General features: G+C 38.6%; 2 protein-coding genes across 2 annotated transcripts in view; both read left to right on the forward strand.

Annotated features, from left to right (window-relative positions):
* The first annotated feature begins 25,260 nt into the window (after positions 1–25,260).
* Positions 25,261–55,660, forward strand: BCO2 (beta-carotene oxygenase 2). The gene is given in 10 exon segments (XM_044666316.1): positions 25,261–25,498; positions 25,994–26,109; positions 27,092–27,194; positions 35,403–35,531; positions 36,949–37,109; positions 40,323–40,490; positions 50,340–50,477; positions 53,784–53,966; positions 54,487–54,597; positions 55,443–55,660. Coding segments are annotated over 10 exon segments (1,449 nt in total). The 5' UTR covers positions 25,261–25,275; the 3' UTR covers positions 55,560–55,660.
* Positions 55,661–63,448: 7,788 nt separating this feature from the next.
* The window catches only part of PTS (6-pyruvoyltetrahydropterin synthase), an 11,872-nt gene continuing 3,231 nt past the window's right edge, over positions 63,449–72,089 (forward strand). Inside the window, exons 1-4 of the mRNA XM_044666317.1 lie at positions 63,449–63,597; positions 65,493–65,572; positions 67,280–67,302; positions 67,752–67,808. Coding sequence (XP_044522252.1) covers positions 63,518–63,597; positions 65,493–65,572; positions 67,280–67,302; positions 67,752–67,808 — 240 coding nt within the window. The 5' untranslated portion in view covers positions 63,449–63,517. The remainder of the gene's footprint in view (positions 63,598–65,492; positions 65,573–67,279; positions 67,303–67,751; positions 67,809–72,089) is intronic.

Below are 72,089 nucleotides of genomic sequence, written 5' to 3' on the forward strand. Positions count from 1 at the left end.
ATTTTGAATCTTATAATTTTGGAAAATGTATGTTGCAAATTGTTTTTCATGGGATTAAGAAAATATAATATTAAAAATATATTTTAAAAAGTTGTTTACAGCTAATTTGAGATGTTTAGTAGGCAATTGGAGGTGAGTTGAGAGACTAGAGAGTGCTTAAGATGACCAGAGAATCTGATAATCATTATGATAGTAAAATTGAGTGCATCAGAGATGAGATTACCAAGCAAAATATTGTGGAAGGACAGAAGAAGGCTTGGGTGACACCCATGGTTAATAGATATGACTCAGATGAAGATCTGTTAAAGAAAACAGAGGAGTGGACCAACAGATAAGGTGTATGTAATTATCAGCTCACAGCACTCTTTCCTTGAACAACTAAACTCTTATTTTTCTTCTGCTTTGGAAGTTCTGTAAAGTCATTTTATAATGCTGAAATCCCACAGAAAATTTGTGATCATAAAATTGTAGATTTAGAACTTCTCCACAACCTACTTGTACACATTAATTTGAGAACACATTGTATCTTCTCCCAACAAAATATAAGTCCTTGAGGTTGAGCACTCTCTTGTGTTTGTATCCCAAGCACCTAGCAGTGTCCAGAACAAAGTGGACATTTAATAAATATTTGTTGATTGATTGACCTTAGAGTTCTTCTAAGGGGATTCACTCCCATCATCCCACCCCTTTGTCCATGTTTCAGATGAGGAAATGTACCCAAAGAGGGGAAAAAATGACTTGTTCAATTATAAACCCTGGGAAACTTTAAGTTTGTGGTTGTGGTGAACTCCATGTCATTGAGAGCTACAACATACCAAAAAGATTAAAAACATTAAAAGATAAATAAGAGAGAACCCACACTCCTAACAGGGCAGCTGGGTGGCATAGTAGACAGAGCACCAGTCCTAGAGTCAGGTCGAATCTGGCCCCAGACACTTGTCAGCTGTGTGATCCTGGACAAGTCACTTAACCCTGTTTGCCTATTTTGTCATCTGTAAAATGAGCTGGAGAAGAAAATGGCCAACCACTCTAGTATCTTTGCTTGGAAAACCCTAAATAGGATCATGTAGAATATGAAATAACTGAACAACACCACAAAATATATTTCTTATATGTTAATAAAAATCAGTCTTAAAATTTGAAAAACTTTCTTCAGCATACAATTAGATATTCTATTGTTCTATTATAAAGAAATGTATCTATTTTGTACATAATCAATGGAAAGTTTTAGTGGAACAGGTTCATCAGTTGGAGTCAATGGACATGAGTTCAAATCCTAACTCTGGTGCTTGTAACCTTTGTGACCTTGCTTTATCTGACAAAGAATTCTGTTGAAGAATTTATTAATATAGAGACAGATTGAGCAAAAAGTCTCTCAGATTTATATATTTATACATCAGATTTATACCTCAGCTTAATTCCAAACACCAGAATCCTCTTATTTGTTCTTCTGTGTTGTAGAATATCCAAGTGCTAAACATTAGAGATGCCTGTTGTGCAAGACAATTTTTGACCTAATTCTCAGATGAAGAACTCAATTTCATATGAAAAGTACTGCTATGGGCTGGGGGTGGAGAACAGCTAGGGCGGTACTGTGGATAGAGCACAAGGCCTGGAGTTGGGAAGACCTGGGTTCAAATCTGACCTCAGATACTTCCTAGCTGTGTGATCCTGGGCAAGTCAGAACCTCCATTTACCTAGCCCTTGGTCTTTTGTCATAGTTATGACTAAGACAGAAAGAAAGGGTTAAAAAAATAAAAGTACTGCTGGGATCTAATTCAATATAGTTTTTTCCCAGGTCAAACCCATGATTCTAGAGTCTTCCTATAAATTCAACTCACTCTCCATAGATTTTATTGGAGCCTCCCCATGTTGTTAGAAGTGTTTTGTTGTTAAGTCATTTTTCAGTTATGTCCTAATCTTCATGACTCCATTTAGGGTTTTCTTAGCAAAGATATTGGAGTGGTTTGCTGTTTCCTTCTCCAGCTCATTTTAGAGATGAAGAAATCGATGCAAACAGGGTTGAGTGACTTGTTCAGGATCACACAGCTAATAATGTCTGGGGCCAGATTTGATCCAACCCCAGGGCTGGTTCTCTATCTACTGTGTCACCTAGTTACCCTGTAAGAAGTGTAGGTTGTCTCTTATTTATCTTTTAAAATTTTTAAAATCTTTTTGTTATATTATAGCTCTCAATTTCAATGGAGTTCACCACAACCCCATACTTGAAGCTTCCCAGGGTTTATTATTGGATGTTATTTTTCTCTTTTGCTGGGTTTATTTCTTCATCTGAAACATGGATGAAGGGAGGGTGATGATGGTAGTGAATCTGCTTAGAAGAACTCTAAGGTCATTCAATTGACAAACATTTATTAAGTGTCAATTATATTCTGGACATTGTGCTAGGTGCTTAGGATACAAACACAAGAGAGTGCTTATCCTCAAGGATTTATATTTTATTGGGAGGATATACAATGAGTTCTCAAATTAATAAGTGCAAGTGGGTTGTGGGGAAGAGTTCTAAGTCTACAATCTTATGATCATAAAACTTTCAATGGGGTTTCAGCATTACATTACAGAACTTCCATAGCATAAATAGAATTTAGTTGTTCAAGGGAAGAGCATCTTGAGCTAGCAAAAGTTACATATGCCTTATCTATTGGACTACTCCTGTTTTCTTGGACAGATCTTCATCTGAGTCATGCCTACTGTAATGGAGGATTATTAAGAATGTAATCTAAATGGTTTTGTGGGCTCACACTGGGGGTTGAAGGAGAGACAGGAATGTCTGATGGTCTGGACCAAACAGGATAGGAAGACCAAGGTTTACTGCCAAGCTGTTAACTGTCACAAGAATGGCAGTTTGGCCAACAGTCACTTAGCTCACCTAGGTTAGGGCCTATGTAACCAGCAGAAACAGGTAAAAGTTGTAACAGTTTTAATTGAATAAACAAATAAACAAGGATGGGTATTAGGGATTCTACTTTTAACAACTAAGGACAAACCACAAGGTCAAAGGAGGGACTTGACTAGACTATTCTGTTGACCTAAGCCAGGCAGGGCCCAAAGGAAGCAGTATTGAAGTCACAGGGAAAAGCTCCTCCAAACCTGGTTCCAGCCAGGTATAGTCAGCTCAGCTATAGGGTCTGAGAATGGCTTTCAACTGGGATCTCACGGTAAATCCAAGGATGGTCTCAGGATGCCAGGAGCCAACTCCACCAGGACAGATGATCCAAGGTACCCAGGTAAGGAGAGAGAGTTTGCAATGCTGTCCACCAGATCACAAACCACTTCCCCACTTGGTGCTGCTCTGCAGGTCTGTTGTCTACTGCTGAAAGCCTCCACCTCTCTCAGGATCCCAGGGAATCTGGATGCAGTTTTCCCTAACTCTGAGTTCTCCCAGGGTTAGCAACAGTTATGTCCCCAACCACTATGGAGTCTCTCTCAGAGAGCAAGAAGCACACTTCCTGCTTCTTCATTCCATCTTGGAATCCTCTAGCCCTTCCTGCTAGGTCCAACACTAATACTAAATTAATAACTAAATAATCCTCACAACACTACTACTCATGGGTGTCACCCAAGTCCTTTTTTCCTGTCCTTCCATACCATTTTGCTTGGTGATCTCATCTCCCATGGATTCCATTTTATTCTCTATGCTAATGATTCTCAGGTATGGAGTACCTGAGATTTAAGATATTCTGAGAGTTTTCATTCTTAGAACAATGGTTCATGAACCCAATACCAGTACATTTACCTTTATTAATCACCCAGAGAACACAAATAGCTCAAAGCAAAGGCATTTGCTGTTATAGCACTTGAAGAGCAATAACTACCAAACATTCTTCCTAAAAACCTGGGATATATTCACTGAAAAATATATACCACATCAGTGGGAAAAGTGGGCACTTGTATCAGAGTCTATGGGGCCTGAGGATCTTCTATTCCATTCCAGGTAGGTACCATCTCGTGGCCATCTACTGCTCCACAGGGATTGCCCCTCCCTACTCCCAGATGGTTGGCTGGCACCCTGAGGCAATTCTTCTTGAGGGTGAACCTCTTTGGACAATAATAAGGATAATAATAGCATACCTGAATTAATTCTTCAACGATTAACATGCTTCTGCCCTGTCATACTGAGGCTATTCTGGCAATTCTGAACCCAGAAGTACCATTGTTCAAACTCTGTTCTCCATCTCCTACTCTTTGGTAGTTTTTCCCATCCCCTTCAATCCCTCCTCCCAAACTCCTCTTTGAAAGTTACTCTGCCCTTCCACAATGTTCTCTGGAATGCTTGTTCCATAGATAACAAATAGGATTTCATCCAAAATCTTTTCCTTTCTTCTTCCTTCCATTTTGTTACAGTTCCTGAGACCTGGTTCTCTCCTGATCACATGCTTTTCCTGGCTACTCTTTCTAGCACTGGATGTACTTACACTCACTCTTTTCCTCCCACCCCCAGTTCTACTCACTGATCAAGAGTACTCATTGTTCCCCATTCATGACTCTCTATTTAACACCATCACTCAGAACTTTCTTTTTCTTTGAGGCTCACTCAATTCATATTTATCTTCCAATCAAGATTCTGGTAGCTGTTGTCTTTGGATACTCTCTTTCTTCCTCAGTGAGTTAAATTCCTGGCTCATTGTCTTTCCCTCCTGCCTGGTTTCTGCTCTGGTATTGCCAGCCTTCAACATATGTAGGGTAGCTAGGTGGTACAGTGGATAGAGTACCATGTCTGGTGTTAGGAAGACTCATCTTCTTGAGTTCAAATCTAGCCTTAGACATGCTCTATCTGTGTGACCCTGGGCAAGTCACTTAACCCCATTTGTTTTAGCTTTTTCATTTATAAAACGAGCTGGAGAAGGAAATGGCAAACCTGGAACTCCAATATCTTGGCCAAGAAAATGCCAGTGGGGTCACGAAGAGGTAGGCACTACTGAAAAATGACTGAACAATTTTACATATTCATTGTCCCTCAAACAATCTTTGGTTCCTCAATTTACTCATTTCTGTTGCTACTTATAGAGATGGCCATACCCTTGATCTTGCTATTACTCAGGAGTTCCACTTCCTATTGCATGAATTTTAAAATTAATCTATTGTCATTCTACCTCTGTAGCATTACCAAGCCATTCTTTGTTCTCACTAAAATCTCTAGTCCTGTCATGTCTCAGTTCTTTCCCAGTCTATCACCCCATATATATACCAGCTAGGCTCCTTTTTTTTTCCCTTCCCCATCCTAACCCATTGGTGAAACAGCTCAACTCTACACTGTTCTTTTGAGTCCCTTGTTCCATTACCCTACAAGGTCAAATCATTTCTCTTGGTAAATTCCATAAATGATGGAATTGGGACTGTGAATGACTGCTGCTCTTTCCCTAGGTGAGACAGGGAGACCCAGTCCCAGACTCAAAAAAAAGGATACTATATATTTAGGACAAGTTAGAGTATGTAAAGAATTGGCACATTTCACAGGAATATGCTTTTAAAGTATAATTTGAATAATTTTGTTTTGTCACAGAACTTTCTGGCAGTAAAGAGGTCTCCTAAGAACAACCTTACATGCTTTACTTGGAAAATCTATCTACTCATTTAATTATATGAAAACCTCTATGCTAGTATATGTTTGTCTGACATTTTAGACTTTTTGGTAAATGATCAGGCAATACTTAGATAAATTAATTCAGCTTATTCACTGAAAGGTCAAATATTGATGTTGAAGTTTAAATACTTTGGCACATAATGAAGAAGATTCATTGAAAAAGACTCTGATGTTGGGAAAGACTGAAGGCAAAAGGAGAGGGGATGGTAGAGGATGTGAGGGTTAGATCCCATCATGAAAAGAGTGAACATGCACTTGGACAGTCTTTGGAAGATAATGAAGGATAGAAGAGCCTGGATACTATGGGCATTAGGGTCAGGAAGAGTCAGACACAACAACAAGATGTGACATTGAAGATATGGTCATTGAAGATTATTGTTTGCAAAAGTCTCCTATTTCCTTCTCAATTTTTTATGCATGTATTTAGATTGTTATCATAAGGTTTTTGTAGAGATGAGCAAATAAGCATGTGGGCTGGTAGTTACTAACGTAACTACCCTTCTGGCAAAAATAGTCTCATTTTTTTTTAGTGGTTTGGCAAATTCTTTTTAATACGTCTTGAAAACCAGCCACTCACTACTTAAAACACTTATCTTTTAGGAGCAGCTAGATGGCTCACTGGATTGAGAACCAGGCCAAGAGATGGGTGGTCTTGGGTTCAAGTTTGACCTCAGATATTTCCTAGCTGTGTGCTCCTGGGCAAGTCACTTAACCCCCATTGCCTAACCCTTACAACTTTGGAACCAATATACAATATTGATTCTAAGGTGGAAAGTAAGAGTTTAAAAGCCAACCAACAAACAAAAATTGAGTTTTTTATTTTATTTGGTTCTCTATCCACTGGGCCACCTTGTTGCCCCCCAAATGGATCTCTATCTCCTGGCTTCCTTCATCTGTCAGCTAAAATTCTGCCTTCTGTAAGAAACCTGATTCCACTTAATGCTAGCATCTTTAATTTATCCTGTGCATAATATTTATTCATAGTTGTTTGCACACTATTAGACTGTGAGTTCCTTGAGGGCAGGGATTGTCTTTCATCTTTCCCTGTATCATCATGGTCTTAGCCTCGTGATTGACATGGTAGGTTCTTAATAAATGCTTATTCATTTTATCTGATGTGGCTTATACTAAAGATCCATTTGGGGGGCAACAAGGTGGCCCAGTGGATAGAGAACCAAATCTAGCAACAAGAGAGCCTGTATTCAAATCTGGCCTCAGATAATTCCTAGGTTGTATGACCCTGGGTAAGTCACTTAACCCCAATTGCCTAGTCCTTACCTCTTTTCTATCTTGAACCTGATACTTCCTAGAGATTATAAAATGGAGGGTAGGAATTTAAAATAAAATAAAAAACTCAATTTAGAATAAGCCACATCAGATAAAATGAATAAGCATTCATTAAGAACCTACCATGTCAATCACGAGGCTAAGACCATGATGATACAGGGAAAGATGAAAGACACAGGATAAATTAAAGATGCTAGCATTAAGTGGAATCAGGTTTCTTACAGAAGGCAGAATTTTAGCTGACAGATGAAGGAAGCCAGGAGATAGAGATGAGAAAATTCCAGGCACCAGATATAAATAGTGAAAATGCAGATTTGGGGGATTGTATGTCATGTATGAAGGACAAGAGAGAGAGTACAGATTTTTGGTTTGCAAGCACTTGTTCTGTTTTAATTCCAACATTCTATAAGTACTGCTTTATGGCAATAAGCTAAAGAACACGTATCTCCAAAGAAATAAACATGAACAACACACATAGGGCTGCACCATTGGGCCTTCCAAGACTTTCTATCTACTCTGTGGCCGAACTTTCATTTATGTTTGTCTCTTCCAATTAAAGTATGAACTTCTTGAGAATAGACACTGTCTTGCTTTGTTCTTGGACACTCAGAATTTGAAAGTGATTGGTTCATAGTAAGCACTTAATAAATGTTTTTTTCATTCATTCATTCATTCATTCATTCATGATGGGCATAAGCAGGCAGCAACAAAGAATTCTGAAGAATAGGAATAAAAGCTGTTATCAAAGAATTGAATGAGAGAGGGAAATAAACGATGGGCTGGTCATGCAGCAAGCTGAAGAAGTGACAAATGAGGGGAGCTAGTGGACAGAGAGCTAGGCCTGGAGACAGGAGGTCCTGGGTTCAAATTTGGCCTCAGATACTTCCTAGGTGTGTGACCCTGGGCAAGTCACTTAACCCCCATTTCCTAGCCCTTACCACTCTTCTGCTTTGGAACCAATACATAGTATTGATTCTAAGATGGAAGGTAAGTTATTGTTGTTGGTTTTTTTCCCCTTAAAAGAGTGATTGATGTATGGGGGTAGAGGAAGGAAGAGATGGCTGAGTAGTTGCCTGAATAAAGAAACAACCTGAAGCTTAAGTGTCAAAGACCAAGTGCAACCGAAATAATTCAATGGATAGACCACTAGGTGGCACCTTGATGCACAGATCACTCGATTTGGAGTTCAGCTTTGAGTCCTGTTCTCCGACAATACCTGGGACTCTGGGCAAAATCACTTAACTTCCTTTTGGCTCAGTTTCTATAAAATGGGGATAAATAATAGCACCTACTTTACAGGGTTGCTGTGAAGATCAAATGAAATGATATTTGTAAAGTGCTTTGCACAGTACCTGGCACATAGTAAGTGCTATATTATTATTATTATTATTATTATATCAATGATTAAAATCATATAAAAACTATATTTTAACTTTGTTCATCTGCATTCAGAGTGTTGTGACACCCACACCTCTGCTCTGGAAGCTACTAAGAATAAGCCAGAAGCTATCTCTTCCTTCAAGATGTTTGAAATACCACGCAGATAAGAAATAGATAAGTGTTCAATCCCAGTTATATTAATTACTAGCTGTGTGACCTTAGACAAATTATTTAATCTCTCTGGGTTTCAATTTCCCTACCTATAAAATGATGGGCATTCTGAAGGAGACTCAAATTTAAATAAGATAATGGGCCCTACCCTCTAGGAAAGCATAACTCAGTGGGCGTAGATCAAGAGATTTGCCCACAAAGTAACCTCTAAGACCTTTTCCAGATCTAGATTTATTATTCTATGTCAAGTGGCATTCAGATCTGAGTAGAAGGAAAATGAGTCAGCCAAGGAAAACAGTAGAGGTACACAGAAGATTAACTTCGACTCTTTCCAAGAACTATAGTCTAGATAGAGCTGGAATAGACATTAGAAATCATCTAGTAATTACTGCCTCCCCCCACCTCATTTTAAGGCTGAGAAAACAGTTCAAGAGAGAGAAATGACTTGATCAAGATCATACAGAAAGTTCTGGTCACAAGGAGGCTTCCTTTCAAATGTTTTATGCTAACATGTGGAGGGAGCTAGTTTTAAGCAACTGGCAAGCACCCATTGTTAAATCTTCCTTGTATTATTTATTTACACCTTAGAAATCAGCAATCTCTACAAATCAGGGCTTTATTTATATTGTTGGCTGATTGTCTAGACTTACAAAAGTGTCAATAATGCAGTTTAAAGTTAAGAATGTGTGCACTGAGATGGGCAATATAGAAATATTGCATGAAAGCACAGGTAGAACCTAGTGCCATCTTGGGAAGGAGGGGAAAAGGGAGGGAGGAAGAAAATCTGAATCCTAAAATCCTAAAATGTCAGAAAACAATTGTCAAAAATTCTTCCAACGTGTGACTGAAAAAATAAATATATACTTTAAAGAAGTGTGTGCATACATTTCTCTCCACTCCCCATCCCCCAATCTGGTTGTTAAACATTTACCAACCACCCCAATATTGCTCTATAAACTTTGCTTGAACTCAGCAGAATAATAGAAGGGAGAGAACCATCTAGCATGCAGGCTAACAACAACAACAATAACTGGAATACATAGAATGCTTCGAGGTTTGCAAAATACTGTTCTTCCATTTTCTCCTTTGAGCTGCAAAACACCGCAGGTTTCATATACATTGCAACCTGGTCGGTCCCAGTTTTTTTTTATCTTTTTAATTTTTTATTTTTTTCTCAGTGAATCGAAAGTGCAGATGGCACCTATTTACTTAATAATCTTAATGTAACCCGTAAATGTCTGGCTGATGATCTAAGTGTAAAAATATCCTTTAATCACACTAGTATATTCAACCCTCACACTCTAGATGAATGAAGGACATGGAGTGGAATGTGCAGGAAGGAACTGGTCCTAAAGCAGGGAGCTGTTTGCTTTGGGGTTTGAGTTAGATATTTTAAAACAAACCCTTTCATCAGCTAGCAGCGAAAAAACACTGATGGCACATTTTCAGTTTGAGGCTTAATGCGAGGATTTCTCTGATGGATTATATAGATTTCATCGCGGTTTATTACAGAGACTAAAGGCCACCAGTACGCCCCTCCCCCACGGGGCCGCGCCTCTGGGCTCTGCCCAGAGGGCAATCCGGGCACCGGGCTCTCGGCTCCGTTTCCCTCCGTCCCTGCGGGCAAGGTGTTGTGGCCTCGGATCCAACCTTAAGAGTCAATGCAAAATGTTTCCCGAAATCTTCTCCACTCTCACGGGCTCGTATACCACCCTAGGGCGTTTCCTTGCCTCTCTAGGTAGCCGGATTCCAGGTAGGAGCGCCACTCCTTCCCCGCCGCCCTTCGGGGGAACCCCGCTAGCGTGCCTTTAAATTCAGAGCGCAGGGTCCATCCTTTTTGTGCCTGCGTCCGGACCGGAAGTCCGGTGGGCTGCCGGCGCAGGGGTCATTAGGAGGGGCTGGATAAAGGACTTCAAGGTGGTGTGTGCTGGGGGAAGGGAAGGGAGGGGAGGGAAAGAAGAGGATCGAGGCACCAGTTCCCAGAGCAAATGTTCTAGCCTTTCTTCTCTGGGCAGGCATCTTCAGCTAAATGCTTTCTTAACATCGTGCAAATGGTTTTCTCTGGCTCCTGATGGGGATGAAACTCACGTTCATCAGATTGCATCAGTGTTTTAGAATTCCAGACAAACAAACTTTAGGGCTAAAGCAAGCTATCTGATTCTGCTAATAAATGGCAAGTACTGAGCTCGAGGTGCCTTGTTATTGTATCACGTTTTTGTTACAGCTGTTGCTTATTGTTTTGCTACTGTGGAAACTCGACAAGTATTTATCAATCACCCACCATACTTTGTTAATTAAGTAGCAACCAATCAGTAAATATTTATCAAGCCCCGACTATGTGCCAGGCGCTGTGTACAGAAAGAGAGGCATTATTAAGTGTCTGTTATGTGTTTGGTGGGGCACCTGTGTGGCACAGTTCATAGAGGGCTGAGTCTGGAGTCAGGAAGATTCATCTTCCAGGGTTCAAATCTGGTCTCACACACTTATTAACTGTGTAACCTTAAATCACTTAAGCACATATGCCTCAGTTTCCTCATTTATAAAATGAGCTGGAGAAGGAAACAGCAAACCTCACCAGTATCCTTGCCAAGAAAATCCCAAATGGAGTTAGAAAGAATCATGGACTGGATGTTTGGTGGGCTTTTGCCATTATCATTAAGCTCTGTGCTAAGCATACAGATCCAAATCTGGCCTCAGATATTTCCTAGCTGTGTGACCCTGGGCAAGTCACTTAACCCCAGTTGTTAACCTTACCATTGTTCTGCTTTGGAAGGAACACTTAATATTAGTTCAACAACAACAAAAACCCCCTTACCTTTTGCCTTAGAATCAATTCTAAAACAGAAGTGTGTCAAGGGCTAGGTAATTGGGTTTAAGTGACTTTGTTCAAGGTCACACAGATAGGAAGTATCTGAAGCCAGATTTGAACATAGGGCTTCCTCAATCCAAGCCTGGCTCTCTAACCACTGTGCCACCTAGCTGCCCCTGCCTAATGTTTTAAAAAATAATATAATAAATGTTTTTGAGAGCTTACTTTATATAAGGCACTCTACTAGGCACTGGGAGTATATAAAGTTGAGGAAGACATTCTCCCTATTCTTCTGCAATTTAGACTGTAGTAGGGGAGGGACAACTAGGTGGCTCATAGAGTTGGGAGGGCCTGGGTTAAATTTCCTAGCGGTGTGATCTTGGGCAAGTCACTTGACCCCAATTGCTTAGCTTTTACATCTCTTTTGCCTTGGAACCATTATGTAATAAAATGACCTATTCCTTTTATGACACAAATATGGTACTGATTCCAAAGCCAGGTAGACCAAAAACAGAGAAAGAAAACTATAGACCAATCTCCCTAATGAACATAGATGCAAAAATCTTAAATAGAATATTAGCAAAGAGACTCCAGCAAGTAATTAAGAAGATCATCCAGGTGGGATTTATACCAGGAATGCAAGGATGGTTCAACATTAAGAAAACCATCCACATAATTGACCATATCAACAGTCTAACAAACAAAAATCACATAATCTCAATAGATGCTGAAAAAGCCTTTTATAAAATACAGCATCCATTCCTATTGAAAACACTGAAAAGTATAGGAATAGAAGGACCTTTCCTAAAAATAATAAACAGTATATACCTAAAACCATCAACAAACATCATATGCAATGGGGATAGATTAGAAGCCTTCCCAATAAGTATAGGAGTTTAACAAGGATGCCCATTATCACCTCTATTATTTAACATTGTACTAGAAACACTAGCAGTAGCAATTAGAGAAGAAAAAGAAAGCGAAGCTATCAAAATAGGCAATGAGGAGACTAAACTATCTCTCTTTGCAGATGATATGATGGTCTACTTAAAAAATCCTAGAGAATCAACTAAGAAGCTGGTAGAAATAATCAACAACTTTAGCAAAGTTGCAGGATACAAAATAAATGCACATAAATCATCAGCATTTCTATATATTTCCAACACATTAGAGCAGCAAGAGGTAGAAAGAGAAACACCATTTAAAATCACCCTAGATAATATAAAATACTTGGGAATCTATCTACCAAAACAAACAGAGCAATTAAACGAAAACAACTACAAAACACTTTCCAAACAAATAAAATTGGATCTCAACAATTGGAAAGCCATTAATTGTTCATGGGTAGGATGAGCTAACATAATAAAAATGAACATTCTACCCAAATTAATTTACTTATTTAGCGCCATACCTATCAAATTACCAAAAAACTTCTTTACTGAATTAGAAAAAACTATAACAAATTTCATTTGGAATAACAAAAGATCAAGAATATCAAGGGAAATAGTGAAAAAAAATGTGAAGGAAGGGGGCCTAGCAGTACCAGATATTAAACTATACTATAAAGCAGCAGTCATCAAAACAACATGGTACTGGCTAAGAGATAGAAGGGAGGATCAGTGGAATAGACTTGGGGTTAATGACATCAGCAAGACAGTGTATGATAAACCCAAAGAGCCCAACTTTTGGGACATGAATCCACTATTTGACAAAAACTGCTGGGAAATTTGGAAAACAATATGGGAGAGATTAGGTCTAGATCAACATCTCACACCCTACACCAAGATAAATTCAGAATGGGTGAATGACTTGAATATAAAGAGGGAAACTATAAATAAATTAAGTGAACCCAAAATAGTATACCTGTCACATCTCTGGGAAAGGAAAGATTTTAAAGCCAAGCAAGAGTTAGAGAAAATTACAAAATGTAAATTAAATGGTTTTGATTATATTAAGCTAAAAAGCTTTTGTACAAACAAAAACAATGTAGTCAAAATCAGAAGGGAAACAACAAATTGGGAAAAAATCTTTATAACAAAAAACTCTGACAGGGGTCTAATTACTCAGATATACAAGGAGTTAAATCAATTGTATAAAAAATCAAGCCATTCCCCAATTGAAAAATGGGCAAGAGACATGAATAGGCAATTTTCAGGTAAAGAAATCAAAAATATCAATAAGCACATGAGAAAGTGTTCTAAATCTCTAATAATTAGAGAAATGCAAATCAAAACAACTCTGAGTTATCACCTCACACCTAGCAGATTGGCTAAAATGAAAGAAGGGGAGAGTAATGAATGCTGGAGGGGATGTGGCAAAATTGGGACATTAATGCATTGCTGGTGGAGCTGTGAACTGATCCAGCCATTCTGGCTGGCAATTTGGAATCATGCTCAAAGGGCTATAAAAGAATGCCTGCCCTTTGATCCAGCCATACCATTGTTGGGTTTGTACCCCAAAGAGATCATAGATAAACAGACTTGTATGAAAATATTTATAGCTGCGCTTTTTGTGGTGGCAAAGAACTGGAAAAGGAGGGTATGTCCTTCAATTGGGGAATGGCTGAACAAATTGTGGCATATGCTGGTGATGGAATACTATTGTGCTAGAAGGAATAATAAAGTAGAGGAGTTCCAGGTGAACTGGAAAGACCTCCAAGAACTGACACAGAGCGAAAGGAGCAGAGCCAGAAGAACACTGTACACAGAGACTGATATACTATGGTAAAATCGAATGTAATGGACTTCTCTACCGGCAGAAAGCAATGACACAAGACAGCTCTGAGGGATGTATGGTAAAGAACGCTACCCACATTCAGAGGAAGAACTGCAGGAGAGGAAACATATAAGAAAAACAAATGCTTGAACGCATGGGCTGAGGAGGACATGATTGGGGATGTGGACTCGAAACTACCACACCAATGCAACTATCAACAATTTGGAAATAGATCTTGAACAAGGACACATGTTACAACCAGTGGAAATATGCATTGGCCATGGGTGGGGGGAGAGCGGGGGGGTGAAGGGGAAAGTAGGGGCATGAAGCATGTAATCATGTTAAAAATGAATATTAATAAATGTTTAAAAAAAAATAAAATGACCCAAAGGGAGATGGTAGAAGTGAGAGAGAGAATGGTAAGTGTGGTAACTCTCTCCACACTCCACACCCTTGGGGTCAAATTACTGAGGAGAACTTTAAGGGAGTGTCACCCCAATACTGGGTGACCTAGATGAATGTGCCACTCCCCAAGAGTTGAGGGGAAGGCTTTCCTACAAGAAGAGGTAGGTGGTGTCCTGATCCAATCTTGAATAAGATTGGGGCTCACATAAACCTCCCCCATGCCAGCTGATGACACAGCAGGAGGTCTGGCTCAAAGATGGAGTCAGCCAGACCAAGCTGTGGTTTTCCTCTCCCTTGTTGTCTCCTAATGTTATAGTATAATAGGATGGCCCAAGGTCCTCTGATGGTATGAGGAGCTGAAACTGAGTGAGTGTGGGAATCCCTAGGTAAACACTAAGTTGTGATGGTGGACACCAAGAACCCCACCGGAATATTTGTGACTAAGCTATACACCCAGCTCCAATATAACAGTGTCCCAGGAATAAGTGATCAAATAAGAGACTGTGAGTTAGATCACACAGCTCCTTTGACTGATTATCCTGGCTGCAAACATGAATAATGCTAGTGACTGAAGCTTAACTTTAGTTAGAATAATCCCATTTCCCTCAGATACCCAAGGGTAATGATGACATCCACCTAAGTTTTAAGATTTAATAACAACAGACTTAGGGAAAGGGAAACAGGGACTGAAGGAAAGAGGTGTAAGGGAAAGCTTGGCTAAAGCTACTGATGTTCAGGTGATGTCAATTGAAGGTAATCAGGTTTGAGATTTGAGGCTGCTTAACCTGAACCAGGTTGTTTGATAGTATTTATATTGCTTCTTCCTTGACGATGATTGATTAGGATGAATAGTACAGATTCACCCAGAAGTTGAGGGTGTGGTAGTGATTAGAACTGGATGCAGGTATCCTGGGTTGATTTGCCCTACTCCAATTCCCAACCAACCTCCCACCAAAAATCCCTTCTCCAAATTGAGAGAGCTTTTGGTTCAAAATTCTGCTCTTTATAATCTGCCAGCAACTGCCTCTCCCGTGCTGGCTCATGGGAAGCTTGGTAGGTTCCAAGTTCTAAACTGCTAAGTGTCAGTCATTCTGCTCTCCATTTTGCATAGGACAAATAATATTACACCAGGCACTCAAAGGTGCTCTCTGGCTGCTAGTTGAATTTTATTGTTAATAATCAGGGTATTGTGGAAAGGGGTGAGGGGCAGAGGGATTGGGGGGGTGCCCTCTCTAATTACCCTACCAGGTCCATCACTTAGGGAGGAACCCAGACAGTTCCAACCACTAAACTTCTCACCCCTCTTCCCTTTCTATTCTTATTCCTAATCTTCTTCTAATGATTATGGTTTTTGTCAAAAAGGGTCTCTCTGAAAGGACGGCTAAAGAATGAAGGAGTCTGAGAGATTTGCTCCCAGTGGAGTCCAAAATCTCAGTCATCAGGATGATGTAGTCTTGAAGGATGAGCAATGACTTAATGGCTGTGAACTGGGAATCAGGATTTCAGTCTCCAAGGGAAAGATCCCTGGGAAGGCCTTGAGTTGGATCAGAGCTGGGTTTTCTGCCTCGTCTCTCCTCCCAGCTCCCAGCTCCCAAACTGAAGACCTCTCTTCCTCCTTCTCCTGGGAAAAATTCCCAGCATCCCCCACTGGTTCCCACTGCCAATAACTGTCTTTTCCTCCTTTGAGTTCAACATTCTCTCCCCTCAAAATTCCATCTTTACAAATACTTAGTATTGATTCAAAGATAGAATGTAATGGTTAAAAAAAGAATGATGTAGGGGAGATGAGACATGAGTAAATAACCATGATCAAAATTAAATACCAAATGAGCTAGTCCTGAGCAGGTAGATTTCTGCTTGGGGCCAGGATTAGGGCATACTCCAAAGAAAAGGTAGTATTTCTTGATCTAGGCTTTAAAGAACAGATAGGGTTTCAACTAAAGGAGATTAGGGAAGGGTATTCTGGGAAGAGGTGAATGTCAGGAACCTTTGTTTGGAGGGACAAATATATATATGGCATTTTACTGGAATAGTAGGTAGACTGGTTTGACTGGATTATTGTTTATGTATTGGGCAGTTGTGGGGGGAAAAATGTCAAGAGCTCCATGGGAGCTGCTGAGACACTGAGATGTATGTGGAGAGAGAGATGTATGTGGAGAGAGAGGAGGACAGAATACAGGACATAACACTGTGGTATGCCAATGCACAGGAGGGTAGGTCATTTGGGGCCCAATATTGGAGGGCCCTAAATACCAGACTAATGAATTTGGCTTGTTTAGAGACAATGAACCCCAGAAGGTTTTTTCATCAGGGTTACTCAGGGTTGAAAGACCTCAGGGGCCCTCTTGAGCAAACTGTATGTGTATGTGAATTCCTTCTACAATCTACCTGCTAGGTCTGGGTTGGTGAACCTATGGTATGTGTGCTGGAGGGGTCTGCTCCCCTCTCCCTCTTCATATGAACCTGAGGACATTCCTCTCATCACCTGACCCTCTGCCCAGCAGCCCAATGGGAGTGCTTCCTCCCTCCCCTGTCTAGGGTAAGGGGGCAGTTCAATGTGGTATAAGGGTTGTAGTTTGGGCACCTGGTATTTAAAAGGTTTGCTGTTGCTGTGTCATCCAGCCTTTGCTGCAATACTTACTTCTAGTGAGGCTACCTCCCAACTCCAAGATAATGTATTTTTCTTTTGAGCAACTATAACTGTTAGGAAGTTTCTTTCTTACTTCAGCCTTAAACTCTCCTTAATTTCTGTTGACTATTCCAAGTTATGCTTCCCAGGGCCAATCAGAATAAGTTGAATCCCTCTTCCATATAACAGTCTTTGAATATTGAAGGGCAGTAATCTTGATTCCCATAAGTTTTCTCTTTTTCAGACTCAACATTTCCTTCCTTCCTTCCTTCCTTCCTTCCTTCCTTCCTTCCTTCCTTCCTTCCTTCCTTCCTTCCTTCCTTCCTTCCTTCCATCCATCAGTCTTAGAATCAATACAGTGTATTGTTTCTAAGGCAGAATAGTTGTAAGTAGGCAATTTGGATTAAGTAACTTGCCTAGGGTCATACAGCTGGGAAGTCTGAGATCAGATTTGAACTCAAGATCTCCCATCTCTAGGCCTGCATCTGGATTAGCTGAACCCCCTATTTCTTTCAGCTGATCCTGGAAAGATATGATTTCAGTACCCTTCATCATCAAGGCTGCTCTTGCCTGTATGCTTATCTAGTTCTTTCTTAAAATATCATACCAAGAAATGTAATACAATGCCCTCACCTGGAAGATGATGCTCTTTTTAAAACTCTTACTTTCTGTCTTAGAGTTGATATTAAGTATTAGTTCTAAAGCAGAAGAGTGGTAAGGGCTATACAACTGGGGTTAAGTGACTTGCCCAGGTAGGCAGTGTTGAGGCCAGGTTTGAAACCATGACCTCCTGCCTCTAGGCCTGGCTTTCTATTCACTGAGCCACCTAGCTGCCCCAACACAATGGTCTTTAATGAAGACTAAGATTACATTAACTTTTTGGTGGCACTTTTTCACACTGTGGCCCATGTTTTGATTCCAGGTCACTAAAACTCTTCAATTTATACTCTATACAACTTATAAACAAAACAAAAATCCCTCAAAGCATCAAAACATAGGTCCAAGTACATCACTTCTTTGTTTAGGAATCTTCAGTGACTCATTATTACCTCTGGCATAAAATATAATCTTGTTAGCCCGGCATTTAAAGGGACCTTAGTTGTTTCCAGTGCACCCTTTCAGACATTTTACCTTACTCTCCACCACAGTAATTTATTACACACCTCTCAGTGCTAGACACTGGGGTTAATGATATAAAAGTAAGATAATCCTTGACCTTGAGCAGCTTGCCTTCTCCTAATAATATACATGCTCATGGATAAGTCAATATAGTGTGTATATAAAACAAATGGATGTGGGTGGGCATTCCCCATCCCATTCCCAATTAGAGAAGAATTTAGTAAGACTGCCTGAAGGAGGTAGCATTCCCTGAAGGGACTAGGGATTTCAAGAGGCATTGTTGAAAAGGGAGAGCATTTTAGGTAAGGGAAGCAATTTACTCATAGTAATAGAGGAGAGAAATGGATTTTTGGGGACAGGAAAGAGCAAGTGGGCCAGGTAGACTGGAGCAAAGAGTGTGACAGGCAGTAATAGTAATAAGCCTAGCAACACTGTCATATTGTGAAGGGCATTAAAAACCAAACTGAGGAGTTTGTATTTTATCTGATAGACAGTGGGGAGCCATGGCATCATCCTGGGCAGAGGAGTGATGTAGTAAGACTTGTGCTTTAGAAATATCAATTTAACAGGTTTTCACAGGTGGTTTGGATGAGGGGGAGAGAAGTTGAAGGGAGGCCAGTGAGGAGACCATTGCAACAATCCACATGAGAGATGATGAATGTCTGAACTAGAATGGTTGTGGTATGTAACATGCATGACCTTAAGTGGGGTGAACTGCCTTACAGAATTCCATAGTTCTCCACCCCCATATCTCCAGGAGGAGAGGGGGCAGTTGGGGCAGTTAAGAATGTGGGTATAAAAGCAGGACACCCAGCTTCGCAAGGACACTCTTTGAGGGATCTGGGTGGTTTGAGAGGGGTAGGATTTTACTTCTATGCTAGCTTAGCTCTGACCTCAGGGAGCAGGGTGATTCTTTGCTGTTTACCCATACAGACTAAACCAGGCTGTGAGCACTGTGAAAATACCCATATGCAGTATCCCAGCTAATTTCTAAACAATATAGATCTACAATCAAGATTACCTTCACCATCTTAACTAGGTAACATTAGATTTAAGAGAAAGTTTAGTTTGTGAGGGAGTTAGGAAAATAAGTTGCGCAGTCTCGAGATCTCTTTATCATCTCTGATAATCTCATAAGACCAGTTTAGTTGATAAAGAAATAACAGGACATGAAGATCTTTTTATCAGCTCATGCTGCTCTGTCTCCAGGAGCATGGAGTTTATTATATATATTTCAAGACTCATTTCACACAAAAGAACCCCCCCCCCGAAATTTCGCAGATGCTCAGGAGTTACAAATTTGTAAGGGGTAAACCTCAGAGGATAGAAGAATGTTGGCACCTTTAATAAAAATAGGGCAGTTAGGAAGAGTGGTGGATTCAAATAGCAAGGTACTGAGTTTGGACATTTGGAAATGTTGGATGTCTATGGGAGATGTCCTACAAAAAGTAGAAAATGTGTTAATGGATCTCAAAGAAGAGATGAGAGCTGATTAAGGAATAGAATTGGGAGTTGTAGAATTCTGTGTTAGAGAATAGGGAGTCATTTATATAGATACAATAATTAAATCTATGAGAACTAATAAGATCAGTGAGATGGGGTATAGAAAGAGAAGAAGAGAGGGGCTTAGAATACAGTAGCACTTGGTTATACCATTGCTTGAGGTGTGGAAAGGCAAAAATGATGATTCTAAAAAGAAAACAGAGAAGAATCTATCTGAAGGGTAGGAGGAGAAACAAGAAAAGAGCATCACAAAAATCTAGGGAGGTCAAAGTATCTAGAACTGGGGTTCTTGACATTTTTTGATTCAGGGACTTCTTTGGGAAGTGAAACCAATGCACTTCTCAAAAAATATTTAAAAAATTAGAAGGAAATGCCCAATTTTAGTTACAAGTTAGTAAAAATAAAGATGTAATTTTCCCCTTTCAAGTTCCCCAACTCCTTAAAGTCCATCCATAAATTTCTATCACATCTCTGGACCCGAGGTTAAGAACTCTTGTTCTGTAAGGAGGGGATATGCAACAGTAGTGTCAAACACTGCACAATGGCCATGAAAGCCATCTAAGCATTGAGAAAAGATCATTAGATATAGCAGTAGAGAGATCAGTGGTGACCCTGGAGAACATAGTTTCTATCCCATGATAGAGATGGAAGCCGCACTGCAAGAGTCCAAAAGTTATTGGGAGGTAAACCACAAATGTAGTCACTTTTTCTGGGAGTTTTGTTGAGAAAGGAAAGAAAATATAGGATGATAACTTGAGGTGATAGTAGTATTAAGTAAAGTGCTTTTTTTCCTTAATAAGAAAAGAGGAGATCTGAACATGTTTGTAGGAAGCTGAGAAGAGGTATTGGATAATCTCAGGTGTAAAAACTGTGAAAGAGAAGAAAAGGTCAAAGGGGCAAGCTCCCCTAGGAAATAGGAGGGGATGGGAGTAAGAGGATAAAGGGGATGATGTTGGCAAGGAGAAGGGCCTCTTAATTCTTTAAGAGTGGAGCAAAGGAGGAGAGAATGGGAGATATATTAGGATGAGTTTTGGATGTGGAATTTGGAAGGAGACTCATGACAGATTTTTCCAGGGAGTTATGAAGACCATTTAGGCTATTGTAATACTCCAGGCTAGAAGTGATGAGGGCATGAACTAGATAGATTTGTGAATTATTAAATATGAATTGGTATGGTTACTCTTATTGGGACAAAATGCAAGCTATTCAGTCAACAGATATTTATTAAGGATCTATTACATGCTGGGCACTAAGAATTAGGATTACAGAAAGAGGCAAAAGACAGTTCCTGTCCTCAAGGAGCTCACAATCGAATGGGGGAGACAACAAACAAACCATTATTAATTACTAAGTACAAAATCATCAATCCTCTTCATGATATTGTTATAATCAAAGCTGATATTTCATAGCATGTAAATTATCTATTTAAATCAAGGGTTCTTAAATGTTTTGATGTCTTTTTGGTAGTCTATTGAGGTCTATAAACCCTTAGAATCACACTTGTAAATACATAAAATAAAATACATGAGATGACAAAGAACACAAGTTATGTTGAAGTTCAGTTTTATATCATATATTTGTATATGTGTGCTCAGACCCCTCATTAAGAAGCCTTGATTCAGATAGATTTAATTGTTGCTCCCACAATGGCAAATGGTAATGAGTAATTCTCAGTAAAGCCTTATATTAATTACTAGGTAATTAATTCTCTAAAGTCAAAAGATCATCAATAGTTGGATCAGGCCTTTAAGGGGAAAGGAAAAAGAATCATTTAAACCCCTTCACAATCTGACTCTAGCCTGCCTTAACAGACATTTCATGTACTTCCTTCACCCACTCCATGTTGTAGTCTTTTATTGTTGTAGGTTTATTTGTTACTATTTCCCAAACTTAACTTTTCATCTTCTATCCAACCCCTTTCTCTTATACTTTTGTATACAGTTTATTCTCTAAGACTGAATGCTCTCCCTTCTCATTTCTGCTTCTTGGAATTCCAAGCTTCCCACAAAGCTTAAGTCACAGGAGCCACATCTCTTGTGAAAGCCTTTCCAAATGTCCCTAGTTTCTTGTATTCTCTCCATCCTTCATTTGTATTTATTTATTTAACTATCGTCTATCTATTTATTTATGTGTGTATGCATGTACTGTTACTCTGACCCAAGGAGAATGGAAGAGCCATATATGTGAGGATTGTTCCATGTTTTGTCTTTGTATGTTGAGTAACTGGCTCTGTAGGATCTGTATGAAACATTTAATAAGTGCTTGTCACATTGGATGGTTAATTATATCAGTGTGGAGAAAAACGGAATTTAGAGGAGATATTTGTGGCAGGTCGAAGTTTGGACATTTTCATTTTTCTTGAGCTCTAAGCTCTTAATCTATAGTTGATTCATGAAGACTTTTGTGCTTTTCTTTTTTTTCCCCATAGTTCTAAAGAACTATCTGCCAGATACTCAACAGAAGTATGTGACTGTCAGCAACCGAAAGGGTCTGCAAAGTATCGCCTCATTAGTAGCCACTGTAGAGGAGACACCTCAGCCCATCTCTGCCAAGATCCAAGGCCATTTTCCTAAGTGGCTCGAAGGCTGTCTGATTCGGATAGGACCTGGGAAGTTTGAATTTGGAAAGGAGAAGTATGCCTTGATTGGAATCTGGGATACCATTTGTATTGTCATTACAGGATAGTTCATGTACTTGGAAAGCTTACTCTTTTTCTCTTTAGACCAAGTAGAATGGTTCTACCAAAAAAATGACAAAGCATAGAAGTGGAGATATTAAGAATTTTTAAAAAATTAGCTTGAATTTCTGATTTCCTGTTTTATTTTGCAAATGGGAAACCTTCCACAGGTTTATGAATATAGAAATCTTAAATTTAGAGCTGGAAGGGATCTTGAAGGCTACCCAAACCTATTACAGCTGAGGAAAATGAGTCCTAGAGAATCAGGTGACTTCATCCAAAGTCACACAAGTAATAAGTGACAGTCAGGATTCAAACACAGACCCTCTGTCTCCAAATACAGGATATAGAAGGCAAAGTTTAGCTGTTCACATGGCAATTCTACATCATTTACCACAAGTTGCTATGGGAAGTAGTGCTGGCCCATAACTCATAATTTTGTCTTTCTTCAGAATCTTCTAAGAGCCCTGCTGTATTGGGGAAGAATTTCCCTTTTCTGTTAAAATAATGCCTTTAGCCATGCACATGTAGGCTGGTGGGATTTAGCTTTTCATCCCCAAAATTTCAGTAAAACCTTCTCTCGGGTAATTGGATTGAAAAAGGATTGTACTTGGACTCAAAACATACTTAGAAACAAATCCACAAATTTATCTTAACATGTTTTCTCTGGTAGATAATTAAATCCTTTTTGAGTAGCTTATGGGAAATAAAAGTATTCCTGAAATCTTAGGGCTTTCTCCTTCCATCACCACTTTCTTTATGTAATGCTTCTTCACATTTTTAAGCTACCTTTAAATAATTTGGATAAATTCAAATAATTATAAAAATCATACAACTATACATATACATAGCTTTTTTTTAAAAGAGGAAGGAAAAAAGCCCCTTACCTTTGGTCTTAGAATTGATACAAATATTGGTTTCAAGATAGAAGAATGATAAGAGCTAGGCAATTGGGGTTAAGTGACTTGCTCAGAGTCACATAACTAGAAAGTATCTGAGGCCAGATTTAAATCTTCCTGACTCCAGCCTTTGTATATAGTTTGACTATAAAATTCAATACAATTTTAATAGCATGGATTGACTACCATGGGCATGGCATGGGTTATATATAATATAATATGGTATAACATGATGTGGCATAAAACATTATGATATGATACCATATAACATAACAACCTAAATTAATGTAATAAGTTTTTTGAGGATGAGAGCTGAACTGTGATTTTATTGGCACAGAGCACTTCCAGTGAGTAAGCTTCTTCCATGAAAGCAGATAGGCACCTACTCTGTAATTTATGGTCTTAGTTTCCTAGGGGTACTAGGAAGTTAATGTCTTACTAAGACTCACGAAGCCAGTATATGCCAAAGGGGAGGCTCAATTCCAGGGCTTCCTGCTTCTAAGGTTTACTCTCTGTCCATCACATGCTTCTCTACCTCTCAGAGATGAAGAGAATTAGCATTTCAAAAACCTGTGATAAAATGAGGAGCATCTAGACATCACAGCTCTCACAAAGCATTCCTTCCAACGCAAAATGAAATCAGGATTTTATTTTAAGAGACAGTCATTACCTTTGGGTGGTCTTGAGATTCTCCAGATTATTAGCTTTTGTGACAGCTACTTCCATTTCCCTGGGCATGGAAGTGGGGCAGGGAGCAAGAAAGATCTGAGCAGAGACTCCAAAGGGGGTTAAAATGGACTCAGTTGAAATTAAATCTTTTAACAGCTTTCTTTTTCAATAGTTCAATCCGATAGAGGACCATTGTCAGGCTGTAACTTCTAGGGGTGGTATTGTAGTAGTAGTAGTAATAACTAACATTTATGTAGAACCTATTATGTGATAGGTATTGTAGTAAAGATGTAAAACAAGATGGCATGGTGGGTAATGTGCTAGACTGGATTCTAGAAGACTCATCTTCCTGCGTTCAAATCTGGATTCAGACACTTACAAGCTGTGTGACCTTAGGCAAGTCAATTAACCCAGTTTGTCTCTGTTTCCTCCTCTGTAAAATGAGCTGGAGAAGGAAATGGCAGACCACTTCAGTATTTTTGCTAAGAAAATCCAAAATGGGATCCACAAGAAGTTGGGCATGGCTGAAAAATGACTGAACAGAACAACTGTGTTAAATCCTATATAATTATCATCTCATTTGATGTTCACAACTACCCTGGGAAATGGGTGCTATTATTATTATCTTCATTTTAAAGATGAAGAAACTGAGGTAGAGAGCCATTAAGCAATTTTTCCTAGGGCTATACACAGCCAGTGAATGTCCAAGGCTGGATTTGAACTCTGGACTTCCTGACTCAAGTCTCAGCATTCTATCCATTACATTACCTAGCAGCCAATGGTAATATTCAGTCAAACAGTAATAGGTTGCATCTTTTTCATGCATCTCATGAAGAACAAAAATGGAGATGGGAAGAGATGGGATATCATATCCTTCCTTCTCAAATGTGTTTCTCCTTGCCCCCATATCTTTTTTTTCATCTTTCCCTTCATCTTGGAATCAATACTGTTCCAAGGCAGAAGAGTAGGAAGGGCTAGACAATTGGAGTTAAGTAACTTGTCACAGCCAGGAAGTGTCTGAGGCCAGATTTGAACACAGGATCTCCTGTCTCCAGGTCTGACTCTCTAGCCACTGATCCACCTAGCTGCCCTTCCCCATATCTTTTTTAATGCACTTAGCTAAAAAAAAATCCATATGGTCTTGGAATAATTGACTTTGATTTGAATCCTGGTTCTACAGTTGATCACCTGTGTGACCTTAGACAAATTGCTTTACCTCTTAAAGCCTCTTTCCTCACTTGTGAACCATAAGCTAACTATTCTAAACCTCTAACCCTTCTTTTTCCAGTTTGAAATTCTCCACAATCCCGCCTCCTTTTCCTGCTCCTTTTAGATCATGCCCAGTTCACTGATGTTTTTGATAACTGTGACTTTGCTCCTGGTTGAAGGTACAATCATTGGTTCGATGGCATGGCTCTGCTTCACCAGTTCAAGTTGGAGAAGGGGAATGTGACATATCAAAGCAAGTTTCTGCAGAGTGACACGTATATGACAAACAGCATTCACAACCGGATTATAGTCTCAGAATTTGGGACCCTGGCCCTGCCTGATCCATGCAAGAATGTTTTTGAGCGCTTCATGTCAAAGTTTGAAATCTCTAGTAAGGAAAATTCTCTATTTAGAATTTTCAGGTGTTTAGAGTTAGTATTTTAATTATTATTCTTTATAATGATCAGGGCAATTATAAATGCCAAAAATTATTATTTAATATTTTATTTCCTCACTTGCCCCAAATGACAAATTTTAACGTTTATTTTCTAAAATTTTGAGTTCTAAATTCTCTCCCTTCCTCTCTCTCCTTCTCCTCCCTGAGATGGCAAGCAGCTTGATCGTGTAGAACATGTCTGTACAGAGATCATGCTGTGGAAGAACTCCTATAAAACAATTTTTAAAAAGCATATGAGAAAAAATAAAATGAAAAATAGTCTGCCTTGACCTGCATTCCAGTGCCATACAGTCTTTCTCTGGAGGTGGATAGCATTTTTCATCATTGATCCTGAAAGATGATTTTTATGTGCCTGAAACTGTTTTTTTTTTTAACCTTTTAATTTTGTGTTTAGAACCCCTGCAAAGAGATGGGGGGTGGGGTGTTATCTGTATGAAGTGGATATCTTGGGTTTCTTTTCAGAGATAACAGACAACACCAATGTCAACTGTGTGAGGTACAAGGGCGATTACTATGTCAGCACTGAGACCACCTACATGAATAAAGTGGATCCGGAAACCCTGGAGAAAACAGAAAAGGTGACTTGTGGTCATGAGCTAAAAAAGATAGGCTGGGCGGGCCCTTCCTTCAGAACTAGCCTTGTAGACAGCTCCCAACTGAGCACAGACCTTAACTAGGATTCTGGCTCCAAGCCCTGGCTCCCCTTGCTGGTGATTATGCACAGGGGTGATTAGCACATGATTAGGTCTGGAGGACACAGGACTAGCCCGCTTCTCAGTGATGGAGGAGGAGGGGAAGAAAAAAGCTCATTCTGCTGCCTCCTCCCTCCTCCAACCACCTTCTTAGGGCTATGGTTCCAGGGATTCCTAGAAGCAGCCAGTTGGGGATGGGCTGGGGTGGGTTTGCTGGCGCCAGCTTCTACAGGCTCATGATCATTCCTTTTTCAGTGTGCACACTTCCATTCCAGAGATCCGAAAATACTGGGATTTGATTCATGGTTTTATTGATGGTCTAGCCTTAAGAAAGTGATGGTGAAAATGATAAATTTTTTTGGACCTCTTAGGAAGTGAGATCCAAGTATGTTGGTTAGAGTGAAAGATTTAAATGTATATATCCAGCCGTCCCATTGGGCTGGGTCCATGATTTTACTGGTGTCAAGAACTTCCAGAGAGGACACGCTCTCTTTACCAGAACTGAGGCTCCTTCAACTTATAGTCTAAGAGAATTGCTAGAGGCATTGAGATAGTAAGAGAATTTTGCTCAGGATCACATGGACAAGGGAGTATGAATGTGTCAGAGGTAGAGTCTTTCTGATGCTAAATCTACCTTCTTATTCACTGCCTCATCCTGATATATGTGTATGTAGAGAGACTACAGTGTGTCCCGATAGTTTGAAATGGAACTAAGACTTTTGGAGACACCTTGTCTGTGTCACACACACACACACACACACACACACACACACACACGGCACACACTGTCATTTACATAAGGCTTCTCTAAACCTTTTACCAGTCTTTTAGCAAATATCTCTGATAGACTTTAGACTTTAATTTGCAGGTAGATTGGAGCAAGTTTATTGCAGTGAATGGAGCAACCGCACATCCTCATTATGACCCTGATGGCTCTGCTTACAACATGGGGAATTCCTACGGGCCTCATGGTAAGTGGGAGTAGGAGTCTTTTTGGAAATTACTCAGGCTAACTGGCTCCCCAGACTTCCTTTCCTTTTCTGGTTGGGATGTGTCAATGAATCATCGCATTTTCAGGAAAGGAGACCATCGTTTTCAAATGCCCACCTCTCCCACCTGCTGCTGAAAGGACTCCCCAAAGTGCCAACCCTTTATTTGAAGGATTTCATGTCTTGATAGATAAGTGTTCCCCAGAAACCAATCAGTAGTGGGCAACTAGTTGGTTCAGTGGATAGAGAGCTAGACATAGAGATGGGAGGTCCTGGGTCCAAATGCGACCTCAGAAACTTTTCAGCTGTGTGACCCTGGGCAAGTCATTGCCTAGCCCTTACCACTCTTCTGTCTTGGAACCAATACAGTGTACTGTTTCTAAGATGAAGGCACGGGTATAAAAAAAAAAGAAATCAATCAGTGTTTCTTTGCACATTCCTCTCCATCAGAATATACTTTTTCTTCCTTTTTTCTTCCTCCCCACTCTGTACCCTTCTTGAGCAGGTCATCTGCTTATGGGTCAGTTTTTTGCTCCTGTTCCATCAGCAAAGATACACATACATAGAGGAGACTTTTTCAGGAGGTCTTGTGTCTGTGGTGTGGGTGTTTTATGTGCAAATAACAATGTATTAAGTTGGAGATGACATGCAATTATAAATTATAAAGAAAGTTCTGATGAAAGTGACATCCTGTGGTTATTCAGCTGACCACTTTCTTACTCACACACACGTTTTTCTCTTACAGCCACATATTTAGTCACTATCTCAGGAAATTACTCAATATTTACTGAGCCACAGCTGTGGACTGAACTCTCTGTTGGGATCTTTATTGCCTGCCTTCTGCTATCCATCTCCTTGCTCATTCTCTTTCCCGCCTAACTAGTTAAGCACTCTAAGGCATGCAAGACTTGGTGCCAGGAAGAATGGGGTTTGAGTTCCCTCTCAGACACTTACTAGCCATGTGTCCCTGGACTTATTACTTAATTTTTATGAGCCTTAGCTTCCTCATCTGTAAAAAAAAATAATAGCATCTCCTTCACAGACTTGTGAGAATCAAATGAAATAATTTGATGTGTACTAAAAGGCACGGTGTAGTTTTAAACTTTAATTGTTTAAAATTGCTCTGAATTTTGGGACACCATATATCTGTGTGTCCCTCATTAGCATATGCATTTGTATCTTTCCATGTGTGGATATTCAATCCAATTTTAAAATTAATTAATAAAAATAAATCAATACATCCAAAGCATTTATTAAGTTCTTACAATGAAGGCAACTAAGTAGCTCAGTAGATAGAACACCAGGCCTGGAATTGAGATGACCTGGGTTCAAATTTGGCCTTGACACTTCCTTGCTGTGTGATCCTGGGAAAGTCACTTAATTCCTGTTTGCCTAGCCCTTGCCTTTCTGTCATAGAGTTGTTACTAAGACAGAAAGTAAGGGTTTAGAAAAAAAAATTTTTTTTACTATGGATCCTAGGTGCCAAGGATACAAAAATAAAAGTAATCACTTCAATCAAGGAGAGGGACACATCGCTTCAAGGGTCTATGTTATATGTTTTTGTAGGTCAGGAGTATGTGTCTGTGGATGCGTATCATATCTATGATGAGTGTTTTCTGTGTACTGATCAGTGCAAATCTGCATGTTGGTATGTGCCTGTGGGACGGAGTATGAGTATGGGCACGTGGGTGTATGAGTCTGAATATTTAAAGTATTATTTTGGGTAGTTTTCCTTAATGGGTTTCAAAATGAGATCTGAGTGCCACCTTAATTCCTTTTCCTCTCTCCAAACTCCATATATATATACATATATGTTCTCTGTATGTATATGTAAATATATCAAAGTGATAGGATCTTTTTGCCCTGTTTGTTCATTTATGGTCTCTAGAAGTAGTGTTCTACTTAGACAAAATATTACCCTCTATTTTCCCTTAGGCAAGTAATGTAACCTCTCAGCTTCCTCATCTGTCAAATGGGAATAGTAAAACCTGAACTTCACAGGTTTCTTGTGGGCATCAAATGAAATAATGTATATAATGGCTTTCTAACCTTAAAGTGCTCTATAAGTGTTTGCTGTCATTATTATTCTCAGCTTGGATCATCTTCAAATGTAATAAGCATTTTATCTATGCTTGGCACATAGCAGGCACTTAATAAATAAATGCTCTTTTCATTCAAATGACTGATAAAAATGTTAAAAGAACAGGACCAGGACTAGAGTTCACCTAGTAGAGATGATCCTCTAAGCTGTTATGTTTACATTAACCAACACTCTTTGCATTCTGTAATTTAACCAGTTCGAAATACATCTAACTGTATTATTATTTAACTCACATCTATAACTTGTGTCAAAGGATATTGTGAGAGATTGTCAAATGCCCTGCTGAAAACCCAGAGCATTTCTCAGATCTACTAGTTTGAAACCCTGTCAGAAAAGGAAATCAAGTTAGTTTGGCATAGCTAGTCCTTAATAAAGCTTTGCTAGTTTATGAAGACTTAGGATGAATATCTTTAATATATGTTTTATATATTTATAGATATTATATTTATCTATTCTACATTCACATATACAATATATTTATTATATACTATATTTAATATATTAATAGTATATTTAATATATTGATAATTTCTAGAATTTTACAAGGCTTGTTCACTTATAGTTTAAAAACTATATTATTTTATAATATATTTATATATTATTAATAATATATTAATATATTATAAATATATATTATATATATTTAAAAACTATCTTATTTCCTTTAGAAAATTCATTATTTTGTCCTTTTCTAGAACCGAAATTTACTATTTACTAGGATTCTTCAAAGTTCACTAGCTATTTGCAGATTCTGTTGGTAGCCTGACATGTAGCTTGTCTGAGCTATGTGACAGTAGGGTTGTTTTTTTTCCCTATTTCCTTATTTTGGATTTTGATTTTCTTTTTAACATTTTATTTTTTTCCAGCTTGAAAATCATCCTTTTTCAAGTCAATAAATATTTATCATAGCACTTACTATGTGCTATTAAACACATTTATAGTGCCAGACACAGTGCTAAATTCTGAAAATACAAATAGTGTCAAAAACAGCCTCTGCCCCTCAAGAGGCTCACAGTTTAATGGAATGGAAAACTGTTGTCTACTGCCACCTTTCCATTCATGAGAAGCATGGGCAATCTTTGTGTTGCCGGTACCTAGTACAATGTCTTGCAAATAGTTGGCATTTAATAAGTTTTTTTTATTTGAACTGAATGGAGATGACATCCCAAGTTGGAATTTCCCCTTTTGAGTCTTGTTACGTACACTTAAACTCACTGACTGTGTTTGTAATTAAACGGGTCTAGTTATGTATCTCTAGTTACTATATAATTTAACACTGAAGAAGCCATGTGAAATTTAAAAAAAATTAAAAAAAACAACAATAGATTTTAAATGACTGAGGGGAGAAGATGAAACACACACACACACACACACACACACACACACACACACACACACAGAAGCAGTGTCACCCTCCTTTGCCTTTGTTCTTGGTAGGTAGAGTGATAAACTTGGAGTTAGGGAGACCTGAGTTTGAATCCTAGCTCAGATGCTATTATATGATCCTGGGCAAGTCACTTAATGGCTACCTGCCTCAGTTTCCTCATCTATAAAATGAGGATAATAATAGCACTTTCTTTCCATAGTGGTTGTGAGGATCAAATGAGATATCACATAGAAAGGCTTTGCAAACTTTAAAGTGCTCTGTAAATGCTAGCAATTATTATTCTCTGCTGTGAACTCTATGAAGGGCTACTGAAACCCTGGCAGTCAGAAGGATGTTGCTGTCCTTGGGAACTACTGTAGGTTTGCACCAGGGTACTATGAATCCCTCATTGTGCTTAGTTCTGTGTCTCGCATATCTCATATTGCTCTGAATATGTGCTGGATTGCCTCCTCCTAATACCCCATTCCCCCAAATCTAGTTGTATAAATCCTCTACATACTTATGAATTTTTAAAAAAGAGCTTATTTTAAGGTTATGACCAGTTTTCCAAGCACCGAGCAGCATGGCAGCAGGCTCAGCTCTGAATCAGGAAGACCTATATTTGAATTCCACTCCCAGCATTCACTAGCTATTCTACCATGGACAGATCACATCTTCCCCTGTTTCCTTACTAGTATAAAAACACCTGTAAAGCTTACCTTAAATAAGTATGTGGAGGTTCAAATGAGGTAATAATATACCTATAGCGCTTTGCAAACCTTAAAGTGTTTTGTTTCTGTTTTTGGTTGTCTTTGTTTGCATCTTCAGCACTTAGCACCCATAGCTAGCACTTAAGAAATGCTAGTTGACAGACTGATTAAAGCCCCATGTAGCTCTCCATTGTTATTCAATAGCCTTTCAGGCTTCATCCTTTTCCATCTCTCTCCAACTTTTGATATTGTTGATCACCCTTTCTTTTTAGATACTCATTCCTCTTTAAGTTTTCCTGACAGTGTTCTCACTTAGTTCTCCCTTTGCTTATTTGACCTTTCTTCAGGGAAAATCTTTAACTATCAACTCTTGGCAAAGGATACCTTCTGGACCTATGTATCCCAATTCTATCTTATGACCTACAGTCTTACCAACTGCCCATGGGTTTATTGAATGGATAGGTATCTCAAACTCAACATTCCCAAAACAGAGCTCAAGGGTTTTCCTCCCAGACCTCCCCTTTCTCACTTCCCTCTTTCTGTCAAGGGCACTGTCATCCTTCTAGTCATCCAAGTTTCATAACCTAGGAGTCATCTTTGACTCTTTACTCTCATCCCCCTCCTCTCCATATCCAAATCCCTTGCCAAATTCCAAATTTCCTTCATCTATCCCCTTTACTCCACTTAGTCACCATCCTATTTTAGGCTGTCATTACTTCTTGTATGGACTATTTTAACAGACTCCTAATTAGTTTCTTTATCTCCAATCCTGTAATCAGTCATTTAAGTGATATTCCTGAAGTATAGGTCTTACCATGCCAATTTTCTATAGTTTTTGATGTTCTCTGTTGATTTCAGGATAAATTACAAGTTTATCTCTCTGCTGCTTAATGCCTTTTTAAAAACAATTATTTGTTTTTTGTTACATTAAAATACCCAGTTAACTCATAGAGAAGGCATCATTTTTAAAAGAATTTTATCTTTTTTCTTTATGTTAATTTTTTTATTTTAAAGATACTTTATATTACCAATTAGATGTAAAATATTTCCACAAAAGTTTTCTAAAATTATATGATCCAAATTGTCTCCTTCCCTCTCTTTGCTCTTCCCTCAGAGGGTTGGCAAGCAATTCCATCTGGGTTATTCTATCCTGCAAAACGTATTTCCATATCATTCATCTTTGTAAGAAGATAATCATATAAAACAAAAACCCAAATAAACAAGTGAAAAATCACATGCTTTGATCTGCATTCTTACTCCAATAGTTCTTTCTCTGGAGGTGGAGAGCATTCTTTGTCTTAAATTCCTCAGAATTGTTCTGGATCATTGTATTGCTGAGAGTAGTTAAGTCTTTCATAGCTGATCATAAATATTGTTGTTACTGTGTACAATGTTCTCCTGGTTCTATTTGTTTCACTCTGCATAAGTTCATGTAAGTTTTTCCAGCTCTTTCTGAAGTCATCCTGCTCATTATTTCTTACAGCACAATAGTATTCCATCATCATCACGTACCATGATTCATTCAGCCATTTCCCAATTGATGTACATCCTTTCAATTTCCAATTCTTTGACACCACAAAAAAGAGCAGCTATGCATATATGTGTATATAAGTAGGTCATTTCCCCTCTCCTTTAAAATATTTTTTTGGGGGAAACAGACCTAGTAGTGATATTATTGGATCAAAGAGTATGCATTGTTTTATAAATCTTTGATCATATTGCTCTCCAGAATGGTTGGATCAGTTCACAACTCCTCCAGCAATGCATTAGTGTCCCAATTTTGTGAGAAGGTATCATTTGACAAAAAAGATATGTGTGTGTATAAAACTATGTCTAACTTTATAATCTAGTTTCAATGTATTTTTCTCTGACTCATTTAAATTCCTTTCCCTCTTAAACTCTACATTTCAGCCATAGTGGCCTACTTATTGTTGCTATATACATGATACTCATCTCCTCTTGTAGGGATTGTTTCATTTTTGTCATTGTAACCTCAGTGTCTAGCCTAGTGCCTGCCACTTTTTTCCTTCTTAAACCTTGCCTGTTGGACATCTCAAAATGGATGTTTCACAGATATCTGAAGCTCAGACTTGTCCCAAACTGAGCTACTGAAATCATTATCTTTCCTCCCAAATCTTCCCTTTTTCCTAACTTTCCTGTTACTGTTGAGGTTGTTACAACCCTCCCAGGCACCCAAGTTTGCACCCTCAGTATCATATTTGATTATTCACTTTCTCTTTTAGTCTCCCACTTCCCTCATATCTAGTCTGTTGCAAAGTCCTGTGAATTTTTTTAGCTTTGTAACATCTCCTGAATATGCCCCCTCTTCTCCGATGACACTGCCTCCACCACTCTGGCGAAGACCATTGTCACCTTACTCCTGGACTACTCAAACAGCTAGTAATATGGTTTCCCTGTTTCAAGTCTTTCCTCACTCAAACCTATCCTCCACTTAGCTGTTAAATTGATTTTCCTAAAATGAAGAGCTGCCTATGTCACTCCATTTTCCAACAAAATCCAGGATCAAAGATAAAATCCTCTATCATTCTCCCTTCTACCTTGCTAGTATTCTTATACTTTGTTTCCTTCCCTTCCCACCCCACCTACCCTCCCCACCAGGACCTGAGATCTAGTGATACTGGCCTCTTTGCTGTTCCTTGAATAAGACATTTTATCAAAATGATTTACATTTTACACAATAACAGCAATAATTCATATATAAATATATGATATAATTTATATGATAATAAACACTTAGTAACTCATCAACACAATGACCAATTATAATTCCAAAGGTCTCATGATGAAAGATGTCCACTTCTAGATAAGAAAATGTATGAACTCAGAGAGCAGACTGAAGCATATTTTTTCTCACTCCATCAACGACTCCATGTATTTTCATTGGCTTGTTCCCCATATTTCGTATTACCTTAATTTCCATCTCTGTCTCCTGGTCTCCCTAGCTTCCTTCAAGCCTCAGTTAAAATTTCCTGTTCTATAAGAAGGTTTTCCTGATCCTTCTTAATCCTAGTGCTTTATCTCTGTTGATCACTTCAAATTCTAATTCTGTGTATAGTTTATTTTTTTTTAATTTTTTTATTTTTTAAACCCTTAACTTCTGTGTATTAGTTCCTTGGTAGAAGGGTGGTAAGGGTGGGCAATGGGGGTCAAGTGACTTGCCCAGGGTCACATAGCTGGGAAGTGTCTGAGGCCAGATTTGAACCTAGGACCTCCCGTCTCTAGACCTGGCTCTCAATCCACTGAGCTACCCAGCTGCCCCCTGTGTATAGTTTTTTAACAAATAATTGTTTGCATGTTGGCCTTCCACCCCACGTTAAACTCTGAGTTCCTCGAGAGCTGAGACTGTTTTAAATTTTTATTTCTATTTTGGCCTCTTTGCATCCCAGTGCTTAGAACAGTGTCTGGCACATATTAAGTGTTAAAGAAATGTGTGTTAGCTGACAGAATGACATAGTATGCACTAAGTAAAAGCTTGTTGAATTGAATTATATTGAATTCAATATCCAACTCATATTTTCATGTTCAGACAGCTGCTTCTAACAAAGAAGAGAGATGAAGAAACTTCCAGCAAGTAAACTCAGTTCTTTTTCAACCTGCTTTAGACACTCTAATACCAAAGGAGGCAGTTTTAGAGTATAACTTCAGTAGTTGTTATTGCACAGCATTGTAAAATAATTATGAGTTACAGCTATCAGTTTGGTTGGTTTTCTTGTGAATTCATATTATTTCCCATTTCCAAACCTACTATGTGTGGTACCAACTGAAACTCTTTCCCAAGATTCTAAACTCCTTAACTGACAGAAGAACTCTGCAAAAGCCTGCAAAACTGTTATGCCCCCCTCTCTGTACCACATATGAGGAATCTTCCCTTTATGAAACACGAATGTTTTAATTGTTGTATTACTGTTCTACTTGCCCAGGATCCAAGGGAGCATTGTAGCTTTTGGTCTGACATGAACACTGCTTTTTAGATGGCTCTTCTCATTTTCTAGGTTCTTGCTATAATGTTATCCAGGTTCCTTCTCAGAAAGTAGACCCTGAGGAGACAATCCATGGAGCTCGAGTGATATGTTCCATTCCTTCTGACCAAAAGATGAAACCTTCTTACTACCATAGCTTTGGTGAGTCCAGAGATAAAGAAATCAATAACAAACAAATGGACCTTACTGGGTCACATTTGTCATTGTAGAAGATGTAGCTTGGTTAGTATAGTAGTAGAGGGATAACAAGGTAAAGTTCCCAAGTTCTATTCCACTATTAGTATTTCATACTATCCTCCTCATTCTATCTGTGTGCCATTTATAAAGAAGATTGGATGGATATGTGAGGTCCAGTTTGTTACCACTATTATGAGGGGAAAAAACAACTCCAAGCACATAACTGCTTAGTAATGGGTCGGTCAGTCAAGGAGCAGTCACATTTAATAAGCACTTGTGATGCGCCAGCCACTGTGTTAAGTGATGAGAATACAAATATGAACAGGAAGACCATCCCTGTTCTCATGATCATTAAATTCTAATGGGGGAAGAGAGCAGAAAAGAAAGTTGAAAAATGGGGAAAGAGGGAGGCAGAGTGGGGGGGGGGAGGAGGGAAGGAACATGGTAGAGAAAATCAGAAGTGTAGGTTGGAGATGAATGAAGCATGCATGGCTCCTTAAATGGATGATTTGGAAGGATTCATTCAATCAAAATGAGAAAGGCTTCAGAGACTGTGCAGGCACTTCCAATGTATGAATTCTAGGGCTAGAGTAAGCTTCCAGGATGAAAATGTTTCTGGAGCATGGTGGAGAAAGTCCAAAGGGCAGTCTGGAGGAGCAATGTGATATTATCTTCTTATATGATTAAGGTGACCTTAATTCGGCTTTACTCATTTGAAAGTGTGACAGATGAAGGAGTTATTTTAATCTTTATAAATCATTTTCTGGAGATTTCTTCAGGATTGATACAGAAGTGCCTTTTCCTGCATCTTAACTATATTGTCCAAAATGCTCCTCTATTGCTGACCCAGTGTGAGAAGGAAGTGGTCCAAAGAGTAAAAAAAAAAAATAAATTATTGAGAATTCCTGTGCCTGTAGTACCATGAATGAAGCCAATTATTATGCTCTGGCTCAGTATGAGATTCTGAAATCACGTGACATCTTCTAATCTCCTTTATATATATATGTCTGGATCGAGAGATGAGAAAAGAGAGGATTAATGTCAATTCCCTTCATCTTATAGGGATGGGAAATGCTATTCACAGCAGAGATGACAGAAAGCAAGTGAAGAATTACTCCTAAGTAGTCTTTATTGAGGCTGGTGATCTGCCTGGACGTGGTTTTGTATCCTCTACCTCTTCTCCATAACTCAGGGTTTAGCCTCCTCTTTTTTTGCCAAATCCTAAGGTCCTCCTGAATGTAAACTTCCTGAGGGGATGGGCTGTTTCATTTATGCCTTTGAATCCCCTGGTGCCTGATATGGTACCTGGCATGCAATGGGTACTTATTAAAAGTTCATTGAACCAATCATCAATAAGCCAAGATTGTTCTGCATCTTTCAGGAATGACAAAGAACTATATCATCTTTGTTGAGCAGCCCCTAAAGATGAACCTGTGGAAAATCATCACTTCCAAAGTTCGGGGGAAGTCCTTCATGGATGCGATTAGCTGGGAACCCCAGTATAATACAAAGTTTCATGTGGTGGATAAACATACAGGACAAGTAGGTATTTCACATATATATAGATGAATGTCAGAAGATGGATTTCCATGAAGACTAATTTTCCTATTATTAATTTCTCATCACTGATAAGGATTCCATATTGGTATATTTGTGGTATATTTAAAGAAAACTCAAGGTTTATTCCTTTTGTATTAGTGGGAAACCTAGGGTGAATTTATGGGAGCATGTAGGATTATAGGTCTAGGTATGGAACTGGAAGGAGGTTACTGAATCCAACTTCCTCTAGCAGATGAGGATACTGAGGTTCGTGGAAGTTAAATGACTTGCCCAAGATCACACTCTCATAAATGTTCGAGGCAGCATTCGAACCCAGGTCCTCCTGAGTTCTCTAGAGTCACACAGGATACCATGGATGAGTTGTCATGTGTGGGAGGGAATTCCCATCCTGATGATAACATGAAGGATCAGAAGAAGCTAAGTGGCACAGTGGATAGAGGCTGAGCCTGGAGTCAGGAAGACCTGAATTCAAACCCAGTCCCAATCCCCTAGATAAGCTACTTAACCTCCATCTGCCTCAGTTTCCTCAGCTATAAAATGGGGATAATAATGGTACCTACATGGTAGGGAATTTGTGAGGATTAAAGGAATTAATATTAGTAGAGCACTTAGCTCAGTGTTTGGTCCATAATAGATGCTTAATAAATGCTTTTCAGACATCTACTAGAGCTTTGGGACCATTTTTACTCTCTAGGAATTGCTACTCTTATCTCCTCTGGAACCATGGATATTATGTGCCTCCATGGCCTGGGCTAGTTATTTGCACTTAATGCAGCAGGTTCTGCCTATTAGAATCACTTTAGGACATGATTATATTAACCAGCTGAATCAATTAAAAGGACATCTGTGAACATTATCCTAGCCGTGCTTCTTCCACGTGGCAGTTATTGCTGATGTAGGTATTGCAGATGTAGCAGTCTCATAACTTCCTTCAGTTATTCTGTATTTAATTACAAACTCTCCTGACTTGCTGGTCTTATTGCACTGATGCTAATAAAATCTGGAGTTTCATCCTCTTGTTGTACAATCCTGGTAGATGATCTGGTTCATACTGTAGGGTTCTGTCCCAGAGGGTCATTAAGAATGATTTGTTTATTGGAACCCCTTGAGGAATAGGAATTAGGTAGGTTTTTTTCTGTAAGCATGAAGCTGCATTGTATATAAACTCAGAGATTTCTAGAGCCGACAGCCTGTGGGGTCATGATGATAGAGGTAATTTGGGTTCAGGGCTCTCGAAGAGACTGACAAATTGGGAAGTGATAGTAGCTGACATAGCTTCTGTGGGGGTGGTTCCACCTGCACTTATTTAGCATAAAAAATTCGACTTGATTCCCCAAACTAAAAACTGATTCTAAGAGGTTATATTTTCTTTTAACATGTAGAGTAATGGACAGGGAACTGGCAGTGGAGACAGGAAGACCAGGCTCAAATCTTATTTCTCAAACATATTGGCTGTGTGGCCTTGGACAACACACTTGAAGTCTTAGGGCTCTGGCCCAGAAGTGGCAAATACATAGCCAAGGACATGAACCAAAATTAAATGTAATTGGGAAATATTTAACAGAATAAATAAAATTTAAAACTAAGTCAGGAGGGCAGCTAGATGACTCAGTGGATAGAGCCAAGCCTGGAGATAAGAGGACCTGGGTTCAAATGTGACTTCAGACACTTCCTAGCTGTGTGACCCTGGGCAAGTCACTTAACCCCCATTTCCTAGCTGTTACTACTCTTCTGTCTTGGAACCAATATTAAGTATTATTTTTTAAACAACTAAGTCAGTATGTTGCCTGAGGGGAAACCTATGTATGCAATAGTGGTCCCATTTCTATTTAAGATGGACACCCCTGGTCTAAACAACAGTCTAAGACTATCAGGATCAGAGAAGGTGTTGACCTACATTGGTTTTTTTCAGCTAGAGGATCTCTTTATATCAATGAAATCACAGGTCAAGTCCCTATCCCTGTGCAACAATATAGAAATAGTTGGATATTCTCATTTAGAATCAAGTAAGGCTAATTCTATTAATCAGTGATTCTTTCATGCAAACTCAGGCAATTATTTATTGAGGGATTGCTATCACTTTTTGAAAGTTGAGAGCAGTTTTAATCATGGAACAGTGGAAAGAAAACTGGATGCAGAATCAAAAGGCTTGGATTGGAATCTCAGGTCTGCCACTTACTGACTATGGAAATTTGTGGAAACCATTTAATAATCAGCATCAATTTTCTCATCTGTATAATGGGGATAATTTGAGTTATTGAAAGGATCACATGAGATAATGTATATGAAGTGTTTTGTAAATTTTTAAGTCTTAGATAAATGCCCCTCCCCTACTTGTTTATGTTCGTGCTTTGCTTTTCTTTCTCCATAGAATACCTTGAATTTGATTCAGTATAGTAGTACCCCTTTTAGGATACCTTCCCAACTTAATATAATGGTTTTAAAGGCTGGGTTCCCAGGGGATTGGCTACTACCTCCAGGTAGTAGTTCAAGGGTATAGCCTATGGTTCTATATTAATAATTAATAATTAGTCCCCTTCTAATTTTATCAGGCAGAAATTAACCACTTCCAAAGGGGATAAATGGGTGTTAACACATCTTTGCACCTACAAATACCTCATTAACTGTTATTTGCCCCTGGTGTTCCCTAATTTTATCAACTTGGAGGGCTGGTGGAATGGCAAAGAACCAAATCTGTAGGATCCTTTTACTTCATCTCTTCTTGACACCACTGCTGACATTTCTGCAGCTTGACCCTGTCCCTTGTGGGTTTATAATCTGTCCTAATATATTTTCTACATATACACTGAAGAGATTCTCTATCTGATCATCTGAGTCACTGATGAAAATATTAAACATTCCGTCTTGAGCTGTCTCTTGCATTTCTGTGGGCTACACTGACCCAACAATGCTGGTTTTTTTAAAAATAGAAACTTCAGACTTTTTGTGGTGGTTTTCTAATCCTATTTCCTCCATGTCTTTGGTGAATATGTGACATGCAACAGAGTGAGAGTACAGTCCAAGGATTCAGAGCCAATGTCACAATACGCTATTCCTGTGTTTGCCCAATCTGTCATGCAATCATGCTAAGAGAAACTGGACTTGTGATTTTCCAAATTTAAGCTACATGAATCCTAGTGTCCTATAAAGAAGAAGAAAAAACTCAATTTTTGTTTGCTTTTTTTTTCTCCATAGCTCCTTCCAGAGGTGTTTTACAGCAAACCTTTTATTTGTTTTCATCAAATCAATGCCTTTGAGGATGAGGGCTGCATTATACTGGATCTATGTTGCCAGGATGATGGTAGAGTTCTGGATGCTTACATGTTGCAGAATCTACGGAAAGCAGGGGAAGGGCTGGACCAGGTAAACTTTTGCTGTTATGTATGTAAGGGAAAAGAGACCCCTATATGTAAGCAAGAAGATCAAGTGTGGTGGGACAATGTCATAGGGTGTAGTTTGAAGGGAGGCAGTCTAAACTTTTCTACTTTCACAATTCTCTAAGGAAGACCTTCATTCCTGCCAGGAGAAAAAGCAGGAGGTTGTGCCTGAAGGCCACTACTCTGTTCTCCTCAGAGAGTGAGGGTACCAGGCTAGAAGCTTATCTGTCTGCTCCCTTAAAGAGTGTTCATCTTGGGGATATGATTAGGTTCAAGCTAACTTTTGATCACTTTGTCATTTTTTGGAGATGAATGCCCTACCTTTTGTGAGGGGTGGAGTATTCATCTTCACCAATAAGGAGACTTGCCCATACCAATGGACTTTGGGAAAGTGGATACATTTCAGTGACACTGAACCTGCCAGTACCAGGCTTAGGATATAAAACTACTTGTTCCTTCCTTGAGAATTACAGACCCACAACAAGGATCAATTCTAGTCAAATTCTAGCCCTGAGGTCAAAACTACTTACTACTTTTATTTATCTAAAATTTATATCCAATCACTCCCCCAAACAAATTTGTGGGACCTCCTAAAATCAAGAAATGACATGAAATAGTAGGTAGAGTACCATCCTGGATTCAAATTCCACTTCTGATATTTACTGTGTAATTCTGGGTAAGTCACTTAACTTGTCCGAGTTTTATGCTATTCCATAGGACTTAGCTGATAATTTGCAGACAGATTTTGATCTTCAGCAGCGAGTTTTCCTGCTGGCTTGAAATTATAATTCTTATGTCCAGTGATAAAAACAAAAAATATAAAATGGGATAACTAAAAATAAAAGTTGAACAAAACTAATTAAAAGTGTCAGAGGAATAAATATTTACTAGACCCATGAGATGAATTTATTACTGCAGTTGAGCACTGAATATAGCCATGTGTTTCCTGGCAGCCAAAGGATAAAAAAGAAATAGGTTAGGTTATATAATTCTCATTTGACAACAAATGAAAACATACATGTTTATGCTTTGGTACTTCAGAGACTTATTTGTAATTCCATCCACTGATTCAGATCACAATACTTGTGATTTTTGTAAATAGGAATTATTTTTGGTTTGGGGATTTTATTGTGATGCCCGAAATTCATGATCTAGTCACTAACCCTCTGGAGTCCAACCTCTCTAAACTTAGTTAAGACTGGTGTTGTGAGGAAGATTAGTTGGTAATTAATTAAGTATTAAGGATGGACCTAGCAGGAAGGACTGGAGCATTCCAAGATGGAATGAAGGAGCAAGAAGTGGCTTGTGCCCCTAGAGAGACTCCATTAGTGGTTGGCACAAACTGTTGCTAGCCCTGGGAGATCTCAGACCTGCATCCAGATTCCCTGGGATCCTGAGTGGTGGGTGGTGGTATCTAGCAAGTGGACAAGAACTGCAGAGCTGCACCAGGTAATTTCAAGCCAGCAGGAAAACTCTCTCTACTTGGGTACCTTGGACCACCTTCGCTTTTGGCATCCTGTGATCATCTGTGGATTTCTGTGAGAAACCCTCAAAGCCACCCACAGGCCCTTTAGCTGTGCTGGTCAAACCTGGTTGGAACCAAGTTTGAAGCTGCCTTCCAGTGACTCCATTACTGTTTCTTTGAGCTCTGCCTGGCCTAGGTCAATTAGAGTTAGTGTAGACAAGTCCTCCCCTTGCCCCTGTGTTTTGCCCTTTAGGGTATTAAGTGTAGAATCCCCTATCCCACCTTTATAAGTTAAACATAATTAAAACTGCTAAAACCTTTTACCTTGCCTGCTGGTTCCATAGACTCTGGCATAGTGGTGAGCTGGGAGACCATTAGCTTAACTGCCATTCTGACTGTTAACAGTTAATAGCAGCTTAGCTGTGTACTCTGGTCTCCCTATCCTGGTCCTGTCTCTCCTTCAACCCAGTGTGTGTACCCACAACCATTTAGATTATATTTTAACATCTCTGGTGCCCCATCTCTTTTACACTAGGTCCTGTATGACAGGCATATAGGGCATTACCATCCCTATTCTTCAGTTCTTTCCAGGTTGGTAGGACATGTAGACTTTATATCCTGATGGTATTCATAACCTTTGGTAAGCCAGGATCACCTTGATGTTGATCATGCATCAGAGTTAGTCCTTTTCCTAGTAATAAATTAAAAAAAAAGAAGAATCTGTACTCCTCACTTTAGCAGTCTCAAAGAAGCTTTCAAAAGTTACAGAACTGGAGAATCTTAGTGTTCCTATGGATCTTCAAGTAAAGAGGAAGAAACTGAGACCCAAAGAGGTCATAAGAAACTCATGGAAGAATTGGGACTAGAATCCAGGTTTCTTGGCTCCAAGTCCAGTGTACTGCAGCACAATGATTCTTCACCATAGCACTTTGATTCCCCATTGTACTCTTCTGCCTGAATTGTTGATTATACTTGTAAGTTATACATTTATGGGTTGTCTAAGTTTATAGATGTGGCTCATTGGTGGCTTGGAGAGTTATGACCTGAGGTCTGGCTTACCTTTGCAGAATAGGAGAAAGGCCATACCTGCCTCCCCTGGGCAAAGTCTCAAAGAGGGATGTTAAGCTAGAAACATATCTATCTACCATTTTTCAAATATCTCTTTTCTAGAGGTATGGTAGGTTCAGAAAGAAAGCTGCTTCCCTGGGAATGCTCTTATGAGGCAGTGTAGCCCTTAGCTTACCCTCACCAGCTTACTCCACACCAAATGCTTTTCATACACAAAAAATCACAAATAGCAATTAAATAGCATTTAATTTATTATTAATTACTTAACCCCTCTAATTATTTAATTATTTAGGTTTGATTTGAGCCTATTATTATATTATTTTATTGTTGTATGCAAATTATAAATGTTTTATATAATTATATACTTTTAATTTAATATTTATTATTAATGTTTAATTTAATTAATCAGAATAAAAATAATTAATTAGAAAATCACAAATAGCAATTAAACTCATTTATCCAAGCAAAAAACAAATTGAAATCTGAGTTCTATACATTTGAATTTCCAGATAATATTCAAGAGTAAATGAGCCCTTCAGATGGGAGTAATATAAAATCTCAGCTCAAACTAGGAGAGAGAAAATTATCTCGCCCAGGGAATGTTCTCTCTCAGTAGTCTCTAGAATTGCAAATCCCAGGCTTTAAGGAATATGATGGGGCCAGCTCCTATCCATGTCTACAGCTTGAGGGTAGGGCTGGTGGGAGAAGGTGTGATTCCAATCTATCAAAGTTGTCTCTCTTGATGACCTCCCAGGAGGTCTTCTAACCATGGGTATTTTTGAAATGTTTGGAACCAATTGAAATAAGTTCCTTAAGGCAGACACAGAGGGATATGCTCAAAATTCTCCCAGACAATCTGGAACTATACCTCCTACTGCTTACTATGCTGGTATCTTTCCTCAAAACTGCTCAAGACTCAGTTAGAAGTCTAATTACCCAATAAGTCCAATGCTGATTTTTTGATAAGTTCTGACATGTTAACATTGTGTACTATTGATTAAAGAATGATACATATGCTTTAAAACAGGAATTAAAAAAATTTTTTTTTTGTTATGGAACCCTTGGCAGTCTGGTATAGCCGATGGATACACTTTTGGAATAATGATTGTTGCCTATATTTGCAGCTGAATGAAATGCTAAATTTCAATTCGAGTTTAATGAAAATAAAGGTGTGATTATTTTCCCCCTTTAATTTCTTGGACCCTCTGAAATCTAACCATGGACCTCTGGAGAGTCTGTAGATGCCAGATTAAGAATCCACTGCTTTGGAAACAAACCTACAAGAGCCCCTGGGTAACGCAAAGTGCCAGACTTGGAGTTGGGAGGGCTTAGGTTCAAATTCAACCTCAGATACGTCCTATGTGACTTCTTGGCCAAGTCATTTAACCTCAATTGCCTAGCCCTTACCAGTACTTAATATCTATTCTAAGACAGAAAATAAGGGTCTAAAACCAACCAATCAACAAACTTAGGGAACCCAGAGGTGACATTTCAGGGCAAAAATTGAGGAGCCTTGTATTCTTAACCAGACAGTGTGCCAATCCACTTCTCCATTGGGGCACTAGGTAGGAATGGCCTATATTTTCCTCAAAAGGGAGAATCTGTTCCAGTGCTTAGATAAACTCTAAACTATATAACACGAAGTACATTTTGAAGGGCAGGTGTAAGTTGTATGAACTATAAAAAGATCTTGAATTAGCCTCAGTAGACCATCGACATATAACTATATCCTGACTGGTCTGCCAAGTTGAGTTGGTTGTCAATGGCTTCTCGAGTAGCTGAATGAGCTGACTTGTCAGGTGAGATTATTGAATATCATCCTTTTAACTGCTGGAGAATGTGTGTCAAATATAATGATTTTCATTTTGTAATAGTTAATGCTAAGCTCCTCTTTCTAACAATTAGCCAACAGGCTCAGCTGTTTCTTAAGTCTGCTCCTAATTAGAGATAATAAAGCCATGTAATCAGCATCGAGGCAGGTGCTTGTTTTCCCATTTGCTATGGCTAAAGGACATGCATCCAATTTATCAAATGACTGTCCTGCTTATTTAAATATAGATTGTAACAAGGTGTGGGCTGGGTCAGAACCCTGTTCTGTGGCATTTCTGATTAGCACTTCATTTATCTTTAAATTGTTCCACCCTAATTTTAGCAGTAGTTATTATGATGTACATTTTAAAGAAAAATTAACAGACTGGGAGTAATAATAATAGCTGGAAATTATACAACTCTTTGAAGTTTACAAAGTGTTTTACTAATATTATCTCATTTTATCCTCCTAACAACACTGGAAGGTAGCAACCCTCCTATTGTTATCCTTCTTTCGCTGTTGAGGAAATTGTATCAGAGAAAGGTTAAATGACGTGCCCAGGGTTGTACACTTAACAAATGCAAATATGAACTCAGGCTTTCCTAATTTCAGAACAAGTGCTCTGTCCTCTGTAACACCTAGATATCTCATTTTATTTATTTACTTATAGCAGAATGAAATAATTTGCTCTATAGACTGTGTTGCTATCGGCCATGTGTGGAGCTGTAGTTGAACCTGATTGACACTGGGAAGGCACTAGTTTAGGTGGGAGAAATGTTCTGGACATTGCAGAACCCATTGTAGTGAGCATGGTTCAGTAGAAAAGGCATTGAATTTGGGGTCAAAGGACTTAGGTCCAAACCCAGGCTCTGCTAATTAGTATCGATGCAACCTCAAACAAGTCACTTCACTTCTTTTGGCCTCAGTTTTCTCATCTGCAAAAATGAAAGAATCAGATTAGATGATTTCCAAGAATCCTTCTTGCTCTGAATATATGTTCCCTTCCAGTTCTAAATCCTTTAATAATCTATTTGTCAGGCTCAGAGGCAGTGGAATTCAGGGGCAGAAAAAGTTTCAGGAGAAATCAATCCCTTTAAACCAAGATTAGAGAATTACAGAATTTCAGTTGGATGGGACCCTAGAGGCTGTCAGCATAATGGAGGGACAAAAGAAATGAAATGAGGTGCAGAGATGAAGGAAAGGAAATAGGAAGGATCATATGATCCACAGACTAGAGATTTCCCCCAAGAGACTTTCCATGCTGCTGCTGACAAATCAGAACCTCTGGGCTGAGACTGGTTGAGTGCACGTTCACATTTGCCCCGAGCTGCTGTAGGGAGGGCACTTGAGGGAAGTAATTAGAATGTACAGGGCTCATGTGTGTCTGACAAATCTTGTGCATGGGGCAAGTAAGCATAGTTTTGGTTACTGGGAGACTCTGGATATGATGCTTATGTGTGTGTGTCCATGCACTTTATTAATTGCTCTCCCTTTGGGAATTGCAGCCAAGTTAACTGTGCTTGTATTCCTATTGCTGGTCAGTTGTTTTGGTCCTGTCCGACTCTTCATGACCTCGTTTGGGGTTTCTTGGCAAAGATACTGGAGTACTTTGCCATTTCTTTTTCCAGATCATTTTGAAGACGAGGGAACAGAGGCAAACAGGGTTAAGTGACTTGCCTATGGTCACAAAGCTAATAAGTATTTGAGGCCATATTTAAACTCAGGTAGATGAGTCTTTCTGGCTCTGGGTCTGGTACTCTATCCACTGTGCCTCCTAGCTGCCATGTAACCCTCTAGTGTCATATGGATATGGATCCTGCCCAGAAGCTTATATATTGAGAGAGAGAAAAAGGGAAGAACGAGAGGAGAGAGAGGGAGGGAGAGAAAGTAATAAAATGATCTACCTAGAGTCATTGGACATTCTGTCCCTGAGAACATATGCTATGACCATTACCCTGCCCTAAGGGGGAATCTGTGCCAATAGTTAGGGAACCTGACAGAAATAACCATCTCAAGCAATTAAATCATCAATAATTCTGTCTCCTTGGTTAGAGCTGTAAGTGAAATGTCCCCTAGAATTACTCCACGGACTAGCACACAACATTATGAGATTGTGAGGATAACTGGATCTGACAAGGCATTTTCCTCTTTGGTTCAGACAGTTATCCATGAGAAATGTCCCATAGGGAAACAATCTCCCCAATCCAGATTTTCTGTGGACAAAGCTTTGGCAGAACTAATTCCTATGCCGGCACTCAACTTTGCTAAAATAATTTTCAGCTATGTTTAGGAAAAATGCTATTTGTTGTATTCCAGATACCTGAAGGCTCCATGTGCACCTGATGAGGAGGGCTGTAGATGCTCAGACCTTCCAGATTAGTCTTGTCAGGAAGACGGATCAGAGTTGGAAGCACTTCATTCTTGCTATTTTACAAGGGATTTTAGAAACTAACTCATTAATTTTTTAAGCCCTTATCTTAGAAGTCTTAGAATCGATATTGCGTATTGGTTCCAGGGAAGAAGAGAAGTAAGGGCTAGGCAATGGGGATTATATTACTTGCCCAGGATTACTCAGGATCACACGGCTAGGAAGTGTCTGAAGCTAGATTTGAACTCAGGACCTCCCCTCTCTGGGCCTGGTCTCCTGAGCCTCCTAGCTACCCCCTAATTTTTATTTTAACCCTTACATTCTGTCATAGAATTGATACTAGGCATCTGTTTCAAAGCAGAAGAGTAGTAAGGGCTAGGCAATAGGAACCAGGTGATTTGCCCAGGGTTACACAGTGAGGAAGTATCCGAGGCCAAATTTGAATTCAGGATGAGAGTCAAAGACTCTCCAAGCTAGAAAGGACCTTATAGACCAGGAGTCAGCAACCTTTTTGGCCTTGAGAGCCATAAACGCCACATTTTTAAAAATGTAATTTCGTGAGAGCCGTACAGTGCTCACAGTGCGCGCTCCTGTAACAGCACCTGAAAAAAAATTGACTTTATGGCTCCTGCAGAAAGAGCCATATCTGGCCCTCAAAAGAGCCAGATATGGCTCGAGAGCCATACGTTGCCGACCCCTGTTATAGACCATCAGGTCCATTCCATTCTTGAACAAGAATCCCCTTGATAACCTGCCTGACAAGCAATTGCTTGAAGATCTGTCTTGAACGAGTACATTCAGGGGCAGCTAGGTAGTTCATGGATTGAGAGCCAGGCCTAGAGACAGGAGGTTTGGGGTTCAAATCTGGCTTCAGACACTTCCTAGCTGTGTGATCCCAGGCAAGTCACTTAACCCCCATTGTTTAGCCCTTACTGCTCTTCTGTCTTGGAACCAAGATGTAAGGTAAGGGTTAAAAAGAAAAAAAAAGTATAGTCTACCTCCTGAGGCAGCCCCATTATATTTTGAAGAGTTCTAAAGGTATGAAAGTTTTTTTTTTCTTAAGTGGCACCTAAAATTGACCTCTTTGCAACTTCTACTCATTTCTTCTAGTTCTGCTTTTGAGGGCTTGATAGTTTGAGAATTTTTGGACAAAAATGGGGGATTCCAACAGTGGTGTTATAACTTTCATCTTGTCTTGCCAGGGGACTTTGATGACTCTGGAAGAGGGAGTGAGGCCAATGACTTCACTTAAATTCAACTTATGCAAGAGTCAAAAGACATCAACAGTGATGTCATTTTGATCATCTTCCAATACAAAGGATAACATCTAACCAACCAACCTTGATCCTAAAGTGCTTTTTAAGAAGTATTCTCACTCTATTCAATTTTTGTGGACTTCAGATTTAGAGAAGAAAGTAGAGAAGTTTTAGAGATTTGTCACGAGAGGTATATCAATCTACTTATATTTATCCTAATAGGTATAAAAGGAATTCTAATACTTTAGTTCAGGATCCTCTATTCTGCCTCCCTCCAAAAACCTGAATAGAAAGATTCAGAACCACCTGGTTATTTTCTAAAGTTAGACTTATAGAGAGATTGCCTTGGGGAGGTTCTGCCTGGATATGATTTCTCACCCAAATCCTTTTTAGTACATGCAAAGGGCTGACTGGGAATCCTGGTTAAGACAGAAAGGTAGGTTGGAGACCATGGTTTTTAGTTTGTGGAGTTTGAATGTTTGGAGATAAGTAAACAACTTTGTTCTAGTAGCTCTCCTGAGATACTCATGAAGCTGGACTTATTACTTTCTTAGGGAATGGGGTGGGCTGGAAAGAGTTTTGTTTATAATTTTGCAGAGTTCCCAAAAGCTTTGTGATGTTAGGTGTTGAAGGGAATACCTCCTTCATAGGGCAGCCTAGAAGTTTGGCAGGGCAAAATTTAGGACTAAGGACTGGAGAAGGAGATCTATATGGGGCTGCTAAATGAACCAATCAAGAACAAAATCACTACAACAGAAATCAGAGAACCTGGATCAGAACCCCAACTCTACTACTTACCATCTGCTGGATTTTAAGCAACTTCTCTAGGCAACAGTTTACTCATCAGCACAATAAAAAGTGAACTTTCTAAATCCTTTTGTTCAAGTTGCTGATATAATATTTTAAAATGAAAGTAACTAAATGAAATCAGATGCAATGAAAAGCTAGCAAAGATAAAGTGGAAATTCTGAAAAGATTAACAGGACCATTAATGACCCAACAAGACCCTTTGTCTAAAGTGTCCTAGGATAGTGGTTCTCAAAGTATGGTCCTGGAATCCTGGGATTCTCTAAGACCCTTTCAGAGGGTTCATGAACTCAAAATTATTTTCACAATAATACTTACATATTTAATTTCTGATATGGTAAATACCGATAGCTATAATCCACATAAACATTTTAGGTGGTGTCCTTAATGAATTTTAAGAGCTTAATAAAGAAGCCCTAAGACCAAAATAATTGAGGAGATAAAGTTGGATTTCTTTACCAAAAGAAACTTTTAAAGTCTCCAGGGATCAAACACTGAACATTTTCTTTGTACAATCATAGCAAAACCCTGTTGTATCTCTCTCTCTCTCTTTTTTTTAATACTATATACCAGAGAATTGAATTTAATTATCAATTAAGGCAAAGTTCAGCTGTTCCACTAGTCATCCCCATTCAGATCCAGGACAAGTAACAAAAAAGAAGTGTTTCTATACTTGGCAACTCACAGTGGCCCTTGAAGTTAAAGAATGCATCTATTATTTACATGACAGTTTAAAAAATATGTAACATAATCCAGACTAGTTGTTTAAAACATTCAATAGTAAATTATTGGAAACTTGGATACAATGGGAACTTTCTAGTATGTAAAAAAGTAGTTGCAGGGGAGAAGTATTATTATCAGACTACAGGCCACCTTTTCTCAGGTTAGTATCCAGGAAATCCAAAGAGAGGATGATATATCTAGCACTATGCTATGTTCATAGTAGGCATGCATTGAGTAATTGATGAATGGACAGGCATTAGACAGACCATGACCCTTTTCCGTGAGGTAGCAATGTACTACTCTGTTTCTTCAATCATAACCCTCTGTTTCTTTAACAGGTCTACAATTCTGTGGCAAGAGCTTTCCCCCGAAGATTTGTTTTGCCATTGGGTATCAGCATGAAGGCCTCCGTGGGACAGAACCTCAGCCCATTGACCTATTCATCAGCTAGTGCTGTAAAACAGGCGGATGGAACGGTATTCTGTAAAGGCCCATTGATTAAAACTTTGGACTTTGGGAGCATTACGCACATAGGAGCTAATTGCCTTATGGCTTGGGGTCTAGTAGGTTTCATAAAATGAAGCTTGGAAGAGTAGGATCATTTTCTAGACAAAATTCCACTCCCATTTTCTCTTGTGACTGGGCTAGAGTGAACATAAGATACTTGTTGATCCATGAAATGTTATAGTGCCATGCAGTATTGCTCATCCTCAGCTCACCACATATAATTGATCTCAGGGAGTAGATAGGAGTATAGACTGCTATACTCTGTACTCAGGAGTATAGAACACACATAAAACAGTCTTAAGTGCATGGTATGTGTAAGCACCTGAGATTGACACTATGGTGGGATGGCTCCAATTTCTTTGAATCTGTATATTCAGAGCCTTTCTTCCCACCACCCCAACTAATCAGTAGATTGGACTTTTAAAAATGCATACTAAAGTAATCTAAAATCTCTCATGTTTTTCATAGAAATTCCAGAAGTAAGAATAGTTGAGAAGCTGGCAATGTGTGCTCAATTTGGAGTCAGATCAATTAAGCAAGTAATAAATATTTATTAAGCCCCTACTATGTGTCTGCTCTGTGCGTAGCATAGGAAATACTAAAAAAGGGGCATAAGACAGGTCCCTGCCTTCAAGGAACTTACAACCTAATGAACCAGGATTTGATTCCCACCTTTATGACTTTGGGGAAACCACTTAATCATTGTGGCCCTTAGTTTCCCCAACTATTAAATGGTATTTGCCTAGATCAGTGGGGTCTAACTGAAATAGAAAGAGATGTTTTATTATTTATGTCGTATCTATGTGTCAATGTATGTATTTTGTTAAATGTTTCCCAAATACATGAAAACAAAACAAAACAAAAACAACTTCCTACATTCTTGCTTAGAATAGCTACTACGTATAAGTTCCAAGGCAGAAGACCAGTAAGGGGTAGGCAGTGGTGCTTAAGTCCAAAGGACAGAACCTCAGTCCACTCACCTATTCATCAGCTAGGGTCACATAGCCAGGAAGCCATAAAACCAGGAAGCTGCCTGTGGCCAGAAAGCAGCAAAGGCTAAGATCAAATTTGAACCTAGTACCTATCATCTCCAGGTCTAGTGGCTCCAACTACAATTTAAACTGTTTCACCACACTTCGTGGCTTTAGCCTTGAGTTTGACAACTCTGGCTGAGATGACCTCTATCCTTCTAGGCCAAAAACTTTGACCTTCTGATAAAATATGACCAGAAAATTCAGTTTTCAATTCATTTTCCAAACTCTGGAGGTACTAATCTAAGCCTCACAATTATTTTAAACAACTCTCTAAATCTCTCTGCCAGGAAGCAATTAATTTTTAAAAAGATTTTATTGATCTCTTCTTAACATCATGTATTCCCCTGTCTACTTCTAGTCATCCCTTAAAATGAAGAATTTATGAAAAAGGAAGAAGAGAAAAATAATTCATCAAAACTGATCAACACATGAAAATACCAGCTGTTAAATGCAGTATTCCAAACTTATAAACCCCATATTCTCCACCTTTGCAGAGGAGTGGAGTAGAAAAAGAAATATTTTCATATTTCTTCTTTGGGCCCAAGCGTGTTCTTTGTGATTCTGCAACATTAAGTTTCAATTATTTTGTAGTTACTCTTTTCACTTACATTGTTATAGTCGTTTTGTGTATTGCTTTCTTGATTCTACTTCTCTTTTCCATCAATTTATGTAAATCATTTCATGTTTGTCTGTATTCATCATGTTTGTTGTTTCTTACAGCATAGGAATATTCCATTGAATTCTTGTACCATTATTTGTTTATCAATTCCTTAATCTGTGGACATCTACTTTGTTTCAGTTCGTTTCCACCACAAAAAAATTGCTGATGTATGTGTGTGGAACCTTTTTATTTTTAATGACCCCCTGACAATTGATAGTTGGCATTAAAGGTTCTTGGGTGAAAGGTTATGGGCATTTAAATTATTTTATTACATAATTCCAAATTGTTTTCCAGGATGGTTGTGCCAATTCATAGCCCTACCAACAATGCATTAGTGTGACAGCCTTTCTACAATCCCTTCAACACTGACATTTTCACCTTTGCCAATTTACTGGAAATTAAGTAAAACCTCAGGAGAATGTACTCCCTCCTTACCTATACCTCACAGAGTCTCTTTCTTCCTTTAAGATGTAAGACAAGGACCATCTTTTGCATGAAAGCTTTCCTGATTTTTACCAACTGCTAGTGTTCTTCCTTCTAGAAAATCTTATATTTAACTACTTTTGCATATATCTGTATTCACTCTATATTTATACTGTATACCCCCACTTACCCACCCATCTACCTCCCCCATCTCCCTCATTAAATATAAACTTCTTATGAGTAAGGATTATTTCTTTTGTTGTGTCTCCAATACCTGGCACATAATAGATACTTTATAAATACTTATTTATTGATATTCTTTGACCACTTTTCTATTGAGGAATAGTTTTTATCTTATTTATTTCTATAAGTTATCTCTATCTTTTAGCTATCAAACTGTTACCAAAGATTTTTGATTCAAAGATTCCCCCCCCCCCCCCAGGTTATCTGGTTCTTTTCTTTTCCTAGATATGTTAATTTTGTTTGTGCCAAAGCTTTTTAATTTCAAATAATCAACATTATTTTATCTTTTATAATGGCCTCTATCCCATGTCTGGTTAAGAATTCATCCCTTATCGATAACAATGAAAGGCATATGATCTGCTGCTCTTATAATTTTTTTCATGGTATGATATTTAATATTCAGGTCATTCTATCCAATTTTCCTTTCCTGTTTTACCAATTTTGAATTTATGGTATAAGGTATAATGGAATATGGTATAATATGTTGGTCTAAGGTTAATTTCTTCCAGGATGCTTTTCAATTTTCTCAGTTCTAAATGAAATAAAGAATTCTTTCTTAAGTAATTTTTTATATTTGGATTTAGCAAGCACTGAGTTAATCAGTTCTGTTGCTTTGGATTCTTCCTTATTTAGACTGTCCCATTGATCTACTTTTCGATTTTTAACCAATACCAAGTGGTTTTGGTTATTATTGCTTGATATAATTTGAGGTCTGGAAGTGTTATTCCCTCTTAATTCTCTTTTAAGTACTTCCCTTAATTTTCTATATTTTGTTTCTCTAAATCAATTTTATTATTCTCTTACTTAGTTCTGTAAAGTATCCCTTTGGTAGTTTGTGTTGGCATTAAATCTGTAAATAAACTTTGGTAGTATTGTAAGAGAACACTTTATGTTTCCTTTGGGGTCTCTTCTAGATCTGGTGCTCTCATGAAAATCTCCATCACAAGGATCTGGAGGAGGAGGGGGGCCTAGAATTTCCCCAGATCAACTATACCCAATACAACAGCAGGAAGTACAGATTCTTTTATGGCTGTGGCTTTCGGCACCTGGTGGGAGATTCCCTAATCAAAGTTGATGCTGTGACCAAAAAATTAAAGGTAAAAACATAAGAAAATCTCCATTTATTTAAAGCTTTCAATACCTATTTTGTTATTTGGCATTAAAAGAAATGATAGCTGCTAAGATGCTTAATTTTCAAGCAACCTTATCACCTACTATATTTGAGAGGTATGAAATCCCTTTTGGTACATAGATTATGAATTAATTTTCTTCAGGGAATGTAAATAGAAGACCAGGAGTACCAAAAAATAATTTCATGCATGATGTTTGGAGACAACAATAGGATTAAACTATTAGGACAATCCCACTTCACATTGGGAGGAAAAAAAATTATGTTGGTTGATGATATCTGGCTCTAGGAAAGTTTATCTTCTGTTCTCCTCCATTCTTTTTTCTCCTTTCTCCCTGCTTCCTCATCAGTCAGTCTAATTTAGTAAACTTATTTTTTTTTTTGGTGGTGTGTATTTGAATGTCATTGTGGGTAACCAGTTCGGTTGGGAGTGAGAATAACCACACATAATTCTAACGAGCTACTAACCTCTTCCTTATGTATCTTAGGTATGGAGGAAGGATGGATTTTATCCCTCAGAACCTGTTTTTGTTCCAATACCAGGAGCCAATGAAGAAGATGGTGGGGTTATTCTTTCTGTAGTGATCACTCCCAACCAGGTAACTTTGTTTCCTTCTTGGTCAAGATAAAAATATAGTTTAAATAGTTCAATGCTTAGAATTATTTAGCTCATCTTCAACAGAGAGAAGGGATTACTTTAATTTTTATCTTTATATCTCCTATGCGTAAATAGGTGATTAATAATTGTTGCTGAATTAAGTTAAATGAATGCCCAGTGGATATAGCTCAGTCAGGCCTGTATGCTTTTCCTTTTCTTTTTCTTCCTCTAACCCAATCATTATTACACCGTAGAGCTCACTGTCCTTTTCTTCTTTTTTTATTTTTATGAAACTGACATAACTATGCTATGTACAGTTCTGCCAATTTATATCAATCACTCAAGATGCATTAATTAAGCATCTATCATGTAGGAGACACTTTGATAGGTGTTGTTTCATCAAAACAGCAAAGAATTTAACACCCTAAAACATGGCATGGCAGCTCTAAAGTGCTTATTATTAATGACTATTTCCTCTGTACTTTTCCAATGTCTCGAATTTCCTCTTTCTCCTTTTCTTATTGAATCTCTATCTGTCTTGTAAAGCCCAATCACTGAACCCCATTGTTAGTAACAATCTTCCACCTTAGACCCCAGGTATCACTGTTTTGAATCTCTGTAATGTACTTATGCAATTTTGGGTACTCTTGACCTTTTAGATTATACATTTTTTGAGGACAGAAACTAGCTTATCTCAACTTTACAGCTTCTGCTAGTACTGTGCAATGTATCTACTGTGTAGTCCAAACAATTAAGGGTTTCTTATCTCTTGACATGAACTGATTCTAAGTTCTTTTTCTGTAGTCCCTCTTCCTTTTAAGGAAAGAGTGTTGTTTTCTTTTCCAGAATGAAAGTGCCTTTCTATTGGTGTTAGATGCTAAGACCTTTGAAGAGCTGGGCCGAGCAGAAGTGCCTGTGCCAATGTCCTATGGTTTCCATGGCACTTTTGTTCCCAGACACTAAGGATGCTGTCAAGGCTATGAAGACCAAGTAGGAAATGAAACACCCTAGTACATCAGCACCCAGAGATTTCTTCCTTATTCAACCAAATGAACCAATAAACATTTATTAATTATCTACTATGTGGCAGGCACTGTGCTAAATAAACACTGAGGATTTAAAAAAAAGGCAAAAGACAGCTCTTGCCCTCAAAAAGTTTATAATCCATTCCGAGCGCCTGCACCTAAGAAAAAGAGACTGTTGTCTTGATCATCTAAATCATGGACACTGGAGAGTAACTTTGAATTTTCCATGAAAAATACCATTCATGAGAGTGTATAATTTTGTATTCTCAGAGTGCTTTTATTATTAAGCTGAAAAAAAAGAAAATATTAAGTTGGATCACAATATCTCAAATTTGTATAGCATTCTAATAATAAGAAAACCCTCTTACCTTTTGTCTTAACATCGGCACTGTGTAGTGGTTCTAAGACAGAAGAGCATTAAGGGCTAGGCAATGGGGGGGGGGGCGGTTTAGTGACTTGCCCAGGGTCACACAGCTAGGAAGCGTCTGAGACCAGATTTGAATCTAGGACCATCTCTAGGTCTGACTCTCAATTCACTGAGCCACCCAGCTGCCCCACAGCATTCTAATTTTTAAAATTAGTTTTCTTTCTTCCTGAACTTAGCAAATACCAAATAGAATGTATATCTCTGCATTTTGAAAAATATTGTATATAAAACTGTAGATTTCATAAATACATATTTATGTATTATATATTTATATACATATACAATATAGGTATACACATGGCTCTCTCCTACGTACAGCTTGTTTTTCCTTTTTAACTGTATTATAAGACTTACAGCTTTCAAAGTTCTATTTGTTAGTTCTTCCTCCTGGCCTTCATACAGTTATTTCCATTTTAATAAAAAGAACTCCAAAGTGATCCTTTTTTCTTTTCCTTTTTCCCCTTCCTTTCTCTTCTTGCTCTCTCTTCCTCCTCACCTTGGGGAAAAAAATAGAAACAAAGCCCTTGTAACAAATGTACAGTTAAGAAAAACAAATTTTCACCGTATCTGAAAATATATTTTGCTGTTTATGTACTATTTTAACATGCCATAAAAATAACAATTCAAATTTATATAGAGCTTTAAAGTTTACAAAGTGTTTTTCTCACAAAGGCCCTGTCAGGTAAGGAGTATAAGTATGTATAATATTAGATCCATTTTACAAAAGAGGAAATGAATTCTCAAGTGTTAAATGCTTTGTCAGTCATCAATCATAAAAGTAAATTCCATAGGGGTAGCTAGGGTAGTACAGTGGATAGAAAGCCAGGCCTGGAATAAGGAGGTATTGGATTCTAATCTGACCTCAGACATTTTCTAAATGGGTTACTCTGGTCAAGTTACTTAATCCCAATTACCTAGCCCTTACCACTCTTCTGCCTTAGAACAGATACTTAGTATTTTAATTCTAAGATGGGAGGTAAAGGTTAAAAAAAATTGTGTCCTAGTCTGGATGTGAACCCAGGTATTCTTGACTTTACATTTGGTACTCTATCCACTACACCATACTGTCTCATTGTATCTTCTGTTTATATAAATTTTCTCATTACATCTTCACAACAGCTATTTGAGGTAGGTAGGCATAGTTTGCTATACTTATTTTACAACTCATAGATTTAGAACCAGAAGGGACCTTGGGAATTATTTATAGATAAGGAAACTGAGGAATATAGAAAGAAACTGATTTGATTAAGCTCTCAGATAGTAATGGAACTTCAATCTAAGCCTGGGTCCTCATACTGTGTAAGTTCAGCACTTGCTCCATTTCACCAAACTGGCAATTTCATAACTTTTCCAAAGACATCTAGCACAGTGAATTTATGGAAGGGCATAGGATTAAAAGAGCATAACTTTAGAGCTGGAAAAGATTTTAGAAGCCACTGAGTTCAACCTCCTCATTTTAGAGATAATGAAAAGAAGGCTTGGAGAGAGTGAGTTGCTCAGGATTACAGAGCTGGTAAGTAAGTTGGTAATTAAGCATTTAGTTTTTATTTTATTATTAATAGATATTAGTAGATATAGATATATAATAATATGTGTATTATATATATTATTTGTATTTATTTTATTATATTATTTTATATAACATATGTATAAATATAATATATAATAATACAAGAAATTAAGTATTTAAGGTTAGGATTTGAACTTAGGTCTTCTAATCCCAAATCCAGTGCTCTATCTACTACACCATGATGGATCACCTATATAAGAGTTCTGCAGATGGGCCTGCACGGACAGGTTCTAAACTGCATTGTTGGGGGGTAGGGCAGGAACTCCTAAACTGATGAGATCACATTTCCATGTGAGAGCTTCAAGTTACCAGTTGGCAAGTATTCAAAATATAGGCCTTCTGAATAAGACAAGAAGTATACTTCTTCTAATTTCAAATGCTTCTACTTGTTTTTCCATCATACTAGGATACTATTCACATCACTTTTTCACTGGCCATATATATCACCCTTAGGCAATAAAAAAATTCAATAGAAAACTAAGCCATATTGCTATCACTGTGGATAAAAAAATGATGACTTTTTAGGGTGAGGGGGGAAGGGAAGAAGAAATTAAAATGATTACTATTAAAAACAAAACAAAACAAAACCCTTACTTTTTGGCTTAGTATCAATTCTAAGACAGAAAAATGGCAAGGGCTAGGCAATTGGGGTTAAGTGACTTGCCCAGGGCCACAGTGAGGAAGTATCTGAAACTACTTTTGAACTCAGGTCCTTCCAGCTTTAGGTCTGGCGTTCTTTCCATCATGCTACCTAGATTATTACTTCTTTGCATTTACTATTAGGCACCTGTATATTAATTCTACTTCCCATTCTTGCCTTCCCTCTCCTTTTTAACAACTGCCTTAGTTCATATTGTGCATGATGTGCCTGTCTGTAAACTCACTCAAGAGAACATTAGTATCGTCCCCAAAGATCCTGTATTTCATAGGGCTCAAAAGGAGATAAAGATAAAACACTAGAGGGGATTCCAAAAGACACCTTCATCCATAAGAGATGTCAGAACAGGCCAAATAAATCCAAAACATATGAACTATGAATCTAGTCAAGTCTACCTTCTCCCATCAAACACGTATCCAACATTCCCCCCAACTCAATTTTGGTATAGTGTAATGCAATACAGTGGAAGGTCAGTAAGCAGCAAACACCTTTAAAATTAATCCACTTTTGAGATTTGCTTTTAATTTCCATAGAAAGTGGGAAACTAGCTTTCCACATTAGCTTACTCAACTATAGTTATGCATTGACAGAAATTGGACACCAGATGGCAACACAGGCCACATAATTCCTGAAATTCATTTACATTATTAACTTGGCTACTCTATTTCTCCTTGGCTCAAGAGCAGTCAGAACACCTGGCTGATGTTGCCAATTGCATTTAGGAACCCCTCACCTGCTCATCTGCAAAACATTTCATATGTAATTGGAATGCATAAAAACATTTCACTTACCTGTTTTGTTGAACCTGTGCACAAATTCAAAAACCCTTGTATCATAGAATTTAGAACTGGAAGGGAATTTGGGGATCATCTGGTCCTAGTGATCAACCAGTTTAACCATCTCTTATTACAAACGAGGAAACTGAAACCCAAGAAGGTTAAGTGATTTGTCTAAGGTCACACAGGTAATGAGAAGCAGAGTCAAGATTCAAAGGAGCTAGATCTTTTGGCTCCAGATTCAGATATCTCATCATCTCTGTGATACAACTGGCCCCTGGGTGGGAATAATGAGACACTAGGAAGGAAATAAATTTAATTGTTTTTATTTAGTCATTTTCAGTTGTGTCCAACTCTTCTTGACCCCATTTGGGATTTTTGTGATTAAGAAACTAGAATGTGTTGCCATTTCCTTCTCCAGTTCATTTTATATATGGGGAAACTGAGGCAAACAGTTATCACTCCTCCCCTCCTTATACTACATAAATGTTAGCTATATCGATGGTGTTATTATTATTATTGTTTGCTCTATTTGAATTTCCCTTGTTAAAATTTGCGGAGATTCAGAATGACAGCCATCTTTTCCTACCTGGCCTATTTTGAGCCCTTTTGCCTCCCCACATAATATTTCCCTTCCTTAGCAGTATAATAATCAACAAGGTTATAAGACAGGGCCTCTCCTATGTTGTTGGCTCTCCCCTTTTTTGATGAACTTTTATACTGAGGAAATTAGATTTAAGTGAACCTCAAGGAATACTGTGGAGGGGAAATGAAGTCACTAAACAGCAGTCTGACAAGTGTGTTGGCAGAGAAGGAATTCCATTTCATTTCCAAATGCACGGGAAAAACTTCCCTATTTGTTTATTAATCAGTGATACAGCTTCCATTTCATCTTTCAGATGTATTTAGTGTAATCATTTTCTGACACTGGAGGTATGAACTTATTAGATTTGGAAGAGTGATACTGAAAGAGATAATGATGGAGTTGAGATCACTTTCAGTTGCCACTTCAAGAGTCTTACTATTCTTTAAAAACTGGGATTGCCCTATGTTAGATTAATTTGCAAATACATAAGTGTAATGGAGGATTGGGCCAATAGGAGTCGCATCCCCAGTCCTTTGTTAAATGATGAATTCAAAGAAATATATATATTTCCATATATCCCACAAGGAAGATTTCCTTAATAATGGGTTGTTTGTAAGACTGTATATGAAACTTTACTCAGATAGTTAATATTAGGTCAAAATGAATTTTTAGAAAGCTTTTTTCCTTAAACTTTTTGGGCTAACAAGGAGAATTGTGTGATCTGGGGGCTGCTATATCTGGGGGCACTGTTCCTTAAGCAGCCAAGCCACCTTCATTGATTTATCGTAGCTCTACCCTACCTGTCAGAGTATTAGTTTGGAAGTTGAAGATGAACAACTTACTCTTCTGGTCCACCTTTGGAATAAAAGTGTGCATGCCCCAGCCACCTGGTCACACCTTTTCTCTTCTGTACAAGTAGTTTCTACTTCATTATATTGTGGATTGAGAAGAGAGGTATTGTCTTTTGCCTTTCTTTGTATCTCTAGCACTTTGTACAGTGTCTGGCACACAGTAGATCTTTAATAAATGCTAGGTGAGGGGTACCTAGGTGTCTCAGTAGGTAGAGTGCCAGGCCTAGAGATGGGAGGCCCTAGATTCAAATTTGACCTTAGACACTTCCTAGCTGTGTGACCATGGGCAAGTCACATAACCCCCATTGCCTAGCCTTTACTATTCTTCTGTCTTATCTTGGAACTAATAAGATACCAGATAAGGGCTTAAAATTGCTAGGGGACTGACTAGTCACTATCCTTGACTCCACCCTTTGAAAATACCACTGTACCTTAGGTGTTCAGCTTGCTAGTCTCCAGAAACCTGCTTCACCTACTGTTTCCTCATTCCCTTGAATCATGCTGCTGTTGTAAGCATCACCAAGTAGTCAATCACTCCTGCTGCTTTTCTAAGTTGAACAGTTGCCTTGGATGCTGTCAAAATAAATGTTTCTATTCACTGCCACAGTGCTCCCAGTTCACAAACTCCCTGCATTCAGGTTGTAAAGGTTAAATTTAGTGGTTGGACTTAAATTATATGAAATAACGTGGTTGCCAAAGTTACTATATCTCAAGTCAGAAGTTTATTTACCAAATTAGAGGAGAAACAATAAAGTTGAGAAATGTGAGAGAGGTTAGAGAAAATACCTATACTAGTCCTCAGTCAGGAGGGCTGGTAGTGAGTAACTATGAGGCCTTCTCCAAGATGGAAGCTACTCTCTTATGAAACTAGGAAAGGAGTCAGCCCTTTTCACTCACCCAATGAAGTAGCCCAGGAGTCAGAATCCAAGTTGAAGCCACGATTCACACCGTAGTCTCCAGCAAAGTTCCCTTGAAGACTATCTCCAGGAGACACTTCAGGAGACTCAACTTCATGAGACTGCTCCAGCCCAAGGATTTCGTGACTTTTATGGTAGTTTCCTGTTCCTGCCCCTCTTCAGAGGGGCCAATCACAGTTTCCAAATTGTTCAGCCCTGCCCAGGGGCAGTGTCTATGGGATTGATTTGTCACCTCTAAAGGTGTTAACTCTTCTAGGATTCCCAGTTTCTGAGTTGTCACCTAGTTAGCACATGGGTTGCAGACTTCCACTTACTTAAGGTTAAGTAGAGGTGTCTTCCTTTTGGAGGTGTAAACTCCTGTTGTAAGTTTCCCTTACTTTAGGGTTAAGTATGGGTGTATTCTTTGTTGATTAATTCAAAAGTATACAAAGGAGAGTTAATCCTGACCTCTACTGAGGTACTAAGTAGGGGTGTTTAAGTTATTTTTAACCACAGTTTTAACTCCAACTAGGCTAAGAGAATAAAAGATTCCCGTTTCACAAGTGTAAACTCCGAACAGACAAAGAGAACCAAGAATTTCCTTTCACAAGGTGCAATTCTGCATCCCATTCCTGCAGCTCTCACTATAAGAATGCTCACAGGCTCACCCAACTTAGCTCCAATCACTCTTTCCAAAGACAAGAAAAATACTTGTCTGGGACTCCATTTTCCAGAAACCTCCAGTTGGATTTCAAATGCTTTTCCCTACTCACAGTAAAAGTTACACAAGTTAACAGTGAACATTAGAGTCTCAACTTGGGTTCTGAAATCCCTATGAGGTGAACGGAGTCCCAGGTTTCTATTTATTGCAAAGGAATTTCTATTTTGAATAAATGTGATAATGTATCATCCTTAGGAGCTAGACAAACATATCTTTGGAGGGATACTAAATTATCTGTTATATTAATAATAACTTGGGATAATTACTTTATATAGCTCTTGATAGACTCATCAGTAAGCTAGCTTGTGAACCATTTTATCCAAAATGTCAGTCCCTTTTCAGAGGTGAAAGTAAATTGTAATCCTAGATTTTTCACATTGTGGACAACCTGGAAAGAACAAGTTTGTTGGAAGCTCTTAGGGTACTTAAGAGTATGAACTTGCCTGGGGCAGCACTGGAAGGGAAAGCCCAAGCTCAGAAACCATTTTGGGCCCCAAGTCTACCCCAGCCTATATCTGGTGTTGCTGCCTCTGGGTTATCTAGTTGTGTTTTCCAAAGTAGAGGCTGGGACCCAGCCCTAGTGGATGTGTGATTAATCAGCTGGACAGTGGAAAGATGGATTACATTCCATCCTTTGTTTTCATACTTTGGACACTGGAAAGATGGGTTACATTCCATCCTTTGTTGTCATACTCTTGGAGCTTGTCTCCAACCTAACCAAACATACCTGTATGCCCCAACACTTCCCCATTTCCCCCCTTCCCTCTACTACACAAGTTTCCATCTATTCCACTCAAGTGGGTTTTGGCTCTTTAGGGTAATTCACTGCTACCTTGGCACCCTACCCATAGCAGTTGAACAGGCAGGTATTGTGAGGAAAATTTCATCCCACCTAGCAGATCCATTCCCTCTCCCTTGAATTACTGGGTGGAAGTTGCAAATATAGATGAGGAAGCAAGAAATTTAAATGAAAAAATAAAATAAAATAAAAATTGATATGGATACAAGAAAAAGGGCTATATTAGAATTAATCATGAGAAAAGCAGGCTGTGTCATAGGGTCGTGCCGTTCTCATCCCTCCCTGCGGTCTTTGCTCAAAGGTCTCGCGACCCCTCGTCAAATATAACGCTTTGGGTGGGATTCTTATTCTAGTGGGAGGAAGCCTGGGATCACAGGCCTCCGGGCCTCGGCCTTTGACGCACGCCTAAGGCTCCTCGAGGGCGCTCCCCCGAGCCGGCAGAGGGCGACTTCTCTCGCAGCCTCGGTTCGTGGGAAGGGCTTTCCGGAAAGCGAGCACCCAGGGCTGCAGCTGGCCGAGCGCTGCAGGAAGGGAAGCCGGCCTCGCACCTCTTCTTGTCCCACCTTCAACCCGAGGGAGCCAGGAGAAGCCTCGGCGGCCCGGGCTCACAAGATGTTGAGCGCACGTCCGGGACGGCGCTATGCGCGGGTCTCGCGGTGCGTCACCTTCAGCGCGAGCCACAGGCTCCACAGGTGCGGGATGATGGGGTGGCGGTGGGGAGCGGAAGGTGGGATGGAGTTGGAGGGGGCAGAAGGAAAGGGGCGGGACCAGGTAACCCTAGCTGCATGGAGACGGGAGCCATTGGTCACTTGGTGGGCGGGTATGGTGGGCGGGGCCATCTGGAGGAGGTGGAATGAGCCTTGGACCAGCTAGGACTGGGAAAGCAACTGCCATTGAGAGACGGAAATGTCTGCACCCGCGAATACAAAGGAAAAGCTAATCAAAGTAAAAGACAGTTATCAAAATATTTTTAAAAGGTCATAGGCTTCTGGCTTAGAATTCCGTTATTAGTATTATTGTTAGTAATACAATATAATAAAAATTAATTACGCATTTACTGGGGCAGCTCGGTGGCTCAGTAGAGAGGGCACCAGTTTTGGAGATGGGGGTCCTGAGTGTAAAGCTGGCCTTAGACGTTTCCTAGCTGTGTGACCCTGGGCAAGTCATTTAACTCCAATGGCACAGTCCTTACTGCTCTTTTGCCTCTATTCTAAGAGAGAAGGTTGTTTTTTTTTTTTGTTTGTTTGTTTGTTTTTAAAGCAAAGGTGGATATATAAAATGAGGGTGTGGGTGTGTAGATAACCAATATTTCTGAGCTATCACAGGTTAAATTGGGGGAGGAATGGGGACAAAGATAAGAGGAAGAGAGATGTTGCCACTGTTAGCTAATGTACTGTTTGGGGGAGTGAGGGCAGGCGTGGTGGTAAGTTTAAAAGGACAATCAATAAACAATTAATTCACATTTGTGGAATGCCTTCTCTGTGCCTGACGCTGTGCTAAATTAAGTGATTCCATGGAATGTCCCAGCATCTTAGCCCTTTTATAGTTTGTAACTAATTTGAAAGCCTCTAAGTAGCTGCCTTCAGAATCAAATATAAAATCTGCTGTTTAGCTTTAAAGCCCTTGTTGTTGCCTTCCTATTTCTGCAGTCTTCTAAGACCTTTACAATCCAGTGATCCAGTGGTACTGACCTTCTTGCTGATTTTCACAGAAGACAGACAATATTCCCACCCCTGGTGTTTTCATTGGCTGACCTTTCATACCCTGAACTTTTCTCCATCTTCATGCCTGTGTCGTGGCCACCTTCAGAAGCCTAGATAAAATCCCATCTTCTACTAGGAGCCCTTCCCCAATCCCACTTAATACTAGTGCTTTTTTCCCTCTGTTGATTATTTCCAGTGTATCCTTTCTATATCATGTTTGAATATATTTGTTGTTTTTCCCATTAGTTTCCTTGAGAGCAGATTATTTTACCTTTCTTTGGTCTTAGCACTGTGGCAGGCACATAGTACATCTTAATAATGTTTGTTGGTTTACTAACTGGTTGAGGGAGGAAATTATTACATTTAGAAAAACCTGGGATATAGCAAAAAGGATATATGGCTAGAAATTCATACTTTTGGAATGATTCATACTAGATAGAAAATGGCACTTGCTGTCACTCAAGAGCCTATGTGATCTTAATGTAGGTGAATTTAACGTCTGAATTGCTAGCGTCAATGATAGTATTCTGATCTGGGATGATAGTAAACACTGTAAGTTTTATAATTAAAAAAATATGACACACAAGAGTTCCTATTGTCAGGGAAGTGGCACAGAGCTAGGTCAGGAGGACCTGGGTTCAAATTTGGCCTCAGATTCTTCCAGTTGTGTGACCTGGGGTGAGAGACTTAACCCTGTTTGCCTATGTCCTAGAGTTGATACTAGGACAGAAAGTAAGGGTTTGAAAGAAAAAAAAAAAAGCCCCTGTTGGGGTGATATGAACATATACTGACAGATTTTCAAAGTATAAAGATTTTTTTAAAAGCATGTAGGGGTTTGCATGTGTAATTTGTGTACTATTGTTTATTCTTTTTTTCTTTGGCAGCACATTTCTCAGTGATGAAGAGAATCTAAAAGTGTTTGGGAAATGTAATAATCCCAATGGCCATGGGCATAACTATAAAGGTAAGAAAAGGAAGCTTGAGAATTTTAGCTCTTTCACAGAATTGATGGAAAGGATCCCTCGATTTTGCAGAAAGAACAGTGGCTTGGGAGTCAGGGAATTTGTGTTCTAATATAGATCCAGCTGTGTCAGTAATCTTGGGCAAGTTACTCTTTCTCTCAATTTCTGTTCCAAAATATTTGTAAAATAGCAGTTAGAAGATATGATCTTTAAGGTCTCTTCCAGGTCTAATGTTCTCTGAATCTAAGTGCTAAATATCATTGTGGACTTAATAGGTGAAAAACATTGTGAGCTTAAATTTCCATGATTTTAGACAAATGAGAAGTTAAATTAATTTCAAATATAGAATATCTCTCCCTTTGTTGAATACATTTTAGTAGTTTTCAAGTTATTCAGAAGAGCAAGAGAAGATAAATACTCTCAATTATCTGCTCTAATGGAATGGAGCAGTGTTACAGTTACAATCAGTGGTTTAAAATCATTTTTATTTGGCTTAGGAATTCATAATAAAATTTTCGTGGCAGTATATATCCATCTAACCAAATTTGGCTAAGGTTCATATTGAAATGACTTTGTATTCTGTCAAGTACACATTGGCAGAGTGAGAGGCAATGCCTAGTAAGGACATAGCTGAGTTTAAACATATTTGCCAGAGATAATCCACAGTAATAATTAATTTATCAGAGTAGGTAAGTTACTCAGTGGTTAGAGAGCCAGACCCGGAGATGGGAAATCCTGGGTTCAAATTTGATCTCAGACACTTCTTCTCTGTGTGACTCTGGACAAGTCATTTAACCTCTGTTGCTTAGTCCTTACCACTTTTCTGTCTTGGGACCAATACATGTATTGATTCTAAGATGAAAGGGAAGGATTAAAAATGTAATTTATGCATGGAAAATTGAGAATTGTCTCCTAGAAGAGTCAGCCTGGCATGGTATAATAGATAAAGTGCCACCCTTTAGAGTAAAAAAAAGAGCTATTTTCAAATCTTACCTCTGGATTACTCATTAATATATGTGACTTTGGGCATGTCACATAATATCCAAATCTTAGCCAACTTCCTAGGACTTATTTACTAAGTCATAATCAGGTAAGTGATCCTTAGCACTGGTAGGGGAATTCTCTACTCTGATAGAATCGAATCACCAATCCTTTGAGTTCCGTACTTGGGAGTTTATTCTATTAAGACATAACAGATGCTTCCAAGTGCTGATCTATAAACAATTCGCCTACCCTCAGATAAACATCCATTTGTGAAGCTCTTTCCTCCTAAATTACCCCTTACTTTATAAAAGCACCTGTTTTTCCTCAAATTATTGCTGTCAGCTTATGTGTGTATTCATGTGAATGAGCTGGAGAGATTCATATTCCTCTTTTGTCTCTAATAAGAATTTAAATCACTGAGTGTGCTTAATTTGCTGTGTGACCTTACTCAAACAGGTGTTACGCAGAATTGGGTGCTAGTTCTTGTAGCTTCCTTCCAAAGTATAACACACTTGCCTTGGCCTTGGCCTTACTGAGGAACTTTCTCAGTTTAGTTGTGGTTTGATGATAAAGGAACTGGCTTCCAAATTGGGAAGTGGTTTTTGTTTGAAAATATTAGACTGTTCCTTGTCTATTGCAGCTTATGTTGACAATTTGTGCTCATATGTTAGCTTGTTGAAAGTCATGCCTGTTTTTGGTATTTTGTTCCCTCCCTTCCCCCATAGTTGTGGTGACAGTACATGGAGAGGTATGTGCAGAAAATATTTCTTTGTGTCTGTAGCTTGTGTGGTAGCTTGCTTCATTAGGCCTTTTCCAGCTTCTGTGGTAGACTGCCATTGTGTATCCTGTTCTTGAAGTGTTTCCTTCAGTATTGCTTATCTGTTAGTCTTTTTATATCTGGTGAATTATTGCTTTTTCTTATCATTCTACCTCCAAAGAACTTTTCTTAAAACTGGTTTCTGAGGACTTGACTCTCTAGAAGAGGTAGTCCATGAACAGGTAATATTATAGCACAAGTAGTACGGTGTGAGGGTGGGACTCAGAGTTAAATGATGGCCTTAGAAATAGGACTATGGGAAAACAGATGTGGAAATATTTTGGCCTGCACTCTCTGCTTCATGCCAAATTTCTTTGTTTCCTAAGGGTTAATTGTAAGGAGTTGTCCAAATCTAATTTTTAACTCTATTTATCCCTCAGATTGATCCTGTAACAGGAATGGTTGTGAATCTGGCAGAGCTGAAAGACATTATGGAGGTAATAATATTACTTAGTTCGGTATAGTTTAGTAGTGTAGGTTTAAAATTCTAGCCCTTAGGGGCAACTGGGTGGCTCATTGGATTGAGAACCAGAGATGGAAGTCCTGGATTCAAATTTGTCCTCAGACACTTAACCTCTATTGCCTAGCCCTCACCACTCTTCTGCCTTGGAACCAATACATAGTATTCATTCTAAGATGGAAGATAAGGGTAAATAAAATAAAATTTAGGTCCTCAAATATAAATTTTCAAAAGCTTCCTTCTTCAAACTCCTGCCTCTACAATTGTTTTTGCTGTTTACCCCGGGGAACTTCCTTTTTCCTATGGCCTCAACCTTGCTCGTTATAACGCTATTTGAATGATTCATAGAATAAAAACCAGTCAGAAATAGCGTATTGTGATCGAGAGCTATTTGTGTTGTCTACCTTGTTTGAACTACACTTTACTTCTCTGCTTTTCCTGTTTTAATTCTGCTAGCCCTAAAAGAACTAACTTCCTTTTACTCCTGCCCTCAAAGATCTTCCCTTTCTCTGGGCCTTTTTAGCCTATAATCAACTGTTACAGAATTTAGCCTCCCATTGCTTCATGTTGTTCCCTGGGCAGAGACCATGTATATTTCTCCTCAACTCCCAAGTGTTTAGAAGTATCCAGTGCTTTGTTACACAGTACTTTTTCTGAAACTTAAAATCCAAAAGGCAACCACATTACACTGTATTGAGTTCTTTCTCTGTTACCTTTTATTTTCTGAGACATAAACAACAGATGCTTATTGAGCACCCAGGAGTGCACATCCACACTGTGAGAAACACAAAGAATACCCAGAGCTGCTGCCTTCATACAGCTTGCCCACTTGGGAACAAGACATATATGTCAAAAGCCAAACAATACAAGAGATATAAATCAACAGGTTAAAGTCTTAAAGAAAAGGTTGAGTTGCTGCAAATTCAGAAAAAGTATCCCATCCCTGTGGGTGCAGTAGTTAAAAGAAGGCCTTATGGAGAAGGTGGATGTGGACCTGAGCATTGAAAGTCACAGAATCTCCACGTTGCAGGGGTCCTCTGAGACCAGCTTTTATTGGAACAAAAACTCCTCCGCTACATTCCTCAAAGGTGCTCATCCAGCTTTTGCTTAAAGACTGTTTTAGTGATGAGAACTCACCATCTCTTGAGGTGGCCTGTTCTACTTTTGAATAGCTCTAATTGGTATGAAGCATAAATTGATTTTTTTCCCTGTATGTCTAAATTTGTCTCTTTTCAACTTCTTGCCTTAGCTCCAGCAAAAGTGGTATAATCCATCATGCACAGGACAGGCCTGACTTCTCTTGATTTACTCTCCCAGTTCTTTCACCTCATCTGCATATGGCCTGACCTTGAGACCTGCCACCGTCCTGTTTGCCTCTTAGTTGCTCTCAAGTGAACCAGTATACTTTATAAGTGCAGCGCTGAGAACTGAACATAATATTCCATATCTTGTCTAACTAGGGCAGAATGTATCAGGACTATCACTTCATGTAGCCCAGGGGCATATTGACTTTTTGGCTGCTATAACAAGCTTTTGAACTTGTATTGAACTTTGTGCCAATTAAGACCCTCAAGTTTTGTTTTTTTTGTGAACTATTATCAAGCCATGCCTCTCTCATATTGTATTTATGATGTTGATTTTTAAAAATTCAAACTGAAAAATTTACATTTATTTCTATTAAATTTTATATTGATGGCTGTAACACAACAGTCTAACTTGCTGAGAAATTTTTAGCTCTTATGATCCAACATGTGTCCCAGCTCTCCTAGCTAAGTGCCTTCTTCAAATTTGAAAATCATATCACTTAGGCCTTTATTGAATTCATTGATTAAAAATATTAAATAGCATAATACCAAGTACCAGTTCTTGGGCTAAAGTGACAATGAAGCACTAATAACTACTTTTTGTGTCCATTCAATAAGCTCTAAGTTCTCCCAGTTGTGATATTAGCTAGCAAACATTATCTTATCTACAAGAATAGGATGATAAATTTTTTCAAATGCTTTGCTAATATCTAGGCTTGATCTGTCAAGGACAGTAACTATTAGAAAATGAAATAATGTTAGTCCCACCTGGCCTTCTTAAAATTTATCTTTTGTTTTTTTGTCACCTACATTTCCCAAGATATTTTCCTCACTCCCAGCTAGCCTTTAATATAAAGAATAAAAACCTCCCACCCTAGCTTAGCCAAAATAATCAACACGTTGAACAAATCTGATGTATGCAATATGTCACCGCCATAGTCCCACCCCTGTGAAAAAATGGGAGAAGTTCCCTTACATAGGTGTTCTTTGGGAGCAAACTTCATTGTTGTAATTTCACAGCATTGCTTCGGTTGTTTTGTCATTATAGTTTCTGGTACATAGTTATAGTTATTGCATATATTGTTTTCCTTGTTCTATTTATTTAACTTTTCATCAGTTTATGTTAGCCTTCTTGTGTTTTGATTTATCAACCATATTCATTATTTCTTTCAGCATAGTAGTCATCTATTATATTCATATGTTACAGCTTTTTTATTCATTCTTTAGCTTATGGCCATCTGCTTTATTTCATGTTCTTTACTACCATGCAAAGCACTGCCATGAGTATAGGCTTTTGTTTTTTCATTATTGACTTCCTTTGAGTAACTGCCTAAGAGTGGGACCTCTGGGTCAAAGGTTAGTGTAGAGAGCCGTAAACAAACAATTTGATCTGTAAATCCTATCAGATCCAGCTATAACTGATGATTATAACCAATTTATAACTTCTTTCATTATTCAAAGTTTTCCTTTGTAATAAATCATGTTAATTTAAAGAAAATGGGGATTATGTGGGATAATGAAGCTATTAAGAGAAATTAGAATCTCAATTAGATATTTTTATCTGGACCCCATCAAAAGATCAATACAGACTTGCAGAGCCATGTATTGACCTTTCTCAGGTACGAGGCTAGAATGGGCTATCTAAGATAAAAATCTGAGATTCCTCTTTTGATTCCTTTCATAATTCACACCTTTCTTTAAAAAGCAATATAGTCTTGTTGAAAAAGCTTTGGGCTCTCAGTAATCCAGCAGGAGGAGGGTTAACACAGTTCCCCTTTGACCAAGAATACAGCTGCCTGGTACAACCAAGGTTGAACCCTTAGCAGGGGCATTTTGCCCAGAATTAAAGTAAAATAATGAGGCTCAAAAATATTGTTTAATACCATTAAGGCTGAGAAATTCAGGGGCTTTCTGGCCTAACAAAATGTCCCAGACTTCACTTCATGATAACACATATAGTTGATACTTTAGCATAGGTTTTTATCTATACCTGGAAGCTTCTAAGGCTTTTGTTTTGACTATAGTAAAAATACTGTTCTCTGTAATTGTGGGAAACTTTCTTGGGCTTGTGGGGGAAGGGGATCTTTAACTTTCTATATAATAAACTGATGACTCCATTGTACCTCAGAGCACTTTGAGCTAACAAGCCGTGCTTCCAATCTGTTTTGTTCTTTACATCTGATGACCACCCTAGGCCACTCAGATAAGTCTCTGGTTATAGAGCAGGATCTCTATAGGTTAGCATGATTTTAATCTTCTTTGCATAATTCCCAATTGCTTTCCAGGATAGTTGGATCAATCCACTGCTGTGCCAACAGTTCATAAGTTTGCCTATTTTGCCAATCTCCCTCCAACATGGTCTGATTCTCTCTTTTGACATCTTTGCCAGGCTGAGTCCTGGTGAACCTGAGTTGATTTGATTTGTATATTTCTCTTGTTTGTAGTGATTTAGAGCAATATTTCATATAGTTATTAATAGTTATAATTATTTTGGGAACTGTTTTTTCATATGATTTGACTGCTTATTTGGGAATGGCTTTTGTTAGTAAACCCTGTTCTTGATGAAACCATATTATCTCTTCATGATCCCTGCTTTATATTCTAAATGTTTGCTTACCATCCCTTTAAATGATTTAACTGTTACTAGGAATTGGAAGTCAAACTCACTGTTCTGTACTAAACAAATTCTACTTTCTTCCATTTTTGGGAAATCAAGATAATATTTGGTCTTGTCCAATTCTGTATTACCTATCCTGAATGATGCCATTCCGACAGTGATTCTGCATTCACATTTCTGTTTTCTTTTAGTACGTAGAGAAGTAGTTATCTGAATCTGGGGACTTGAACTTATCAGGTATATCAAGGTACTCTTGACTGATGTATAGTATTAACTCTCTTTTAGCCATTTTCTTTTCTTTCTTTTCTTTTTTTTAAACTCATATCTTTTGTCTTAG

This window comes from Gracilinanus agilis, chromosome 3 (assembly GCF_016433145.1).
Source record: "Gracilinanus agilis isolate LMUSP501 chromosome 3, AgileGrace, whole genome shotgun sequence".
Classification (NCBI taxonomy): Eukaryota; Metazoa; Chordata; class Mammalia; order Didelphimorphia; family Didelphidae; genus Gracilinanus; species Gracilinanus agilis.